Source organism: Peromyscus californicus, unplaced genomic scaffold (genome assembly GCF_007827085.1).
Source record: "Peromyscus californicus insignis strain IS unplaced genomic scaffold, ASM782708v3 Scaffold_15__1_contigs__length_86483966, whole genome shotgun sequence".
NCBI classification, from domain to species: domain Eukaryota; kingdom Metazoa; phylum Chordata; class Mammalia; order Rodentia; family Cricetidae; genus Peromyscus; species Peromyscus californicus.
The window spans coordinates 36,183,413-36,255,501 of record NW_026294447.1 but is presented as its reverse complement, the minus strand read 5'-3'; the positions used below and the strand labels follow the sequence as shown (position 1 = coordinate 36,255,501).

Here is a 72,089-nt window from a genome sequence, read left to right as displayed (position 1 = left end):
CAAATCGAAGAAGACCTTTAAAATTAGATCAAATTTAATTGATAGCACAATATCCTATTCCTCTTACGTTCGTCTAAATCCATACATGTAACATCGACAGAACAAATGGTTAATTGCTTTTACACAGGAATATAAAATGTGTGTTTTATATCTATCCTAATGCTCTACTCTCATTTTCTGTCATGTTTTGGTTTATTAAAGCAAGCCAGTTTATAACCTTTTTCAAATTATGTTTCAAAGTAGAAGCCACTTTAACACATGCACTTGAGTACTCTCACAGTTTTAACAGTCTGAAGTAAATATTTAATGATTTATAATTTAATAATGTTATTTATAAAATTATTTTTTCTGCTGCTAAGGGAGAAAAAATATCTCTAAAGCCTATCACCATGGATACAAAAAGGTTAGTATCCATTATGTTAGTAAATGTGGGCCTCAGACAACTTTTTCTTAGGAATCATTTTCTTCCAATTACACAATGACATATATTAGAAAGAGTGAGAACCCCTCCTCTTAATAAACGCATAAATATTTAGTAAATGAATGAATTATCACATGATTAAGGAATAGGTATATTTTTAAAATGATACCAGTACACACACACACACACACACACACACACACACACACACACATGCACACACACACATACCCACACACTACACACACATATATGTGCAAGCACACATGCTGATGGGCACTGCTTAGGACTACACACTCAGCTGTGCTTAGTGGAATCAATTGATAACTTTAAATAAGAAAGTCATCTAATCTTTAATAAAAACATCGCAATACTTGCAGACAAATTGTTCATACTTGTTACCTCTACATGCCTAAGTAAAAGTGAACGAGTATAAAGCACGACTAATAGAAAATATCACCATGAATGTACTCTTTTTGAAGTAGTAAATATCTTTCAGAAAATGGGCTACAATACAGGACATTAAGAGATAAATAAATCGGTTGGGAATAACTCTGATAGTTGTTTCTCTCCTTCCCATCCCATCGTAGCATTCTTGCTGATTTTGCTTTCTGTACTTTCTCAAGGATCAAACCTGCTTTGTATCAAGAGGAAATGGCTACTAAATAATTTGTCAGAACCTAAGTCTTGGAGTTGACAGGTGAACACTGTGGAATTACTTGTCTCATGAGGAATTTTAAATTGACTCTAAACTCACCACTAGTTCTCTCCTTACACTGTCATTTAAAATTACCAGGAACATTTTATATGATAGTTGCATCATCTTCAATTCTTCTTAGTCCCAAATACCTAAAAGGTTCCTCAAAATCAAGACCCTCAGAATGTAAAATCACTGGTAGATCCCAAGGATACCATGAGAGAAGTCTGAGGCACATGGAGATTACATTTCTAATTAATTTAATCTTGTATAATTTGTTTAAATAAAATCATATTTTTGTCATTTTAGCACTGACAAGTGGTCTGATTAATCTGTGTTGAGAATCATGGTCACAGAGACAATCTTTAAAAAAATAAAGGATGAATCATATTCACACAGTGTCTGAAGTCCTTAATTAATATGATAAAATGGAGTGCTTATAAGTGGACTCATAGTTTACCACTGGTGTATAGTAGAGTGTAATCATTCACTCATTTTCCTTTATTATTAAGTCAACACTGAATTAGTACATTTTAAATCCTAACTATAAAAAAATTATATCTCCAGAGTTTCTGACAATATCTAGTGATTTTCAAACAAGTCCTTCATTTGAGATCTTGTTATATGAGGGGATAGTTTTAGGAAGTGTAAGTGTTGATAAAAATTAATAATGTTATTTTAGAATTATATAATGGCTTGTCTTTTGACTAGATGGAGTACTTGTTATAACTGATCATGTGAGTTTAATCAATCCACTTTCCTAAAAATGACATAACTTTGTTTTCATTCTAGCTGAATATATATTTGTGTATTTGTGTGTGTGTGTGTGTGTGTGTGTGTGTGTGTGTGTGTGTGTGTGTGTGTGTGTGTGTGTGTGATTTTCTTTATCCAGTTGTGGCCTTTCTTGTATATCTATTTTGGTTCCAGAATTAATCTCATGCAGTCTGTTCCTTCCACTGGATTTACCTGAGACTAAATCTAGATTAGTTTAGGTTTCTCCAGCTTTTTAAGACAATTTGCATCCTTTCACATATGACTCATTCCTCTGCATTTTTTCAAATATCTCTGTCTGTCTGTCTGCTTGTCTGTTTCTGTCTGTCTGCCTCTCTCTCTCTCTCTCTCTCTCTCTCTCTCTCTCTCTCTCTCTCTCTCCTGCTTTTCTACTACACCTTTAGTTACTGCATGCTAGAATATATATGCTAACTGCTGGGAACATATGATTGAGGGTTCATGACTGCCCAGTTTAACTTTGGTTGGCTATTCAGGGCAAAAACTGTAGGGTGAACACATTTATCCAGTGCACTCATCTGAACCTTATGAATCTATCTTCATGAGTTGTAATGAAGATAATTGAAGCTGGCAAATTTATCTCTAAAACTATATTTTAAAAGTTTATTTTTGGCGACTCATTCTCTTTTCTGTAAATATATAACTTCAGCTTCATCCCTCCCATTTCTTCCTAAGAAGGTGCTGCGAGCAGAGGATAGGGCTCTAGCACTTCCCAGAAGTATAAAGAGGGCACAGAGACCAGTTGCTCTCCACTGTCTCCTCACTGGTCCCCGAGGAGCTTTTTTGGTCAAGTTTTTAGATCCACTGAATTGATTTCTTTTTATGTATTGCTGCTGTATCTTTGACTTACTGGAAGAACTGAAAGCTCAGTGTCTTTCCTTGATGATTCAACTAAGAAATTTGTGGCTTTTTAAGATGCAACATGTTTTGCCGATTCATTCAGTGCCTCAGACATCCTTTATCTGGAGACCAGTTTGCCTGTCACCATGCAGTTTGTTAGACTTTCTACCTACAATCTCTTCAAAAGGCATCCGGCATTCTGTTTTATGTCTGGACATCAAATAAATTCTTTTTTTCCTTAAAGACATTGGAGAGTCACTGTCTTACCTTAAAACTTACTTTACTTGTCTACTAATACCAAGGTGTCATCATAGATAATTTCTTAAAATAGATTTACTTATTTATTTCTTTTACATTCCAGATGCAGTTTCTCCTCCCTCCTCTCCTCCTAGTTCCTCCCCGATCTGCCCTCTGTTCCCACCCCCAATCCACTGCCTCTTTATCCCTGTCTAGGAAAAGGCAGGTCTCTCATGAGTATCAGCAAAACATGGCATATCAAGTTGCCCCAAGACTGAGCACCTCTCCATGCATTAAAGCTGGGCAAGGCAACCCAGTATGAGGAGTAGGGTCCCAAAGGCCTATAAGAAAGCATTGGAGACAGCCACTGCTCCCGCTGTTAGGAGTCCCATAAGAGGACCAAGATACATAACTGTAACACACACCTAGAGGGCCCAGGTCAGTCCTATGCAGGCCTCCTGGTTGTTGGTTCGCTTTCTATGAGCCACCATGAGCTCAGGCCAGTTGATTCTGTGAGCCTTCTTGTGGTGTCCCTGGCCCCTCTGGCTCCCACAATCCAATCTCCTCCTCTTCTGCAGGATCCCCCAAATTCCACTCAAGTCAGTTGTTAGAAGATGCCCATCTAATGACAATTGGGTCAGGTACCAATCTGGTAACAGGAGATGGCCAGATCAGGCTATGTATCTGCTATTTCTAGGACTCTAAGCAAGGGTTTTTTCTTGTAGATTTCTGGAAAAGTCCCCTGTGTAAGTATTTTACCTGACCCTGAAATGTGCCCCCTTCCAGTAGTCTCCTTCAGCACTCTTCCCCTCAGTCCCCTCCCCCAACCAGATTGCCCATGCTCCCATCATGACCTTTCCCCAGTCCATCCCAGAAATCTTTTCTATTTTCCCTTCCCAGTGAGATCCAGGTGTCTCCCTCATGAACCTTCCTGGTTTCCTATCATCTTTGGGGCTGTGGATTGTAGCATGGTTATCCTTTATTTTGTAGCTAATATCCACATATGAGTGAGTACATATGTTTGTCCTTCTGGATTTGGGTTACCTCACTCAAGATGATTTTTTCTAGTTCCATCCATTTGTCTTCAAATTTCCTGTGTCACTGTTTTTGTACCACATTTCCTTTATCTATTCTTCTGTTGAGGGATATCTCGGTTGTTTACAGGTTCTGGTTATTACAAATAAAGCTTCTATGAACATAGTTGAGCAAGTATATATATATATATATATATATATATATATATATATATATATTGGAAATCAGCTCTCCATTGGATCTGGGGTTGGTGAAGATCTTTTCCCATTTTGTAGGCTGCCATTTTGTTTTATTGATGGTGTCTTTTGCCTTACAAAAATATCAATTTCCTTAGGTCCATTTATTCATTGTCTATCTTAGCGCCTATGCTATTGGTGTTCTGTTCAGGTAGTTATCTCCTGTGCCAATGTGTTCAAGATTACTTCCCACTTACTCTTCTATCAGGTTCAGTGTATCTGAATTTATGTTGAGGTCTTTGATTCATTTTGATTTGAGTTTTCTGAAGGGTGATAGAGACAGACTCAATTTGCATTCTTCTATATGCCAACAACCAGTTATACCAGCATCATTTGTTGAAGATGCTTTCTTTTTTCCATTGTATAATTTATGTCTGGGTTTGAATTTTTTAATCAAAAAATCTTTTACTATTACTAATTATATGTAGGTGTGTGTGTGTGTGTGTGTGTGTGTGTGTACAAGTCTTTATGGAGGCCAGAGGCATTGGATCTCTAGGAGCTGGAGTTACAGAAGGTTTGAACTGCCATCATGTGGGTGGTAAAAATCAAACTATTGTGTTCTGAAAGAGTAGCAAGTGCTCTTATTGGGTAAACCATGTCTCAAGTCCCTATTCATCATGAATTGTTTCAGGTTGACATAGGGCCATCTAGTTCATCATTCAACTGTCCCTTGGGAAAGGAGACAAAATTTCTTCATTGCTTTTTGTTTATTTTTGGTCAACCCATCTGACACTTTTCTCTTTTCACCAGACTGATTCCCTTTAGAGAAAAGAAATGCTCTCACTTCCTCGCACTGATTTTTACTTTCCTACACTGAGAAAGATGGATTCTCTTAGCTGACTAGTCTAAAAAAAAGAAAAATGAATGTTGACAATAAGGAAGAATTTTTAAATCTTTCTTTATATTATTTCAATAGCTATTTTTTATTAGGAATTTTAAAAATAAGTAAATTTTGAAACAAAGTTTAAATATTAGGCCTATTTTTGCAGTATTATCAGTCTATTCTGTACTCCCTATTCACTGATGATGAGTAGGAAGTTAAATGCAAATAAGGTTTCATGGCTTAGAATATCAAGTTTGATAAATTGATGTCTTCAAATTTGTTCCTTTTTTCTCAAGATGACTTTTTCTATTTAATATTTTTGTGCTTCCATGTGAAATTTTGATGTCTTCATGGGGCTTGCAATGAATCTATAAATTGCTTTGAATAGTATGGGAGTTTAAGAAAAGCTAATTCATCCAGATCAAGATTACAGGTATCTTTCCGTGTGTGTGTGTGTGTGTGTGTGTGTGTGTGTGTGTGTGTGTGTGTGTGTGTGTATACACATGTGTATTTTATTCAGTTTCTTTTTTTATTTTTTTTTTATTTTTTTTTTTTTTGGTTTTTTCGAGACAGGGTTTCTCTGTGTAGCTTTGCGCCTTTTCCTGGAACTCACTTGGTAGTCCAGGCTGGCCTCGAACTCACAGAGATCCGCCTGGCTCTGCCTCCCGAGTGCTGGGATTAAAGGCGTGCGCCACCACCGCCCCAGTTTCTTTTTTTTTTTTTTTTTTAATCACATTTTTTGTCACTATCACCGTGTTTTCCTTTCTGTATTAAATTCATTCCTAGATGTTTTATCTTATGTAGATATTCTGAGTGGGATACATTCATGATTTTTTTTTCTCAGCATTACTGCTATTGGCATCCGAAATCTCTACTGAATTTTTGCATGCTGAGTTTTATATCCTGCAATTTTACTGGATTTTTTTTTGCAATCCAAATAATCTTTTGGTGGAATTTAAACTTTTTTCTATATAGAGTTACATAGCATCTGCAAGGGATAATTTGACTTTCTTCTTACTTTTAGGTATGCATTTACCTTTTATTTCCTTTCTTTTTCTGAAGTGTTCTATAGTTTTTGGTATTACATTGACTATGCTTGGTAACACCAGACCTCCTTGTCTATGTCTCAGATACAAAGCTTGGATTTTATCCATCATGATGGGTAATGTTGGCTTTGTGTTTGCAACACACAGCCTCTATCATATTGAAGTGTATTCTTTCCATACATACGGCCTTTGGAATTTATATTGTGAAGTTATGATAAATTATGAGATGCTTTCTCTTCTATGGAAATAATCAAACAGATTTTGGACTGTGTATGTTTTACATATTTACATACAATGTATTATATCTAATGGTTTGGATATTTTGAAACAACCCTGGAGAAGCGCTCCTCCTCATCACAGCGAGTTGACAATCTCCTTGATTTGCTATTGGAATCTACTTGCTACTATTTTGTTGAGCATTTTCCTATCTATGTTGATTTGAGGTTCATGTCTATAGTATTTATTTTTCTTGCATTTGCCTTTACATCCGTGTCTGGCTTTAAAAATCACTGTACTGACAGTTGTCTCATAAAAGGAATTTGAAAGTGTTACTTCCTTTTCTCTTTCTTGTCGTAATTGGAGAAGAACTAATACCAGCTCTTCCTTAAAAGACTGGTAGACATAAAAAGTGAAGGTTTCTGGTCCAGACTTACCATGATGTAAAACTTTTTGTTCCAATTCAATTCTACTTACAATTGGTTTCCTTGGATCTGTTTGTTTGTTAAAGTTTGGCATGTCAAATGAGTCTAAAAATGTTTCTTATTCTTCTACGTTTTTGAGACAGGTTTATTGCAGATAAATTGTTTCTGTTCATCTCCATGGTATCAGATGTAATGTCTCATTTTTTTCAGACTATTTTTCTTTATTTAATTAAATTTAATATTTTTGTGAATATAATTTAATTAAAACATTTATCCCTTCCCTCTCCTTCCTCCAAACCCTCCTGTATACCCGTCCTTCAAATTTAGGACCTTTTTTCCCACTAATTGTTATTGTATGCAAATATATATGTATATATTTTTTTTCCTAAATATAACCTGTTTTTATTCCACATATTTTCACTGCTGACCATTTGGCACTGGACAAACAATTGTTGTGCTCTTCCTTGGGAAAAACTATCTCTCCGACTCCTAGTTTTACTTAATTAGTTGCCTATAGTTCTTTGTTTACGGTTGAGGCCTCTTGGGCTTTCCTCTGATCCTAAGGGTTTGTTTCTGGTTTTGTGTTTATCTTTCTTCTTCAGTAGCAAGCACAGTACCTTCCAGTATCATGGACACTAGTCAGTAGGGGTGAAGGTTTCTAGGTAGCCACTAGCTTAACTTCTCCATGTTGAATGAGTCATGTCAATGTTGTCTTCAGGAGTAAGACATCACCATCAATTTGTGGAGAGCAACCAATAGCCTTGGCAATATCCTGGGTTGTTTGGCCTTCTCCTGGGACCCTTTTGGCCAACAAATTGGTAGGCATAACTCATTCCTGGAACTAGAGGCTTCATTTGGTGATGAGAGATGTCCAGCCACATGTCCTGGCATTCGGCAATTCCTTTCAGATAACTTTCATATATGCATATATTTTGGGAAGCATCTACTGTACTAGCTTTCCATATGACCTTCAAATGGCCCTTAGTTTTGGCTGACTCTCCCAATATTCCCTCCCTTATGCCCTCTTTTCTCACTCTCCTCATTTGGTCTTCATTTTCCAGCCCCCAATCCATCCATAAATATCTATCATATTTCTCCTTCCTAAGGTGATCCAACCCTCCAACCTAGTTCTTTAATCTACACTTAACCTCTGTAGTTATATGGATTTTAGCCTGTTTATGGAAGGCTTAATAGCCAAAATCCATATATAAGTGAATACATCCTATATTTGAGATTTTGGGTGTGAATCACCTCACTAGATATGATTTCTTTTAGCTCCATCCATTTATTTGCAGAGTTCATGATTTCATTTTTTTTAACAACTGAGTAATATTCCATTGTGTAAATGTACCACATTTTCTTTATCCATTCTGATGGACATGTACTCTGCTTCCAATTTCTAGCTATTTTGAGTAGAGTAGCAATGAACATGTGTCAGAAAGTCTCTGTAATAGGTTGTAGAGTCCTTTGGCTATACACCCAAGAGTGGCATAGCTAGATCTTGAGGTAGACTTATTCCCAGCTTCCTAAAGAACTGCCACACTGATTTCCATATTGGTTGTGCAAGTTTGTACTCCAACCAACAATGGATGTGAGTTTCCCCTTGCTCCACAGCCTTGCCCACATGAGCTGTCACTTGTTTTGTTGATCTTAGCCATTCTGACTGGTGTAAGATGAATTTCAAAGTAGTTTTGATTGACATTTCCCTGACTGCTAGCGATGTTGAACAATTCTTCATGTGCTTTTTAGTCATTTGTGTTTCCTCTTTTGAGACTACTCTAGTATGTACTCCATTTCAAAATCAGGGTATGTGTTTTCTTAATGTCCATTTTTTTTTGTGTTCTTTATATATTTAAATATTAGCCCTCTGTTGCACATGTAGCTTGTAAAAATCTTTTCCCTTTCTATAGGCTGCCACTTTGTCCAAATGATGTTGTCCTTTGCTGTGCAGAAGTTTTTCACTTTCATGAGGTCCTGTTTACTAATTTATTTTGTTCTTAGTGCCTGTGATATTGGTGTTCTATTTAGAAAATCTTTTTCTGTGCCAATGTGTTCAAGACTGTAGATTGCTTTTGGTAGAATGAACCTGGGCTATCTTTCCATCTTCTGATGTCTTCTTCAATGTCTTAAAGTTTGTATCCTACAAGCTTTTCATTTGCTTTGTTAGTTACCCCAAGACATTTTAAATTATTTGAGGCTATTGTGAAAAGTGTTGTTTTCTGGATTTCTTTCTCAAATGTTATGTCATTTGTATATAGGATGGCTGATTTTTGTTTGTTAATTTTATATCCTGCTATTTTGCTGAAAATGTTTATCTCACTGGCTATTTCAAAACTCATAAAGTTGACATGTATCCCTCATGAGATTCTCTTGCCCTATTTCGGATGATATACCTTCTTGTACTTTTTCATTTCATATTGTAAGAGCTATAAATGCTGATTCATTGTATCATCAATTTATGATTTCCAACCTCAGCTAATGGTTGGAAAATTCAATTTTTAAAGCCTTATTCAGCTTTCTCTCCCTCTTATCTATTCTTTCATATATCTTTCTGCTAGCCTCAAATCTCTGGCTTTATCCAATTTACTATTAGTGACAAAAAAATCTTTAAGAGAAAGGATTTACTAGTGTGGACTTGACTTTCTGTCATCATCGTCATCATCCTCCTCCTCTTCCTCCTCCTTCTCTTTCTTTCTCTTTCTCTCTCTCTCTCTCTCTCTCTCTCTCTCTCTCTCTCTCTCTCTCTCTCTCTCTCTATGTTATGAATGGGCAAAGCATGGTGTCTTCCTCTATTGGTATCCCTTTATATTTTTGTTTGCTTTTTTTTTCGATTTTTTTTTTTGCTTTGTTTTATGACAGGGTCTCCATGTCTGGGTTGGAGGTCGCTATGTAAATCAGGTGGGCCTCAAACCTACAGAGATCTGCCTGCCTCTGTCTCACAAGTACTGAGATTAAAGGAGTGTACCTTTCTTTCTTTCTTTCTTTCTTTTCTTTCTTTCTTTCTTTCTTTCTTCTTCTCTCTCCCTCTCTCTTTCTTTCTTTCTTCCTTTTTTTTTGAAAGAAAGAAAGAGTGTCCCTAAACCTGAAGTTTTCTGATTTGGTAGATGAGCTGTCCGATCTGTCTTTTCCTGGTCAGTGGTGGTATTACAGGCCCACAGCATCATTTTCAGCTTTTTACATGGAGGATCTTAACTCAGCTCCTCAAGGTTGCAAGGTACTGCATGAACTACTTTCTCCAGCCTATCACTCTGTCTTCTTTTACATTAGTTTTTAAACTGTGGTGTTTGGCACTGACTTGGCAAGGAGCTAGGTGTGAGGTTGCTCTGGGAAACCAGAGCTATATCTGGGCTGTTGTATCTCATGGTATAAAATGCTTCTTTGTGGCTAAACTGCCACAGAGTTGAAGTTAGATTCTTCCCATTGTATTAGAAGCTGAAGTATCCAGGCTCTTCCCCAAATGCCAAGTGCTTATTAATGAGGGATCTATTCTTTAATATCCCTGGATACATTGTGATAGCATTCAAATTTTAATTTCATATTTGATCATTGTTGTAGGGATTCAAGAGGACCATGAGAAAATTTTGAAGGGGAAAATGAGTCCTCTAACCCTATGAATATTCCACATGCCTAATGAATATTTATTAAATACTTCTTTAAAACCTACAATACAGAACCAGTGCACTGCTACACCTCCTTAGGGTCCAATGGTTCCATGTCTCGCTAGATTATACCTTGCTTTGTTTTGCTAATCAAACTTCTATTTAAACCATTTCTATCTTAAAACCGAATTCTTTTGCGGGGGGATTTGAAATGGTTTTTTATTTAATAAGTTTTTTATTCATTTTACATACCAACCATGGAACCCCCTCCAATTCCCCTTCCTGCTCCCTGGACTCTCCCCATCCCCTTCTTCAAAAGGGTAAGGCCTCTTATTGGGAGTCAGCAAGGCCTGATAAATTTAGTTGAAGCAGGACCAAGCTCCTCCCCACGTATCAAGCCTGAGAAAGGCATCCTACCACACATTATGGGCTCAAAAAAAAAAAAAAAAAAAACTAGCTCAGGGACCAGGGATAGATGCTGATCCTACTACCAGGGACCCTTCAAACAGACCAAGCTACACAACTGTCTCCTATATGCAGAGGGCCTAGTCTGATCTCATGTAGGCTCCACAACCGTCAGTCTAAAATTCACGAGTTCCCATGAAATTGGTTCAGTTGTCTCTGTAGATTTCCCCATCATGATCTTGACCCCCATTGCTCATATAATCCCACTTCAATCTCTTCAACTGGACTCCTGGATCACAGTCCAGTGCTTGGCTGTGGATCTCTGCAACTGCTAAACATGGAATGTACTCGCTCATAAGTGGATACTAGATGTAAAACACAGAATAACCAGACTACAACCCAAAGCTCCAGAGAAGCTAGGTAACATGGAGGACCCTAACAGGGACAAATAGATTACCCTGGGAAGGGGAAATAGATGAGATCCCCTGAGTAAACTTGGTGTGGGGGCACAATAGAGGGAAGAAAATGGGGGATAGGAACATGAGGGAACAGGATGATCTAACTGGGTGAGGGATGGAGTAGGAGAACAATGAAAGAGATATCTTGATAGAGGGAGACATTATGGGGTTATCAAGAAAATTCTCAGGAATCTACAAGGTTGACCCCAGATTAGACTACCATCAATAGTGGTGAGGGTGCCTGAACTAGCCTACTCCAGTAATCAGACCTTGATTTTTGTCACATCATTACTTTGTGAGAAGACTGTGTCCTCATAAACCTGAAGGGACACAAAGGAGCTAAGGTATGCCACTGAATGAGTCTCCCACTGTAAAGCCACTGATCTCATTCTTTACAGGCCCCATGCTTTGATGGTATTAGTGGTTAAGTTTTAAAATGTGGATATTGTGGTATATATTCAGACCAGAGTCTTCTGTCATAAATCAGTAAAATTGTTGATGTTAATACATCTAAACCATTGGGTATACATATCCTGAGAGCTAATGGTGCTAAATACTCATGGGGATTTTTCTTATGCAGACAACAAAATAAAGCATCTGTCTTGGAGAAGAACTTGTGTGATTGCGTGAATTTTGAATTTAAATTGTCAGTTTTTTTTAAATAGAATACCATGGAAACATGAATGTTAAAAGTAAATAAATAAATAAACCTTCCAAAGTAAAGCTATTTAAATTTGTGTATTAGGCAGACATACTTATGATGAGTTTTAATGACATATTAAAGACCATCCTCCAAGTATAGGAAACAATTAGTAGAGTACTCTGGCAAAGGGTGTTTTCCTCACTTAACCTATCAGCAAATCACACCTGTGAGACTATGGTGGTGAGGATGCTTTTGTTCTCCAGACAGCTTAGCTACCTCTACCCCTTAAATATACAGTTATTCTGTGCAGCAGTTTTGGAGCCTCTGACAGATGCATATCAGATAATTACTGACTTGATTTTTATAAGTGTTCCATTCCCTAAGTACACATTCTCAGCAGAGTCTGCTCGTTTCTCTTCCATGACTTTTTTTTTAACCTTTCCCCTTCACATGCTTGTATTACTTAGGATATGGTTTCCTTTTCTTCCTGGGTATTTTTTTTTAAACTAAGATTCATTCATTTCTCATCTACATTCATTTTAAACAATTTATTTGTTCCATGGAGTATCTTAATATGTAACCATGTCTGGCCTGGTTATTGGTGTACACTTCAGACTGGACACGAATTCCTGATAACCCCCCCCTGCCTCAGCCCCTGAGTGCTGGGGTCACAGACGGGTACCACCACAACCAGCTACCGAGGTGCTTTTATTTGCTAGTGAGTGAATTATTGAAACTGTTGGAGTAGAAACTTGAAACCTTAATTTATCATTATTTGCTTTTTTTTAATTGCCTGCCAATATCAGAAACCTCTCAAAAAACCAAGACCTCTCAAAGCATATATTTCTGTTTCTTCTCTCCAATGCCTTCTTTCCTATTAGAAAAGTCACATGTGCCAATAAACAAATACATCACACTAGATATTAAGCTCAAATTTTTTTCATATCAACACTTAATGATATGGACTGTGGACATGGTTCAGAAGGTAACATGCTTGCTGGGTATAAACGAGGAACCAAATTTGGATCTCCAGAACCTATCTCGAAGTAAGGTGTAGTCATACATCTGAAACTGCTGGGCAGGGACGGCAAAAACAAGTGGGTCCCAGTGACTCACTTAATAATCAGTGTAGCTGAAAGAGTGTGCTTCAGGTTAAGGGAGCAACCCTGTCTCAAAAAAGAAAAAGCTGGAATACCATAGGGGAGCGCACCAACATCAGCATCCATCTTCCACATGTGTATGCCTGGGAAAGGACACTGGTATACACATGTGCACATGTATACCACACACGTGTGCACACACACACACACAGAAATCTAATAAATATGATCTGATTTATGTGTTTATGTATGATCATTTATTAGTTTCTACCCTTTATGTTTGTAGTTTTGCTTTAATTCATTAGTGCGTTTTTACTCTTAAGCAACTTTTAATTAGGTGAAATCTACATAGCATAAAATTAATCATTTAAAATGAACAATTCACTGAGCCTATTACCTAACTATATAACCACAACCTCTATGGTCACACTATTCTATCACCCCCACAGGAAATCTCATGTCCACTAAGCAATTGTTCACTAGTCCAGCCTCTTGTTTTCACCTGGCAACCACGAATATGCTTTCTATTTGTAAGGATTTTCCTATTTTGAGTATTTTATTAAAAAAAACTGAAGCACAACAATCACCATCATGTCACAGTCATCCTAAGAGCGCAGTAGTGGTACCCTTACCTTGTGAGTAACCAAATAGCTTTCTAATTAGACTTAGGACCAGATCAACAATAGGAAAAACCTGCCTGGTTCTGGAAACCTAGCCAACTAGCCAGGACTAGTGAAATCATGGACCTTGGAGGAAAATCTACAATTGCCACATTACTAAAACATCATAATCCCTAACTACCTTCTAAATACTTGTACTTAAGCCCACAGATAAGTGTAGTCTTCACTCTTTATCAAGGAAATGTCTCTTTGCAACAGATACAGATCACTACAATACCCCCAAACCAATCAAATTATAGAGTTGTGGAATCTAGTTCCAATGTATACATCTACAAAACAACTACTGTACCTAAGGCTCAGGCAACATGCAGAAGAGAGAACACAAATATTGTAAGAGCTAGAGAATCAGGGAGTTTTCTGTGAGACTAGGTCTCTTGGTAGTATCAGAAGCTAAACCCATAAATTCTCACCAAACATGAGCTGTTAAACATGAGCTGCTGAACAAGGACAACAACAATAGACACACCAAGGTGGACAGAAGAAAAATCACGAGTCCTCAAACCTACACAAAAAAATACAGACAACTAAGGAATGCTGAGAGTGGAGACACATTCAAGTAACATTGTACGGAGTAAGCAGGTTACATTTAGGAATATATGTGTATATAAATATATGCATGTTTCAAGATAAATGAAAAAAGAGACCATGGCTTTGAAAGAGAGTAAAGAGTGTATGGCAGGGTTTGGTAGGAGGAAATAAAAGAGGAAAATGATGTAATTGTATTATAATCTCAAAAATAAAGAAAATAATTTAAAAAGCTAAAAGTAAACAAAGAGCAATATATTCTCTCACTTTCATAGCATTTTGAAGTTTATGCATGTGTTAGCTACTTTTCTGTTGCTTGCCACCAAAATCAACTTGAAGAAAAAGGTAATTTTGAATTATGGTTCCAGAGGGATAGAGTCCATAATGTCAGGGAAAGTATGATATGATAGCAGGACGTGGAAGCAGGATGATCATATTTATCATTCACACAGAAGGCAGGGGGAGATAGAGAGAGGTGAGAGAGAGAGAGAGGGGTGGAGGGGAAGGGAGGGAAGGGAGGGAGGGGGAGGGAGAATGAACAGAGAGTAGGGTAAGGATTTAAACCCTCAAATCCTACATTTCCCTACCCCCAGTGATGTACTTACTCCATCAAGGCTCCATCCCCAAAGATTCCTCAACTTCCCCAAAAAGCACTACCACCCAGAACCAAGTTTTCAAACACATGGGGAATATTTTTCATTTTAACCACTACAGTTCATACTGAGGAATATAGCAATATTTCACTTTTTACTGTATTTTCAGGGAAGGGCACAGAGTCTAATGATGTAGACAGGCTAGTTTTGAACTTATGATCATTCTACTTGGCCTGGAGGTGCTTGGATTACAGGCATGTACCATCCACCATTTTCTGGTGGAGAACAGAGACTTCAACAGGCTTATCTATAGACAGGATGATATATCACTCAAGACAACCTAATTCTCTTCACTCTGATTGTATACTCATCACGAGAATTTGAAGTGATTTGTTTAGAAGTCTGATTCTGTTAAAAACTAGTGTGGATAATAGACATGAGTATTTCTATTTGGAAATAAGCACAATGGCATTCTGAATACAAGGAGCATTCCTCACATCTCTCTCTCTCTCTCTCTCTCTCTCTCTCTCTCTCTCTCTCTCTCTCTCTCTCTCTCTCTCTCTCTCCCTCTCTCATATGCTGGTGACTAAACTACAGACCTTAAGATATTGCTAGGCAATGTCTTTACTCTCAGTCCACATCTACAAACTTTGGAGTTATATCTTGTGGTGACTATTTTTGATTGTCAACTTGACACACCAGGGAAGAGAGAACCTCAGCCAAGGAATTGCCTCAATCAGATTGGCATACGGGCAGGTTTGTTGGGTATTTTGTGATTGCTAGTTGATGAAGTAGGTTACATACCACCATGGGCTTTGCCTTCCCTGAGTAGGTGATTCTGCATTATATAAAGAAGCTAGCTGAGCAGAAGTATGAACTAACTCAGTAAATGGTGTTCCTCCATGGTTTCTGCTCCAACTTCTGCCTTCAGATTCCTGTCTTGAGCTCTTGTCCTGACTTCTTTCAGTGGTGGATTGTAAACTGGAAGTTGTAAGATGAAATAAATGCTTTCCTCACTGAAGATGGTTTGAGTCAATGTTTGCTCACAGCAAACCAGAACACACCTTCAGTAACACCATGGAAATAAATATTATCATAAAACCAAAGAGAAGACAGAACTTCAGACATATTAGGTAGCAAAAACCATTAAGACAGTCTCCGTGTTTGAAGACAAGGTTGTGCTGTTAGAATACAAGTCCATGAAAAGCAAATATGGGCCCTCCTAAAATAGATCAGCTACATCTCTTAAGAAATATCTTTAAAAAAGATGTTGCTTGTAAGTGCTATTGCTGGAGTCTTGGAGGATACGGCATACAACAAAAGACATGAATGTTTCTTTAGACCAAGAATAACGGATCTCAGCCATTTGGGTTGTAATTTGGTTTACAGATGCAATGATATGGTAAGCCATTAATAGATAATAGAAAAGTAGAGAGAAAGTATTTGCAGGGATTTCATGAATATAGTCCAAAAGGAAGGAGGAAAAGTATCTGGGAGTCACTGATATTTAACCCACAAGGGAAATCTGTTTTCTGGTGGAGAATAGAGAGTTCATCAGGCTTCTCCACAGACAGGATGATATATCACTCAAGACAATCTAATTCTCTTCACTCTGATTCTTCGCTCATCAAGAGAACTTGAGGTCATTTGTTTAGATGTTTGATACTGTTAAGAACTAGTGTAGATAATAGACATGAGTATTTCCCTTTGGAAATAAGCACATTGGCATTCTGAATACAAGGAGCAGGCCTCACATTGATCATTCTATTGTACCTAGATAGTTCCTAACTTTAATTGTAACTCAATAAATGGGAGCTGGGTGAACTATGAAATATGTAATGCATATGATTGTTTTATGATACCTAAAATTGATGTGGTTAAAATTAGCTGAAGAAAGATGTTCTTTACTCATGAGTCTGCCTTCTTGCTCTAGTATAAATCATTGGAAAATTTGCTTATTGGAGTATTTAATTGTGTATCACATTATTTGGTAGAAGAAAATGAGTTATCAAGCATATGATGAATATAGAGAAATATTTTTGGGTGTAATTAACATTTTAATGCAGATTTTTATATGATAAAAATTCAGGAAAATGTAGGACTTTTTTCCAAATATTAACAGTCAGACACAAGATACAGAGTTCCTAAAAACGACTCTGCCACTCAATTTATAGAATGACTCTTCAGATTCCACTCTGGAAAATACTTTCCACTTGGAAAAATTGCTGATTATAATTAACTCTGCAAAGCCTCAGATCCTGTGGGTTTCTTTTGGGTAAGAAATCTCAGATATAATTTCAAGAGCCATTTTAATAAGATAGAATTATATTGCTGATTAGTTTGTTTTTGTCAAGGTTATAGTTTTATAATTTTTAATTTGAAGACATTTCTGCTACATCAGGCCAATATTTCAACTTGCTCAACATTCAGCCCTCTAAGGTCCAGAGCTACCTCAGTATATTATTCTAGTTATTGAACCTTAGTACTATGGTGAATTTATCCCACATGAACACACATTTATTAAAAAATTTCTTTTACTGTTACCTTTGTAATAATTTCAATAAAAACACGTTTTATCATATCAAGAGTTGATAAAAAAACAGTTTTCTGATCAGGTTAGTTAATCTCACTGAATGAGAGTTAAGACCATTACCCAAATTCTTTGGTCAAATTAAGCAAGCTTTATTTTTTGTCAGACAGGGCTCTCTTCCTAAAGCAGGGTTTGAAAAAAATCTCATTGAACATAGGAAATGGTGGGGCTTATGTTGCCCTCAAAACTGCAAGGCTAGGGGCTTTCCAATGGTTGTTAGTTATGTGGGAACTTGGCAAACATTTCAAAAATATTTGGCAGAATATCTTTACTTACAAGGGTACATTCAAAGTGTGACAAACTCCACAAGTTGGGGAGCATGTCAGATTCTAGAAACAGGTTCAAGCATGGTTGATTTGAATTCTGCAACAAACAGAAATGAACTTGTTTTGACCTTATAACAAAATGGCTTCTATCCTCAAGATGGAGTCAGAATGTTCGTTGAGAGTTATAAAGATTTTAAAATTCTTTTATCTGAGTGTATTAGCTAACTACAGTGAAGGCCACTTTTAGCGACTCCAAAGGGATAAAAGAAAAGGTTAAGCAGTGAATTTCCTGAGTGTTCAAAGTACTTGACTGCATTTTCTGAAACCCACCAAGTACTCTAGAAAGGGTTGTCAACTGCATCTTAATTCATCTTCAGTTCCTTCCATTATAGGCTTCCAACACCTCTGAAGGAGTAGGCTATATTTGGGGAGAGTGAACACCTCAAACCACCTGAAATTTCAATAAGATTTAGAGACACCCCACAGACATAGAAGTACCTATCATTGGTCCTGGATGTCTCTTAGTCCCATCAATTTTACAGCCAAGATCAACACACACACACACACACACACACACACACACACACACACACACACACACACACCATGCACATTCCTTAATGTTTTTATGCAGATATAAACATGTTGATGTAATATGAGGAGAGGTCTTGGAGACTTTTCAGAGTCCTCATAAAGAAGGGAATCTTTAAGAAGGCTTTTGAAATAAGTTAGAAGCTTAGCAAAGAGATGAACAGATAAAATTTAGTTCCGATATCTGTAGGGGATGAACGGAAGGGAGAAGGACAGAAATCTATTGAAACTTGGAGAAAAAACCTACAAGGAATCTGGAGATCTGGAGGTCTTTGAGAAAGGTAGTACAGAATCCATATTTTGATGTGAGAGGAAAGCCTAAAAACACAAAGATTATATAAAAGATTTTGTAGGCTGGCCAATAACTTGGAACTATTTTTCCCCCTTTCAGGAGATGAACAAGTACTGCAGGGTACTGCATAGTCAGTTTGTGTACTTAGAAATGTCATTGCCTAGTCATGTGAAGGGTAAGTTATGGAAAAGCACGTGTAGACGAAAAAGCTGTGATCAAAGGATATTTAGCTCAGGGTTTAACTACATATTGTATACAAAATACTTCCTTTGCTAAGTTGGTTACAAAGTCCTTACATCTTTAGTTGATGGAAGACACTGATGAAACTGGTACTTCTAGGAAATTACTAAACGTGTTATGAACACACAACATGAAACAAATGCATTCAGTTGCTGTTGAGCACTTCAAATTCTTCAGTTACTAATAAATCCAGACACTGAAGACAGGACACAGCCACTGCTGATAAAACATTTTAGCTTCCTTTTTTGTTCTGAGATTTCACTTTATAAAGAAAGGGAAAGTGATGATTACTTTATAAATTAGCCTATATTAATGCCAAGACATTAAAGTACAACAGGACTTAGAGACGTTAGCTGATGGTCAGCATCAGTACTTGTGCAGTGAAAGAAAGGAACTGGTGTCATGTGTGGAACTCAGTTAAATTATGTGGTAGTCCAAGTCGTGGAAGATCATGAATGCCTTTCTCATGAATTCACACATCAATAGACATAACAGATTTTGAGCCAATAGATTATGTCATTGTATTTGTGTTATTTCATTCTAATCTGGTTTATTAACTGATGTGCTCCAAGTTTCTAATTTGAATATAGTTGAACTTAATCATATATAATTATTTTAGGATCTGGCTAAGGAATTTAGTTTTTTCTTACTTGCCTTTTTCTTCCATAATTCACATTTTAAAATGCAACACCATAATCTTTTCTTTAATACTCAAGGTTAGTCAATATTTAAGGATCAAGTTTCTATAAACCAACTAAAAGTGATTATATCCTAATTACATGAGTGTTTGGTAGCTCTGGAATTATTTTTCAGTTTGCCAGAATAATCTGTTACTTAATTTCGCCCTACCATCTCTCTGTCTTTCTTTTTTAAGCTGATTCTAGTTTTACTGAAAGTATTTTAGGAAAATATGGAAGTTCACTGGTACAGAAAAATATCTACATTTTATATGTATCATGTAAAAAATGATAACAAGAGGAGTGTAGATAAGATATATAGAAAATATGATTAAAGTCTAAACTCAAAAGTTTTAACTTTGTCCATTAATTTATAAGAACTATCTTTTACATTGTTGTTGAGGTATAATTTATTAATAAAGTTCTACATATTAGAGCTACACAGCATTGTACTCATAATATTTTGATATAAATTTTGAAATGGTTGTCATAGTTAACATAGATAATGTATCCATCAACACACATTGCTTTTTTATGTGTGGTGCAAATCCTCTAGCTCTCCTGCCTAGCAAAGTATAAGCAGACAAGGTATTATTATTAATTATAGTCGCCCACTGTCAATTACGTCTCCAGAGTACATTGTCTTATGACAGAATACTTTACCTCTAGACAGCATCTTCCCATTTCTTACACTGCTTCAGTCCCTGATGACCACAGTCCTGGTAGGTTTGTTTGTTTGTTTATTTATTTATTTATTTATTTTCTTCACATATAGTAAGATCAGGTAATATTTGTCTTTCCATGTTTGGCTTCACTTAGCATAATATCTATGTTTGCCTACATTGTCATGGTTGGTAAAATTTACTTTGTAAATATAATGCTAATTAAAATGCATTTACTTCCCTTCCTTAACCTCCTTCCACTCCCCACCCATTAATCCCTTCCAAACTCACAGTCCCTTTTTCTAGTATTATTGCTGTTATAGAAGTATATAAATGCATCTCTTGAATCCATTTGTGTTTAAGCTTTTTTAAGTTAAAGCACACCTCATATGCACATATAAATATAGATGGCATTAGCAGTTCCTCTGTTGGAGAACATTTTGTGCATTTCACATCTTGTTTACTTTGAAAAATGTCATGGTTCTTACATGGATGGAGATCGTACTATCAGATACTGATTCCTTCCATCTAGATGTATCACCACTAGGAAAAAAATGCCACACTGTCTCCTAAAATAGCCATTCTAAGTGACATTTTCCCCAGCCGTGGGCAAGAGTTCATTTTCACTGCACCATCTTAGATGGTTTCTTTCAACTTTTTGATAATAGCTGTGCTGGCAGATGGAAGACGGTAACTCAGTGTGATTTAGATTTACCTTTTCCTTGATGCTAAGTAACACTGAACAGTCTTTCAATATACGGGGCATTTGTTTGCTCATTTTGAAAAACATCTATTCTAGTCCTTTGTATGTTTTAAAATCAGGGTTCATTTATTTTTTTCCCTGTTACTTTATGTAAGTTCCTTATTTATTTTAGATATTATCAAATTGTGATTTAAACATGGCTCCCTGTTCTAAGGTGACTTTTCATTGTGTTTATTGTTTCCCTTACTGTGTAGAAACTTTTCAGTTTGATGTAGTGCCACTTGCTCATCTTCTCTTTTAATGTCATGACACAACATACTGTCAGTACCAGTGCTTGTGTTGTCCCTCTTTTTCTTCTCTTCAGTCATTTTGTTCAGATCTTTAGTTTGTGTTATTTGCTTTTTAAATTCATGGGATCTCAGTGCAGCTCAATTTTGCCTTGATTGTGTGATCCTCCTGCCTCAGCCTGCTTGGTCCTGAGATCGCAGATTTGAACCACTGCCTACACCTGTTTTAAGTCTTGAATTCATTGATTTACACATACGGTGCATCCACTTTCATTCTCATGTAGATATCCAATTTTTCTCCTCACTACCTCTCCATAAGTTTTCTTTTCCCCATCATGCGTTACTGTGCCGAGGACAATTTTAAGAGCCATGCCATATTGCCTGTCTGAGTTAAGTTTCTGTTGCCCAGTATTGAGCCACTAACCAGAAACTTTTGACATGCCTGGACAAGTCCTGAGTTATTAGAAAATAACTTAACATTTCCTTATCTTTCTGCTACAGTGACCATTAGTAACAATGTTTTGTGGTTAGGTTGCTTGGTTGGGTTGCTTGGCAACTCAACAGTCCCCTGATCTTTTCCCAAAGAAAAGTTTCCTGGTCTGATTACTGTAAAACCCACTTGAGAAAAGTAAAATTTTGCAGCTTGATCAGAATACTGTCTTGCTGTCAATTCTTTGTGTCTCTTGTCCCTTTCATTCGCCATTTCCCCTTCTAGGGTCTCTGCTGAAGATCCCGCTGGCTGGGACATTACTGGCATCTTTGTCAGCAATGCTGTGATAGCGAATATGTAAGTTTATATCTGAGTTCTATCCCTCTCCTTTGGTCTCTGCATCTATGCTTACAGCAGCAGGTTCCTGTTTTGGGTACTAGCATTTTGTAGTATGTTTTCTGATGCCTGTACCTCATTTTTCTTGTTCAAACTTACTTTGGTTATTCAATGTGTTTTACAGCTCCATATGAATACTATTTCTTTTCTTTTTTCCATTTCTTTGAAAACAGCTATTGTTTATAATTTTGATAGAGAGTGCATTGAGTCTTCAGGTTCAGTTTTGAAAATATTAAGCTTTCTGCCCCCAGAAAACAGGATATTGGATATCTTCCACTTATTTCGGTGTTGTTCAATTTCTTACTTCAATCTCAATGCTTTATAATTAATATTAATCTGATATTTTTGTGTTCAAATACTTAGGAAAAGCAATATTAAAAGAGGAAAGACTATTTTTTGGTAGCAAAGCTGTTTTGCTTTGGTTATGGAGATTTAAAGACAGAGCTCCAGTTTCATAACTATTGGTGATTTTGCAGTTCAGATCTAAGACCATTGTCCAAATTAACTCATTGAGTTATCTTGGACCCCTTAAAGTTTATTTTAATAAATTACAGAACCTGTGGACAAAATCACACAGGAGTTAATCAAGTCTTAGCAATTCTAAGTGCAGAGGTAAAACAGTCAAGAAAGAATTTTCACCTTGAAATCATTTTTAAAACAAATTTATATGTATCTTGAATTAAGACTGCCTAATAACTAAACACAATTTTATTCTGGGAACTGTGCCCACTGAGCAAAAAGTGAAGGAAAGAATGAGTGCCGTGCATCAATGGCTCTTTAGAGTTTCTCGATATACGTGACCTGAAATCTATGAGTAACTCAAGGCCTATTGTTCTATTGCACTTAATGCTAAAAGAAGGGAGATGTGTGAAGAGCAATTTTCTCTCTGAGTCAAAGTTCCTAAGTTTTTACGGTCACTAAAGTAAATGGGAAACAGGTATAGCCAACATCTAATTATACAGAACCTCTGGGAAAAGAGATGAATGAAGTCCACACTAAACTTCAGTTTGGGATCAGTTTCCCCTGTTCATCACTAATGACTTTCCCAACAGACATTGTCCTGAAACTTTTTATCCAATCCATTTAGTGTCCTCTCCTTATTTTTTGGTAGGAATAGTGGCCAAGGCAAGGAAAGATACCCAGATAAGCACAATAAATTAGGTAAGTGGAAACATTCTACATTCCTCTTATAGCAACTGAAAGAAACAAAAACAGTGATAAAATAATACTTTTCATGATGTAGCCAAGAATGTTATCCCATGCCTTTTAATAAGAGAGATAGATTGCAGCTTAGTGCTGGGACACTTGTCTAGCATGCAAGAAGCCCTAAGTTTAATACACACACACACACACACACACACACACACACACACACACACACACACACACGTATACACACTTTAAAAAATAACGTTGTATCTTAATACCAGGACTGGACACATTTGTTTTTCACTACACAGAGTATATTTAAACAAACAAACAACCAAAAGTGCAATCTAGTATGTCCATGTATGCATATGGCATTGTTGTGTGTGCTTGTTTGTGCTTGTATTTCAACATTAACTCAGAAGAGGAATTTCATCACACCTGAAGAAGAGAAATAAGTAGAGACGACTCAAGAAGGGCTTGATGGATTATGTTGTAGAAGATTTGACAGGAGGGAAAAAGGCAATTGCAGGATAAAATCACTACTCTGGGGAGGAGAAAGAAGTGAAGCCATTAAACTCAGACACCTCATCAGTGGCTAGACTGTGGCTCACTGGTTAAGAAGAGAGAGAGAGAGAAGAAGAAGAATACAGAAGGCAGGGATAATAGAATTTTAAAATACTTAGTTTGAAAAGACTAGGAATAGATCCTTTAAATGTCTATTGATTTTTACTGGACACAATGAAATGGGAGCCCCACAGTGAGAACACCAAATTTCTCTTTAACAATAGACATAAGTGAACATGGTTTATGTCTAAGACAATGAGGTCTAGATACTCCAGTTTTTGATAATGCTATAGTTTATAGATTGCAATGTCACTTGTTGATTTTAATAATGAAACCATATGTTAAGTGCACACTTACCTGTAATTTCATTTTTTCCTCTTTTACCATAATTATTAAATTTTATGATACAAGCTCTTGTAATAACCCAGAATGATCAGTGCCTATGGCACTTATGTTCAGTTTTGTATTGAATAATAATAACAACATAATTTATTCAAAATCCTTTGCACTAAATAACTAGTTAAAGATACTGTTTAAGGATTATTTAGGTAAAATTTGTATGACTGCATTAAAAGTTATGTCAGGGAAATAAACAATAATGTTAGCGTATTATTATTATTCCTTTCAAGACAAGGGAATTTCCTCTATATTTACTATCTTTTTATAAAGTTTTGAAATATGTGAAAGGAAAGCATCAGGATTTAAATTATAGTCATACACTTCAGCTACAAAAATCAGCAATAGCATAATTTTCCTTTGAAAGGCCGTTAACATAGCACAACTAATTAGGTGTAGCAAAGCAGAATACCACACAAGATCGGGGAAAAAGTTTAATATGTTCTGGAGAGCAATTTTGATGACATTTTCTTAAGAATCTTAGGGTATAGTTACTACTTATCTTGCTTGAGCATTGCTTTATTGTGAAAACAAAAGTCAGTGGACTTTCCTTTTTTTAACTAGGTAAACAAATCCATAGGAAGCAATATTATATGCCAGCTTACACAAAGATGGGTGGCTTGTGTTCTCCATGGCCACAGAAGCTAGCAAGTTTGAAAAAAAATCTTGTTTTACATTAAAAAACTGAGAGATTTTTCACTTGATGTTCACGATTATCTATTTTACTTAGCCTGAAATGGACCCATTGCCATTATTTATTGTAACTACTACCATCACATTGAAAATCTATCTATATTGAATACACATTTAAAACTCTGAGAATTACAAAAATAAAAAGGAAATGTTCCCTAGTCTTTCTCTATTGCTTTAAAGGACTCCTGCTTTTTGTTTATGTGACAGGTGTAGATGTGTTCTGCATAACAAAGATGGTGTGAGAATGGGGACACTCCTTAGACAGATTTCATTTATAACCCGAAATGTGAAAAAGGGATTCTCAGCTCTACTTATTATGCATGAAAACATCTAGATGAATCAAAATATTTTCCCTAAAACTATGTATGCCGCATAAAATTCTATATGTTAATACGAACACAATGTCAGGTATTTTTCAACAGTAGCAAAATACCAGTGTAATTGTTTGAGAAGGTACACACAAATTATTTAAATCAATATATAACCCCTCAAAAGCACTGAGCTATTACTGTTGGCCGAAAATATAAATTCTTCCACACAAAGAGATGTGGAACGACGTGTCAACATGATGAATTTTTTTTTTGATTCTCAATCACTCAATTGCCTGATAATTTATTGAATGTGGACAATTTTCACTGGATGTAAAAGCTATGTGTGGACTTGTAGGAGTATTTACCAAGTGTGAACACACTATTGTTCCATAAAGAATTAGCAGAAATTTCACATACTTGTACCATGTGATGGAACGAGGGTTTCAACTTATATAAATTAGGAAGGTTACTGGGGAGCAAAACAAGTTTTATTCTTGTTTCCCCCACCAAATGCTGCCTCTTCCCTTTGATTTTCTAACAGTTTAAAACTCTTTTACAAATAAAAATTTAGTCCAAACTTTTGAAAAATTTAAAACTATTTATTTTTATTTTTTATGTGTATGGATTTTTTTTTTTGCCTTTATGCATGTCTGTGCAATAAGTGTGTGCAGTGCCTGGGGAGGCCAGAAGAGGGCATCCAATCCCGTAGAACAGGAATTACCGGTGGCTCTAACTGCCAAGTGGGTGCCAGGAATCCATCTTCACTCAGGGGAAAGAGCAGCAAGTCCTCTCATTTGCTAAGCCATCACCCCAGGCCCTGAAATGCTTTTTAAAAATACAAACATTGGCAAAATATAAAGTTCTTTGAAGCGTATATTTGAGACAAAACCAATGCACGATAAAATTGCACATATTAAAATATATATCTTTTATCAAGTTTTGATGTACATGTGTACAGCTTTGACAAAATCACCCCCGTGAAGACATTTATTTCTTTGAAGTTTTCCAAGTGCCACTGAGGATTCCCACACTAGTCTCTTTTCAACTGCCTACCCCAGACAATTGAGTGTGTCTTCTGCTGTAGAGAGTTGACATTTTCTAAATCTTGGTATTGGGAGATCAAACTTCCTCTCTCTGTCTTTGTTCACTCAGAGTAATTCGTTAAGGTTTACTCATGTCATCATGTGCTTGGGACCCTTTGTTGCAGAATATCATTCTACTGGGCATGGATAAGCCACATTTGTTTATCCACTGACCTCCAGATGGACTATCAAGTTTTTTTCTGATTTAGGGTAAACTGAAGCTGTTTTCTATGCACACAATCAGAAACAATCTTTGCTTTAGGTGCATACTTTCATTTCTATTAAATTACTTAGGAACAGTAAGTTTGGGTAGAGTTTGTTTTCACAAAATTTGAAACTGCTCTCCTAGAATGATAGTGACCATTGAAATTCTTTTCAGCGGCATTCAAAAGCTCTGATTTCAAGATTATATTTCCAAATAGCCTTTTATTTTTGTGTTTGGTAACTTTTAAAATTTAATCAAGAATCCATGTGTGGGTCTTTTCTGAACTTTCTGTTCTTTCCATTGTCTCTCTGTGTACACCCACATTGACAGTATGTGGCCTTGAGTACTTTAGATTTACAAAAAAATCTGAAGTTCAGATGTCACAAACCTGGCAATTTTTCTGCTTCAAACTACATTTATTGTTCTAGGCTTTTTTCCTTTGCTCTCAATTTTCCAATTTTTACAGAAAACTGTGTTAGGATTTTGAGTTGCATTTACTTGAATATAATAATAAATTAGAAAGAACAGGCAGGCTAATAAATAGATCTCCTAACCCATGGAAATTGTATACTCATATCTTTGCTTATTTCAATCATTTGAAATTTTATTTTCGGCATTCTTTGTAGTTTTCTGTACATGAGGTTTGCCTGATGCATCCCTAAGTGCTGTGTATTTTGTCAGTTTATCTTAGAGTGCTTGTATTTTTATGCTTTTTAAAGTTTTTACTTAAAGATTTTATTATTCATTTTTGACAAGTGAAAATATTGTGCTTTTTTGAAAATTTTGTAATCTTGTTTTTTAATTTTAGTAGGATTTATGTGTGTGTGTGTGTGTTCGTGCATGTGTGTAGTTCATACAGAAACTTACATCAGAGAATAAATTCTTTTTTTCCAATTTAGATAATTTTTATGTATTTATTTTTGTCTTGTCTTGCTTCTTGAACTTGTAAATCCTACACAAGTTAAATAGAATTGACTGAGAAAGAGTATTTTTGCCTTTTCTCTTTTCTCTGCAATGAAATATTTAATCTTCCAGTAGTAGGTATGATGTTAGGTATTGCTATTTTTGCAGCTCTGATTTAACAGGTTGAGAAAATAACATTTCATTTTTGCTTATATATCATTGTACTGAACTCTGCTTTGGAATGTATTTAAGCTGCATAGAAAGACTTTTATTCATATTCTTAAGTTTCTGTAGTCAGTTCCAGAACAGACTTAATTTAAGGTTAGTATCTGTCAAACTCTGAGGGAAAACTCTTCTTGAATTCTCTACCCACTGCTCTGTAGAATTATACTGTTCATCCCTGGCTGGCTGGCAGGGATGGTTGTCTATGCTTCTGACTGCCTGTAGTTTTAACACATACCTGTCTTTCTTGGTACTTAGCTAGAAACTTGATAGTGACACTCTACAAACTTTTGAGATCCTTCTCTACACAACCGTGTTCTCTAGGGCTTCTGTCCCATCTTCCATTGTTCTGACTCAGTTTCCTCAAAGAGATTCACAACTTCTCTGTGGTCCCCACTCACAGGGCTGCTTCCTGGAAGCTGTTTTGGGGAGTCATGGGAGCAGTTACAATGCTCAGCTTCATGTGCCATCTCTCAAAGACACCTGATGACTAAAAACTGATTCCTTATACTTTTTACAGTGATTAAAAGAGTTATTTCAGGAAAAATAGTTCCCATTTTTCCATCTTGACTGGAAGCAGAATAAGATGGACTACTTTACACTTCATTTTCACAAGTGCATGACTGATCAATTAACTTACCTCAAGTAAGGCATACATCTTACAATCACAGGCTGAGAGATGCCTCTACGTCTCCTTCAGATCCTGTTCATTTTGTTTTATATTCCTAGCTGTTTCTTATTGCTTTACCTGATGGATACTGTATAGGGTACACAGGTGGGAAAGACTGCCTACATGTCAAGGATATAGAGACTTTGTAAGTAAGAAAGAGTACAAGAATAGGCTACTATCAGAAATGGCTGGCTTTGTTTCATTGTGAATTTTATCTAATTCTTTCTTCCATCTGTATTCCTCGGGATGCTTCTGATGAACAAATTACAATTGTACCACAAACCTTGAAACCCTGGTAAACTTGTCCATTTTTGATTAATGGCTCTATCATCTGCTGCCAGCCAGGATTCTACAGACATTAATTTTAGCAGGAACAGCTGGTTCTGGGATACGGGTGCAGGCTGTTCCTGCCACAGGATCTACCTGTGATATATTAATAAAAGGACGATGCTGTAACTTTTCAGATGCTACTGAAACTTCAAACCAGTGCTTTCATGGAAGGGTAAATGAGTCATAACTTTCTGTATACTATTCAACATATCATTTTATCACAGAATCTTCCTGATTTCAAAGCACACCATTTTTCTCTGTTATGAAGAGAAAGGTGGTTAAAATGACTTCAGTAAAAATAGTCATAACTGACAAGCAAAGGGTACAAATCAAACTAGTAAAGACATTGAAAACTAAGTACATTTGCCAGTAAAATACTCATCCGTAAATATAAGTAACTATAAATAATCATTTGAATTGAAAGTGCCCATTTATGGTATCAATTCAAGATTTTGCTTTACTTTTGTGATTTAAAGAGTCATAACCTCTTCATTAATTAGATATGGCTTTATTTCCAAAAATTTCCCTTATGTGCCTTATCTAGGATTGCCTAATAAGAAAACGAAACTTCCCTTAGTGTTTAAAATATATCTAGATATAGGACAATTAGTAGTGTATCACATATAGATTAAAAATTTAAGAAAAAGCATAAACTGAAAATACATACTGAGTTATGTATTATAGATGTGATATTTTGAAGATTATGAGGATTTGGAAGGCCATTTAAGAAAGGGCAACTATCCCATGTCATGAGGTGTGGTGTGGTATGCATTAGGAAAACAGTGAAGTATGGTTGCTCAGGTTCAATCCCAAGGTCCACGATTTACCCTGGTGTAGATGAGTCATTATCTAACTTTTAAAATCCCCATGATTCTTATTGTATATCAGGGTTGATTTTTTTAATTCATAGTTACTTTGAGGATTAATGAAGAAATGTTTTCAGTATTTGTCAAACTTTTCACCCACTAAGTATAAACCAAAAGTCTAATTAAGTAAACATCACTTTCATTATCGTCCATGTAAGTATTCATAAAATGAATTTTTTATGATAATTTATTTTCTGTGAATTTTTTCAATGACATCATGATTAAGACACATATGCCTATACTAACTAAAGTGTCTGCTAAAGTAATAAAGTCACTAGAAGTCATGACTATTTTAGAAAATGAAGGCATGTATGTGAGAAACATAAATGAATAGGCATGGTGTTTAGAATCAGAAGAGTGCACAAAAATTCTGCTTTATTATTTTATAGCTGAGTAAGACCTTGTCCAAATGATGAGATATGAAAATGTCTAGTAATATCGTTGCTTTGCAGTTTGGAGGAAGTGGTAAATATCATATTTATTTCTAAGTGCCAAAAAAAAAAATCCCTGCTTTCACTAAGTTTTGTAGTTGCAGCAAATTAGGTAATGTGCGGATGAGTAGTACCTCATCAACAGTGAATCGTTTCATGAAGTTTGCTTTCATTACCAAAGTATATGCTAGGGAAGTTATTTACATAGCGTTTAGCTTAAAGATCCAATTCATAAACGTTTTACTCTGAGCATGGAAACTTATTCTTTCCTTGAAATACTTCATAGTTTTGTTACTATGGCAATAAGATGACTCTAGAAACATTAGCAGCTAGACAGCAGCAGAAATCACTCCTCAGAGTTTGCTGTACCTCTCTCCTTACATGCAAATGGAGTTGTTTTTACTTTAAACCCTTTTCTTCATAGGGAGAGTTGCACTTAATTGGCACTGCAGACCGCACACCCAGAGTGAGAGAAAGAGAGCTTTCTGAAAGACCTCTGCTGGCAAGAAACACTTAGACTAATTTATTCTTCCATGGCAATTACTTTGATATCACTGATGCTTCATGGATTACCAACTGATGATGCCTGCCTGCTTACACCTGTAGACACCTGCTGGCTGAAGCAGGGGCACTTTGAAAAGTCTTCTGTGGAGAAGAGCTTTTCAATTCCATCTACATTTGGTCTTGCTTGTTTTTCATTTCATTCCAGCTCCTACTCCTTGACCTATTTCTCTTTTTGAATTTTGTATATACTGAAAACATACAAATGGAAATGAAACATTAAGAGTCAGTCAATGACATCTTGAAGCATCTCCTTCCCAGAGTAAGGAATTTTCTAGTGGTGCTGAAAATTAAATATGTGAACAGGGTGACTTGTCTTCTTAGCGGACATGTTGTTAGGTATTAAAAGAATCTCTATTTTTAAGCTTTGAAGTTGGCTGAAAGTGTTCAATGAGTTGGCAAGAATCCCTGGTATTGGATATTTTATAGAGTTATTAATAGTGAAAAAGTGTACTGAGGGTCAAATCCAGTGACCATAGGCAGCTCTCCTTGGAACACATCTTTGCCCTTTCTGGTAGGACAAAAATCAGCTCCTCCTCACTTGTGATTCCTGTTCACATGCTGCCCTGTAGGAGAGATGGGCAAGGTATATATTTGAAGTTACCTGTGGTAAGAGGACCCCACTGATGTCTTGAGCCTACTTGTTGAAGGCATACATACACTTAAAATTATAGGATGTACAGCACACACACGTGTGTGTAGATTGTCTAAACTTATATAATGAACTAACTATCAATTGGTTTAAAGATCCACCCAGTTTCTGGCCCTAAGAATCAGCCCCCACCCCTGCCTAACGTCAAAAAAGAACCTTTGAAAAAAAGGGTCTCTGAAATTATCTTGCCTGTGCCCACTGCTCCTTGCACTGAATCCACTTTTAATGTTGCTCTCTATTCTGAATAAAACCTTTATCAATTGGTCATGTGCACTTTTAAGATTCTTGTTTAACGTGCTTGTGTGCACGTTTGTGCAATGGTTAGAAACATCTGATGCCCTGCCTTTTTCTCTTGAGTCATGGTCTTTCGCTGAACCTGGGGCTAGATTGGTGTTTAGCAAGTTTCAAGCCATTCTCCCACCTCTGTCCCAGCTGCACCTAAGTACCAGGGTTAAAGGAATGCTTTGAAATATGTCTAGCATTTTACATGGGTGCAAGGGTTTGAACTCACATCTGCATATGTGCATAACAAGTGTCTATCCATCATCCCACCCCATTCTTTTTTTTTTTTTTTTTTTTGGTTTTTCGAGACAGGGTTTCTCTGTGTAGCTTTGCGCCTTTCCTGGAACTCACTTGGTAGCCCAGGCTGGCCTCGAACTCACAGAGATCCACCTGGCTCTGCCTCCCGAGTGCTGGGATTAAAGGCGTGCGCCACCACCGCCCGGCCCCACCCCATTCTTACTCAATTATTTGGTAAGATCTTTAAGAACCTGAAAATACTGACTGGTTAGGATATCCCACAGTCACAACTGGCTCTCCTGGGTTGGAGCTAAGCTCCCTGGGTAGGAGGGAGGGATCATACCTCATCCCTATGGCAGCGTTTTTCTTTCTCTTCTTTCTCATCTGCTGCCTTTATTAGGAACAGTCAAGCAAGTAAAAGTCACTGTGGTGTTGAAACTTCAAGATGTCCATGGCAGATTCATACATGGCTAGCTCCATGTTATGTATATCTACAGAAGAGAAAAGAAAAACATGCATTTTTACCTCCAATTTCTGCAATTCCTTCTCTCAACTTTTTTTCTACCTTTGATGCCGGATTTAGGGACTTCAGTTTTCTGATCTCATTTGTAAACTGAGTTTCACCATTCAGGAGTCACATTCCTGCTGTATGTCTTCTTGGAAAGCCCAGTTCTGAGGCCTGGGGGTATAGGGCGAAGATCCCCTCTTCAATAGGCTTAAATTTATATCCCTCCCCTACTAAATACTCTCAATAGGCAGCAATAGCTGATTTATAATTGTCTAAATCCTTCAGACTGTGAATATGGATTTTCCCTTTCTAACAATGCCAGATACCTAGTTCTTTTTTATATTGACACACCCTAGTATTCTGTCTTCTTCCAGAAAGTCCTAAGACAAATTCATGGCTAACTGTGTATGGGATTCCATTAGGAAGAGGTCGGTTACTCAGATTGGAAGGCTAGTAAGAACCATTGTAAATATCCAGGAATTGCCCAGGTGAAACGAGGAATTTATGAGAAACTTAATTTATGAGGAAGACCTTTCAGAAAGGGTATGGAAACTTAAGGCTGGAGAGAACAAACACCTTGAAGGAAGATCTAAATGGAGACTCACCTCCCCTGGAGTTTTCAAATCTGAATATCTATTCCTATACCTCAGAGCTCACCTCTCTGGGAGATAATCAGGCCTATACTTCTACATTCTTTTCTCCATTGCAGTTCTTCATGGGGAACTCCTCTTTTTGCCTCCTGGACTCTTCTCTTTGGTGTATCATTATCCAATGGAGAGAGTTTCATCCAGCAAACCGCTAAAAAAAGGACTATTTGATTTTACTGCAATACTGCCTGGTCTCAATAAAAACTGGTGGTTGGTGAGAAACTAGACTCACAACAGCAGTCTTGATTATAACTCTACAATTAAATCTGTTATGTAGAACACAAGGGGAATTGTCTGAGGTCTGATGTGGTTAGATTTTCATGGCTCTGTATCAGAAACACTTGCTCTTAAAGGGAGCAAAGAATCAAAGGAAAAGGAGATGAGCCAAGCTTGGATATCCTAGATGACCCACTACTTCAGGGTGTAACAGCCTTCCAGGGGGAAACAAGGTAACACCTTACCAAGTACCTCCTACTGCTCCCTCAAAACATGACTGTTCAAACCCCATTTTCAGTCCTGGATATATCCATACTGGAGCCCCATATTCTGAGGCATAACATGCTCTTGCCATTAAGATAAATGACTGGAGCTAAAGGATCATATGGTTATGGTGCCATTTACAATAACTGACATCTAAAAATCTAAGAAAAACTGGGAAATTACTCTGACAATGGAACCAGTGGGTTCCAGACCCCGACTCTACTTTTGTTTTTCACTGGAGGGATGTGCAGTTTGTTAACTACCAGCTGTGTATCAATTGAAAAGGGACACAGTTTTGCAACATCAGGGAAGAAGTATGTGAGATGTTTCCTAGTATTCTGAAAGGAAACCACCAAGACATAAAACTGTTTCCTGACTGGGATCATAGCCCTGATGGGGAAGTAAGTAAGAAGGCTAAATTCCTAGAAACTCTAATAAGGTGAATGAAGAAGGCAAAAGTTAAGGCAGTTGATGACAGCACAACTAGAGACATCACCCAAGGAGAAGAGAAGAATCCTGCTGTGGTTAACACTCACTGGTTATCAGTATTATATCTAAATATTATATATTTTTCTCTATTATATTACACCCTAATTCCCATTTTTTTGTTGACTTTTGAATGGGAATTTTTTTTCTGATAGAAAGTAACAATAGTATATTTGGATAGTCCACACCTTTTATCAGGGCATTAGAGGAGACTTGAATTTAAAAGAGGGAGCCATTCTAGAGTGTGTAAAGGATCTCTTGATATGCGGTTCCACCTTGGAATCTTCTCAGGCTAATGCTGTTAGGATACTATATTTCTTATCAAAGAGAAGATGGAAACTTATCTAAACGAAAGGCACAAATCTCTCCAAAGAGTAATGTACTTTGACACACCCTTACTCAGAAACTATGCAACTCACCCCCAACCACATTCAGGTTGCTTATAATTTGAGTCCCCTAGTCACCAAACAATATTGTTCTTTGCCTCTTGGAAATAGCAGGGTTTTGTTAAATTTGGATTCCCAATTTCTTTATGAGGCAACTAAAGGTCTAGGAATTGACTCACTGAAATGAACTTTAGAGACGCAGAAGACTACCAAGGCCATCAAGCTGGATTTAATTCAAGTTCCTCCTTGGAAACACTTAATCTAACAAAAACCTCCATTTATTTTTGCAGCAGAGAAAACCAGAATAGTCATTGGGGTTCTCCCAGGAGCTAGGCCTAATCCATGGTCTCTGGTCTGTCCTTCAAAAAAGCTAGACAGAACTTCAAAGTAATGACCCAACTAAGGATGACTTTATCCTCTGTTCTTTTAGTAAAGGAGACTATCAAGATAACTCTACTGCAGGTTTAATTCCCGTCATTAAGCTATCCTGGAGACTGACGGACACTCCTGGATGACAGGAGAATGAATTAATACCAAGGTATTGTCCTGGACATTTCCCATGTCATAAAGATTTGTTAACATTTTGAGAGTAGGGAGTTGAACATTTGGGTGAACAGGTTGTTTTGCAGATTTATACTAGCAGACCTAACAAAATAGATGAATCATTGTCCAATCTGGAGAAAGAATGGTATAGGAATGATGATAGTTATATCTTTCAGAGTGAAATATAGGCTGGATATGGCATTGTGAGCCTCAACGTCAGAGGCACTAGACTTTGGTACATCTGCCTGAAGGACAAAAGGAAAATCATTAACATTTATACTGACTCCTAATAACTCCCTTTGTTGCCATTTATTCATATAGAGACATGAAGGGAAAGGGGGTTGCTAGCAGGGAAAAGTCCTTCATAAAACATAAAGCCAGAGATTCTTTGGCACTAAAAGCTGTTACCCTTGCAGAAAAGTGTAGGTGACCTGCTGCCGAGGTCACCGAAAGGACCATAGATCAACCTCTGTGGGAAATCAAAAGGATGAGAAAGAGGTAAAAGTTATGATGATGTCATCCCCTTTAACCCTGTGCTTATTCCTTCACAGTGAGACATTACAAGAACCGAGAAAGAGTCTATTATAATAGGGAAGGGGCAAAGAGCAATACAGAGGTGGCTAATTGGTCAAAAACTTGTTTTACTAAAAGCTGAGTAATGGGAAGCAAGACCCTACATGACACTTACCATATAGGTCATGATGTCACTGTGACTATGGCCTCCCATACTTTTATACTTTTAGGGACCTGCTTAATGATAACCACCAGACAGGTGGGCCCTGCATGTTTCCTCTGTGTTGGCACCAGGAATACCCTTTCTGATTAACCTTGTTTAAAAAGGAGGTTACTTATCCAGCTGAGAACTGGTAAACTTTACCCATATGCATGCCTTCCAAGGGTTGAAGTAGCTGCTAATGTGAGTGGACACCTTTACTTCATGGTTTGAAGTGTCCACTTGCTCAGAGAAGGCAATCAGGGGAAAGGACACTCTTCCAAGAAATCATTCCCCAACCTACCTCTTATGATTACCCCAAAGGCATAATATGCTGTCATTTATCCTTAGGTCACTCAAAATGAAAAGGCCCTGATAATGAATCTTTAAAATTGCTTTTCTCTGTGTTTACAAAGGTAATAATGGATGATTTTAAGTTGTCATCTAAATTCAGTGTTTGACAATTGGACTGTTGATTATTGAGAAGGGAAAATAAGACAGAGAGGCAGATCCAGAAGGTTGACAGGAATGCTATAAAATTTGCATACAGAAAAACATAAAGAGGAAGTCTGGAATCAGCTAAGCCTAATTTGTGCTGGCCAGAACCACTGATGTTACTGCAGAGTGTTTAAGGTGACTCACGACTTAATATACTACTAAAATGTACACACCTGTATGGAGATTTCAGATGCTAATGAGACACATGGTGTTTGGAGTAGTACGTAGAACTACTTGAGAAAAATAGAGCATGTGAGAGAAATCTCACTATGCAAATGACACTAAAAAGCCCACCCTGAGTGACATAAAAGCTGCCATCTTTTGTGCAGTGGGGCCATGTAAACTACTAATCCTTTGTCCTTTGCTCAGGTCATGGTTCTCATGTAAGAGTATCCTTTTTATAACAAACTGTACCTGCTTCTACTATACTCATGTCAAGTCTCTACAATTTCTTGTTCTGGAAAATGTGAATTGAGCCTTGGGTGCCACACGCCCCCCCCCCCAAATTCTGACACTCATAGACATAACTTAATTCCTACTTTATGAAGCTTTCTTTGCAACATCCATGGTAAAGCAAAGCTGGGAGTATTTCTGTAACGAGTGTGCCTCTGGTTGCAGCAGTAGGATGGTTGTATTTATCTAGCGGCCCAATGACTAGGCAACCTGAAACTGGTTAATTTACCTTTTTATCTATCTTGTTTCCTGATACATTACCACAGACTACCTCTTTCTTTGTTAGGGTATTTATACAAATTCTTAATTCTGAAAATATATTTTCATTTGTCACTGAGGATAACAGATGGTTTAGTGAAATGCTGTCTCAAATGTATCTTCTTCAATCTTGAGTCAATGCAACCATCTTCAAGTAAATACAGAACCAAGAGTGGAAACGGTTCTATCATCAACTCGGTCAGGAGATGCTGTTTCTTTGATAATCCTGGTCAGGCCGATGAAAGCTTTCTCAAATTCATAATATTTGGCCTTTAAACATTTCACTTAACATCATGGCTACCTGACATTCTGTTAAACCAGTAATAACCAGTGTGTGTATATATTTGTATAAGGAATGGAGTTATATGATTATTTCTGCTTCATTGCTGTTAATCTTTCAAGTTATTTAATATTTTACATTTCATATCATGTATATACAGCTCTCTCATGATCAAAGTCAAATATTTTCAGATTTCTTAGGTTTATGACCCAAAAGAAAACTTCTGTGAAAAATAATACAAGGTATATAAAGTTACCATTAGTATATGAAAATGACCTATTTTGTCTTTCTTATATTATCCCTTTGGTTTGATTGAAATATGGTAATAAAATATTAAATGTAATGTTGTGCAAGCATACTGTTACCTGTGTATTATGTCTGTGTTATTAAGGTTATGTAAAGTTGAATTATAAAGAAATTTAAAGTAAGATGATATACTCACAGTCTTTTCAGGCTACCAAAAAAGAGAACCATGCTATGTACTAGGATGTCTTTTTGGACATTTTTAAGTAACTACATTGGTTGGATTGCATCTAGAACACCTTTAATTGTTAACTTTCTACAATCACCTAGGATAAGAATCTCAGTGAGGGATTCTCTATATCAGGTTGCTTGTAGGTGATGGTTTTAAGCCTGTAGGTGATGGTCTTAAGCCAATTGGTGAAGAGAGACTCGGCCCTCTATGGGAGTCATCATTCTCTAGTCAAGGGACCCAGAACTGCATTAAACGGAGAAATCCAGCTGAGCATAAGCAAGCAAGTGAATATGAATGTTTCTTTCTTCTCACGTGTGGATGTGATGTGTGTATCGGCTTTATGCTCCTGCCACTTTGACACCACTGCTATGATAGACTATGACCTGGAACTATAAGCTGAAATAACCCCCTTTTTCCTCTTAAATGGCTTTTTGTCAGGATATTTTATCACAGCAACAGAAATGAAACTTAGACAATCACAGAACCCACAATGTCCTGAGGTAGAAGAATTGCTTCATTTCACTGCCTCTGTCGAAGGTTGTAGGTTATAATTCAGTTCCACTTTGCTACTGTACCATTGAACTTCTTTTTTTTTTTACACAAACATTTCAAATGCATTAATAAAAAAACAAAGGATGTGAAATTGATTCTGACAAAGGAATATAAGAGTGAAAGTAAAATAACAAGAGCCAAACTCTCTGGCAGTAAGTGGGGCACTGAGTCCTTCATTGAACTTCTATTGTACAGAGACTGGAAACCTAACCGTCACCCTTCTTGGGATATTTGGTTATGAGAGTTTTGTATACAATGACTAGCTGATTGAATGCAGTTATTTGTGATTTAGAATCAGAAGAAATAAGTGGAGCGAGGGGTACTAAGCATCAGCTCACATCAGGTGTTTCCTGGTAGAAGAGAATTTGCAGCTTTAGCCACTCTGAGCTACTGAAAGCATCAAGGAGTATCTGGAACTAGTAGCTTCCAGACTCAGGCGTATGGAACAGGGGAGAGAGAACCTCCTAGAGCCTCATCACCATTTTCAGCTTCTGTTCTCTCTGAATTTTATGCATTCACCTTGGTATGTAGTGAAGATTTTCATTACTAGGGGCGTTCAAGTGTATTTGGAATGATCGTTGGTATCATTGTCATGGAAAGAGTCACAGGTGTGTGTAGCATGAGGCGAATGTTATGAGTTGGTTTCTGAAGTCATCTCTAATGCTGAAACTCCTGAAAAAATGCTTTGGATGAGTTTCATCACAGGTCAGTGACAGTTCACTGAAAAGCTTGCTGTAATATGATTTGTGGGTTGGGTTTAAGTACCAAGTCTTGTAATGAAAACAAAAGCTTCAGTGTGTGAAGACCTACTTTCCATGTCCCAGCACAGTAAAAACAAAAACACAGCAACAGTGAAACCAGCAGTCTTCAGAGCAAACATGTTTGAAAATCCCATATTCAGTTTTTTTCCTTTGTCCTTTAATTATTTTTCCATTATTTCTATGTGCTTAAAGAAACACAGGCATCTTCAACTACATGTTCTACATACAGGTTTGATAAACAAGGTTGATATTTGACTCTACATATTAAGAGGCTTTGTAACTACCTCTTAATAAAAATTTCATATAGACTATAGACAATAAATATGCATGTCTCAACACATGCATGTGTATAAATGGTAAGTGGCAACATTAATGTAGTATTTACCATCCTAGTCTTTTACATGCCTGTTGGTTTCGACTCTTAATAAGTTACAATCCTTTTTTTTTAATTAGATGGCATTCTACTAAGCTGCTGTGTTGAATTTAAAAAATCCAATGATTCTTTTGTAAATCAATGGGTTTTCACTTAGCTTGTAGTCATTGAATTTTTGTGATTTATTATTTAGCACAATGTTAATTTCCATTTAAAACCATTTCCTAAAGCAACTTGCCTGAACTGTAGTTTCTGAGATCACAAGATTTATTTGTTGATTGACTACTGCAGTCGATTTTTCTAGTAGCTGATAGAATGTCACATGTAGATACAAGTTGATAAATGCAAAAGTTCTTTATGAACTGCATCTGATGTACAAGATTGATATGTGTAAGATATGTAAGCTCTTAACGTTTTACCTATCAAAATACAAGTGAAACATTAGGAGTGAACAAATTGCAGCATTTCCTATAATGTCATGGTTTATATATGACTATCAACCTCAACAGCAATCCAACCTTATGCTAAAATAGCTGACACATCTGGAATTATAAGAAAATACAAACAGGATATATATATTTCAAATGAAAGAAGCAGTATAATTATTCCTGAATGATGGAAATGTCTTTCTAGATGAATACATTTGAGAAAATAAAGGAGAAAATTATTAGAACAAATGGACCAGGCAAATGAAATTACTGTATACTGTTGAATAAAAGGGTGCTTGTGTGACCACTTACTTAGTACATGGAGCCACAATGAAAGAAGCAATATGGTTTTTTGATATATTTTCTTCTCAGGACCTTCCCTGAGTTCAATTTTCCTTGATGAATGAAAATGGGTGATGGTCAAGTAAGAAGTCACAGTTGGTGGGGGCTGTTGTACGGCTGTGGATTGGTGGACTGGGGGAGATGGTAGAGAGAATAGGGTTAAGTGTAGAAAGAAACAGGGTGAAAGAAGTGAAAAGTGCCTCAGATGGCGTTCCAGATAAGGAGATCCAGAGATCCTGGTGGGCACATCAGGAAGTCTGTTTTATTTTTAGAATCTCAAATATACATTATTTATTTATTTTCCCATTAATTCTTTGGCAATTAAAGGTTTGTGTGGGATTCTGCATAGAGCTGTTTCCTAGTATAGTAATAATATCTACTACAATCCTTAACTTCTATCACATAGCAAGCTCTCACTCCTGACCCTCAAATCTTTACCTCCAGCCAGGAGGAACTTTACGTTGTTTATACACTTATCTAAATAAGAGCACCAGGAAACTGCAAATGTTAATATTTTCAGTTATATATGTGATACAAAATAATTGTTAATAGTATTATGTAGTAATTACTGGGAGTCTGGTTTTAATCCCCACATGAGGATGTGAAAGGAGGTGCCCAGGTAGGGAATGCAGCTGCATGAGAACACAGCTGGAAAGGAGTCCCTGGCTGAATCCTTGCCAGCAACTCCTTCAGGGAACCTGGTTCTTTATGCTGTGTTTCCAAGCTCTCCTCACTCCGTTTAGCAAACCTGCCCAAATTAATTTGTCTTTCTTAATGGGGAAGATGGTACAGGGCAAGGAAGTCACTTTTGCAGTGGTGTCGATGACTGCAGATTCACAGTTGAGAAGGAGGGACAAGAAAGGTTTCTGTGACCCTCCCCACTGAAGAAAGAGCCTAGACAGAGAGTCCCCAAATTAACTCTTACACATTGTGATAAGGACAGTGAAGTCAAGCTTTCCATAAAGAATGGCTTCTGGCAGGGGTGCAGGTGGGTTTTCTTTAAAGGACTGGCCACTGAGAGTCTGACCATGCTCCAGTGAGTACATGGGCAACACAAATTGGACCTAATTCTTCTTCTTTTTTTGTGGGAGGATCACAAGTGTGGGGGGCAGACCTGGGAGGACTGGAAAGTGAATATGATCAGTGTACATGATGTGAAATTTCCAAATAATCAATAAAAACATTATATTAGAAAAAAAAAAGAACGAATCAGGTTTTGTTCCCAAACCAGGTGTCTCTGACATGAGTTAAACAAAGTGGTTTTGTTTTTTGTTTTTTTTTTAAATAAACAAGACACATACTTGTGTCTGTGTTGTTAGAAATTTTGTTTTGTTTTGTTTTTTGTTTTTTGTTTTTGAGACAGGGTTTCTTTGTGTAGCTTTGCGCCTTTCCTGGAACTCACTTGGTAGTCCAGGCTGGCCTGAAACTCACAGAGATCTGCCTGGCTCTGCCTCCCGAGTGCTGGGATTAAAGGCGTGTGCCACCACCGCCCGGCTGTTAGAAATTTTGAAAAGCTATTTTTATGGTCACTACTTGAGTAAGTATCTACAATTTAGCCCAGAATATATAATACCTACATAATGTCCTGCAGGACATATGATAGGAATTAGGACACAGTAGGAAGTCACAACATTCTGGGTGTGAAGGTGTCTAACACTGCAAAACTAGTGACTTTTCTGAAATTTAATCTGATTTCAATAAAATCACAATGAATAAATTAGAAATACAATGGATGAATTAAAATTTTCTCTTGAAGAATACAGTTTGAATAAAGTTCCCTGTTACTTTTAAGTTGCAAAATGTGTTTAATAGAAGTATAGTTTTGATATTTTTCAAGTTTTTTATTTTAATTTTGGTGAGAAATAGGGGAAATTCAAAGGATAAACCATCTTGAAAAAGAAATTAAAGAACTGAAAAATATGGGGAGGGGAAGAAGCAGAGATTAGGAGTACAATACTTATCCTTGAAAATGTGGGAAGTAAAGCATTTTCACCATTGAGGGCTGAGAGTAATGTTTATCAGATTTAATGCTCCTGAACATTGTTTTGTAGAGAAGACACCCTTATCATTTGTTCTCAGTATGATTAGCTTTGTCAAGAAATCATGCAATGGAACATAAATATAGCTTTAAAATTAAATTGAATTTATACATTTTGTATTTTTATTTTGTACTGTTCAGTTCTAAAATGTGGGTAACACCAAAACACATACTTGTGTCCTGAATGTGAGAAATCTATTTCATTTTTCATTATTTACTAAAATCATATTTTGTTATGACATAAGCATTTATGCATGGACATCAGAATGATATACATGTACATGAGGATGAAATTACAACATTATGATTACATTATTAAAGAATTTTCAAGGCCTTCCTTCTCAATACATAGATTTCTGGTTTTAGTCAAAATGAGATAATATACTGTTAACCTTCTTCTGAAACCTAATCTTCAAGTAGTGATTTTTATCTCTCCTTGATAAAATTTTGAGAATATTTTAATAGATGATACCTAATTAACAACCACAAATTGCATCAAGAAGTCATGTCACACAGGTCTTCTCTAATCTAGCATGGTCCTGTTTTATTTTTAAAATATAAATTTATATATAATATATACATAATTACATATATTATATATACATATATTACTGTAGCAATAGGAAGAAATAAGAACATTTAAAAGGAGCAAGGAAAGCTAGTGAGTGGGAGTTTCTGTCTAAAACATAGTGTCCTGAGCTTCCCCTCTACAGGGAGAGCACATGAACAGGTGCCTCAACTGTACAACAATCAGGTATTTAAACTGATTTAACATCTTAAACTTGTAAATTATTTGGACTTTTCCAACCAAGGATATTTGATTTGGTCTTTTGATACCAATACTAATGTTATCAGAGACTGTTTTATAAACAGGTATTAATACATATGAGATAACCACCTAGGACTAACATGTAAGCACATGATTTGATTATACTGAATTTACTCTGAGAGAGTGCATTTCATTATTTAGAGATAATGTGGATTATATTATGATTAAAGAACTTAAAACATTAAGGTTCTGTTTCACATACCTTAAACAGATTTTAAGGAATATTTATATCATGAGGTTTGCAGGCAAATGGATGGAACTAGAAAAAATCATCCTGAGTGAGATAACCCAGACTCAGAAAGACAAACGGTATGTACTCACTCATAAGTGGATACTAGATGTAAAGCAAAGGATAACCAGACTGCAACTCGCAACTCCAGGGAGGTTACCTAGTAAAGAGGACCCTAAGAAAGACACAGGGATAGCCCAACGACAGAGAAATGGATGAGATCTACATGAGCAAATTGGGGGTGAGGGTGGGGTAATGGAGGGCAAGGGTTGGGGGAAAGAGAGCTTAGGGGAGCAGGAGGTCTCAGCTGGATCAGGAGCAGAGTGGGAGAATGGGGAGGGAGATACCATGATGAATGAAGACCCCATGGGAATAGGAAGAAGCAGAGTGCTAGAGAGGTCCCCAGAAATCCACAAAGATACCTCCACTGTAGACTACTGGCAATGGTCGAGAGAGTGCCTGAGATGACCTGCTCTGGTGATCGGATGGCCGAACACCCTGACTGTCATGATAGAACTCTCATCCAGTGTCTGATGGGAGGGGATGCAGAGATCCACAGCCGAGCCCCAGGTGGAGCTCCCAGAGTCCAATGGTGGGAGAGAGGAGGGATTGTATGAGCGAGAAATATTGAGACCATGATTGGAAAAAGCACAGGGACAAATAGCCAAACTAGTGGAAATGCATGAACTGTGAACCAATGGCTTAGGAGCCTCCATGGAACTGGATCAGGCCCTCTGCATAAGTGAGAAAGTTGATTAGCTTAAACTATTTGGGAGGCCTCCAGGCAGTGGAGCCTGGACCTGTCCTTGGTGCGTGGGCTGGCTCTTTGGATCCTGGGGCCTATGCTGGGACACTTTGCTCAGGCTTGGTGCAGGGAGGAGGGGACTGGACCTGCCTTGGCTGAGTCTACCAGGCTGGGCTGACTCCCCAGGGGAGACCTTGCCTTGTGTGAATGCTTTGATGTTCCAAGGAGCCTTAACACCCGTGGTCTTGTCTCATATAGCAGCTTACTTACTTGTAAAATGGCCTGGCACCTCAGTGTTAAAATGAGTAAATGGTTTCATTCCCAGTATCTGGTTGCCATTAGCATCTTGTTCTTGGAAAAATTGGATGAAACGAAATAAGATAATTTTTTCCTAAGAAGCATTGCAAGACCTTTCCCGGGTTCTAACAGTTTTGATATCTATTTTCACTGGAAGGATAAAATGGAAGTCAGCTACTAGATGCTAGCTTGAAAGTCTAGGTTAACATTACCTGCAGGCTATGAGGTCCTGTTTTCACAGAAATGAAATTGGGATTGTGGAAATGGGAGACAAACTTTAAAGCTGAGGTGATCTGTCACTAGCGAAAAAAAAGGTGGAGATGTTTTTCAAATTTGTAGAGGGAGGATGATTGAAAACGTTTCAATAACCCTTCCATTATGATCAGAAATTCTGTGAGGGGAAATAAAACTATGACAAATTTTGATTAGAGGAGTACAGGCATATTAGTCTATTCACAATGACATGAAAAGACAGTAATGCCTCATAAAGGGCCAGAAGCATCAAAGCTTTCTGTGTATTGTGTAAAAAGCTTTAATATGCTTACTCTGCAATTTGTGACTTATTCTCTGAGTGATTACAGGAAGGCTGTATTTGAAAATTTGAGTAGAAGTATTTTCATCCCTTCAAGACTGAAGTCAAGCACTGAGTTTATGTAGTTCTCCTATGAGTCCTGGTTTAGGCAGTTTGAAAGCAAAGAACACAATTACAGATAATGTATATAAGGTTTAGTTCTGGAAAGTATACACTCTTCTTATTGTTATATGTATTAGTATTTTGAAATGTGATCTTACTGAAGTTTATGATTAGAAGATCAAATTAGATGCTTACAATTGCCTCTGGAGTTTGGGAAACAAGAACAAAATGTAAACATTAAGCTTTCAGATGCCTAAGCTGAAAGTAGAGAAATGGAGGTGATGATTTCAATGCTGGGGTCTCTGAGGACATATTGTGCTTTCAATCACCGTTATGCTATATAAAATGGATTTTTCATGGTTCTTTTCTGCTTTACTTAATAAGTTTAGAGGAATTAATAGTTCTGTGCTTACCAAAAGTTTTAATATAAAAAAAGAAAACCAACTGGCTTTCTTGAGCAATATATAATGTTTCCCAGTTACTGACTTTGATTGTTGCTATACTCTATTTCCTGACATGTTAACCTTTAGGGGAAAAAAAAGCAGTCATTAAGTCACCAATATGTGGCATTTTATTAGCATTTCTGACTATATAAATCAAGCAAAATTAACTTAGTTAAATTTATATAAAACTGAAAAATAAATTAGCTAGTTCAATTTTCTATATACACTTTGGGCCAATCTTAATTCAGTTAAAATAATTATGGCTCATATTGCATTGTAGCCACAAGTTTTTCCAGTCTCACCTGGCCCCATGGTCCCATGTTTTTCTGGTCCCACATGGCCCTGCAGCTGCTTATAAAATAATCACTCAGAGGCTTAATATTAACTGCAAATTATATGGCCTATGGGTCAGGCTTCTTGCTAGCTAGCCCTTATAACTTAACTCAACCTATTTCTATTAATCTATATGTTGCCACATGGCCATGGCTTTATCAGTCTGCTAGCATCTTGTTGCTTCTTCGGCAGGCTGGCGTATCCTTGACTCCACCCTTTTTCTCTCATCTTCAGTTTGAATGTACTGCCTAACCTTATCCTGCCCTGCCATAGGCCAATGCAGCTTTATTTATCAACCAATGTGTTTTATTGGGGTGATTTACAGGACTATGGGTGAGAGGTTACTTACAGGAACAGAAGTGACTCAAAGAGAGCTGCATTATCAAAGATCACTCTAGCATTTGTTACTGTTCTTCAAACCTGGAAACAGCCTTAAAGGCAGCTGAACAAGTTGAAGCTCATGAAAGCTGGAAACAGCCAGGTAGCTCAACAGGCTGAACATCTTTTTTCAGATAATTCATTTTCTCTGAGCCATAGCCACATGATTTTTTGACAAAGAAGTCAAAAAATACATACTAGACACAAGACAGAATCTTCCTCAAATCCTACTAGTAAGAAGAATGAAACTAGATCCTTATCTTATAGTTAGCACAAAACTCAACTCCAAATTAATTAAATGCTTCAGCATATAAAAAAAAACAGCACAAGGAACGATCTACCCCCTTTTGATTTGTTGCCCAATGAGGTGTCATAAACCAAGTATTACAGGCTATTGACAACAATTTTCATTACTCTACAGGACTTGATAGTAAGACCCTATTGTGAAAGACAGCACCTACTTGAGGCACAGAACATGGAGAAGTCAAACTAGTACCCATCTTGAAGCTTCATCTCTACTGGCTAGCTTTCATGATGCTAGATGATGCTATGCACACAATGGAAGAGAAAAGTAGTCAGTCTCATCCAGTTGTGAACCATGATGTGAGCTACAACAAGCAATTGCCTGATAAGATATGTTCACTGGTATAATAGAGGCATGAATGTTATGGTGGTAACCAACCACTTTCTGATTGGGTAGAAGGTATGCTCAACTTGGAACTGATAAGGGACCAAGAGTCTGTGGGCTAGATAGGTCTAAATCTTATGGGAGAATTCAATTCTGTTATTCTACTAAATTGACATAGTTTTAAAATAATTTTTAATGTGTTACTGCATGTCCATACATCAGAAAAATCTCTTAACCCTTATCATTGAATCTTCTTCTTACAATAGATGACAATTAACACTGAGACCCTCAACTGGTCAATGTGCAGAGAAGATGAGATTGTAGAATGCTAAAACATAAGTGGGATACACATATCATCCTCTTCTCCCCAAGCATCAGGAACCATTATGAAAGAGGGATGTGAAGGTTAAAAGAGCACAAAGTGGTAGATAACATCAAGGAATCATTGTTTTCCAGAAACAACAGGACAGTTGTATATATGAACTCACAACAATTGTGATAGCATGAACAAGACCTATACAATTCATACCAGTCAAAATCCTAGTATAGAGGGGGGAAAGGTGGGCATAAAACCTCACCACAGCTAAGGAGCCATTGGCATTTGACAACCACCCGAAGTGGGAGAGTCAGTTTCCTTTAAATGATGTAAATCTTGGTAGGTTGACCACAAAAAGACTAATTGGATATTACAAACTGGAACCAATGGGAAAGAAGAAGAGGAAGAAGAAGGAAGAGAATGAAGAGGAGGAGGAGGTTGCAGCTCAAAGTTAGGTTATGGTGGAAAGGATGTCTATGGGATGAGTTGAAGAGGGGTTAAATATGCTCAAAGTATATTGTGTGAAATTCTCAAAGAATTAATAGGAATAGTGTTAAAAATTTGACAAGTGAGAAAAAGATCCAAGATCCAAGAGGATAAATGGAAATAAAACTTGGGGTGAAGCTATTTTATTGTAATTTTTATATGACTCTTACTATAGTAAAGGAAGTCTTGAATGAACACACACCCAGAGAACCATGTATTAATTTCTCAATATCAAACAAGGTGAAGTCTTTACCCTAAAGACTTTATTTTTGGGGGGAATTGTAATTTAATTATAAGATTTCTCCCTCCCTTTTCCTTGCTCTAAACCCTTCCATATATCCCTCCTCACTCTCTTCAAAGTTATGGCCTCCTTTTTTTCTTAGCTGATTGTTATTGTACACACACATACACATTTCTAAATATAACTTGTTTAGTCTATATAATGCTACCTATATGCATGTTTTCAGGGCTCACCTTTGACACTGAACAACCAATTAATATGTTCATCCCTGGGAAAGACCACCTTTCCCACTCCCAAATTTCTTCAGTGAACTATAGTTCTTTGTGTAAGGTTAAAGATGGGACCTGGTTTCCACTCCTTCCTCTCAGTGCTGGGACCTGATCTAGCTTCAACCTGTGCAGACCCTGTACATGCTCCCAGTTTCTGTGAGGTCATATGTACATCAGTCCTGTTGTATCTGGAAGACACTGTTTCCTTGGAGCGATCCATCCTTGCTGGCTCTTAGCAATCTTCCTGCCTCCTCTTCCACAGAGTTTCCTGATCCCTGAGGGGAGAGGTTTGATGGAAGCATCCCATTTAGGTATGAGTATTCTAAAGTCTTCCAATCTCTGAACCTTATCCAATTGTGAGTCTCTGTTAGTTCCCATCTGCTATAAGAGGAAGCTTTTCTGATGGTGGTTGAGCAAGACACTGATGGGTGGGTATAGAAGAATGTCTTTATGAGTCATTGTATTGCTATGGTTTCCTTAGAAGAACAACAGTATTTAGTTGTCCTGTAGACTCATGACTTATTTAGTCTCTAATCCTTGTCCAGCTGAGCAGTGACAAGCACGAGTTCTATCCCTGGAGCAGGCATTAATTTTAATCAGAAAATGGTCAGTTACACTCACCATTTTGTGCCACCATTGCACCGACATATCTTGTAGGGAAGTCACCATTGTGGAACTGAGGGTTTGTAGCTGGGTTGGTGGTTACCTTCCTCCTCTAGTGGCACGAGGGAACCTTCCAGTACCATGAACACTAGTCTGTAGGGGTGAAGGCTCTAGTTAGGCACCAGCTTGTGTTGTTTTCTAATGTAGGAAGTAAGCCAAAGTGCAAATGAGAATGGATAGGGCTAAATAATATCATTTCACATTGTGATAAGCCCTAGAATGGAAATACATTAAGTTACAAGATAATTAAATAAAAAATTAAGTTACTGGACTAAGTGATGCACCCCAGGTACGAGTTTCTTTAGGAGGTAGTTTATAAATAAAAATTTGTTCTTGTTCCACTAACTCTTATAACTTATATTAACCTGTTTCTCTTCATTTACATTTTGCTGCAGGGCTTTTTTATCTTTCTCTAATTCTGTATATCTTACTTTCCTGTTTCCTCCATGACTGTCTGTCTGGTGGCTGCCTGGCTTCTGGTCCCAGGAGTGTCCTTCTCTTTCTCTTCTCTTGCTAGTTCTCTCTACCTGCCAGCCCCACCTATCCCTCTAATATCTAGCTATTGGCCATTCTGCTTTTTATTTGACCAGTCAGGTTAGGCAGGCAAAGCAACACATCTTAAATAATTAAGCAAATGGAGCACAAACATATCTTTGTCAGTTAAAGTAATATTGCACAACATAAATACACATCTTTACATAGTTAAAGTAATATTCCACAACAGTTCTGGGGAGTGAGCCCAGAATCTGTGGAAAGAAAACAAAAGACAGGAGGGAACATTCTGAGATTGCAGTGCCCAAACTCCAAAATTAGAATTTTCAAGGTTGTCCTGTGATTATGTTTACCAAACTTTCCCAGTGATGGCTAATGACCTAAAAATTGAATAAAACTGACATCTGTGTATTTTTGTAAGTAGTTATTAGGTGATAATTATTTTTAAATATGATCAAATGTAAATGATCAATGTTTGGGGAAGGTTTACAGGAAGGAATCTATGTGACTTACAGAATAGTTTGGTTTCTGTAATGAGAGAGTGTGGGTAGGAGATGCCAATGTGGAGAAAGGTGCCTTGCTGTAAAAGAGACGTGTGGAGGGTTCTGTATGGACTACATTGTATTCACTGATGATTGTTTTTATTTCATCTCGCCCATTTTATTTATTTTTTAACATTTTGAAACTCAGTGCATGGCCAAGGCTGGTCTTAAACCTGAGGTCCTTATGTTTCAGCCTCCTGTGTACTGAGACTATGAGCATGCACCGTTATGCATACATAACTTTTATGGTTTTGTAATAGTTTTGTTGTTTTATATCTTGGATTTATGATATTGTTTATCACTTTTGTGGGAGTGTTTTTGGTTGTTGTTTTAAGTTTAATACATAACAGTGTTTTCTTCTGCATGTGTGTCTGTGCAACACTTGTGAGCCTGGTGTCCTTGTAGGCCAATTTTTTTTTCATAAGATTATTGGGGCATGAAGGAGAATTAGCATTGAGTCAAAATTATTTAAGTATAAATATTTATTACAATTGGCCAAATGGCTACTGAAAAATTCTAACCACCATTGGAAAGATATTTTACTTTCCTATAAATCTAAAGATTCAGAAAATCTAGTGTGTACAGTCTTTTTGGAAAACAATATTGATATTCATAACTCACAGACACAGAAAAACTCTCAAAAAAAATGACAGTGAATCTAAAAAATGGTTCAGGTTGGTCAGGAGCTGAAACTGAAGGTTATAGACCTACTATAGTTGTCATTAAAATCAGTTCAAATTATTTAAGAATATTATCAATGAGAAAGCAAATATTGTCATGAAAAACCTCTGTATGTTAGGCTGCACATTGCTGTGGGATATCTTTCTGTATGCTATGAGTATTTGGTGCTCTGATTGGTTGAAAAATAAAGCTGTTTGGCCTATGACAAGGCAACTTAGAGGCAGGCAGGAAATCCAGGCAGATAGGAAGAGAAAGGAGAGGAGAGAAAAGACTCTAGCCTGCCGCCCATGGAACAACATGCCAGCAGACTGGTAAGCTACTGCACACATGGTAAAACATAGATTAATAGAAATAGGTTAATTTAAGATATAAGAGCTAGCTAGCAAGAGGCCTGCCAGAGACTATACAGTTTGTAAATAATATAAGCCTCTGTGTGTTTACTTGTGTCTGAGTGGCTGTGGGACCAGGTGGGACACAGAAAAACTTCTGACTGCAGCACATGGTGACACATACCTTTAATCCTAGCACTTGGGAGAACTATGTAGCAGAATTGTGAGCTTAAAGATATCTTGGACTACATTACAAATTGTAGGCCCTGTCTCAAAGAACAAATACACAAGCAAACAAAGAAAACCTTGTAGGGTATCTGCAAGGAGTTTGTAAAGGAACAATTTAAAATGATTATTTTCCTTACAGATTGATTAGAATAAAATGAGCACATTTGACTTGAATCCTGGTGTAGCAAGAGTTTTCCTGCCTGGCCCACAGTCAGGACAAATCTCTCTCACCTGCCAGTCCCACAGCCGCTCAGACCCGACCAAGTAAACACAGAGACTTGTATTAGTTACAAACTGTATGGCTGTGGCAGGCTTCTTGCTAACTTTTCTTACAGCTTAAATTAATCCATTTCTATAAATCTATACCTTGCCACATGGCTCGTGGCTTACTGACATCTTCACAAGCTGTTTGCCATCGTGGCGGCTGGCAGTGTCTCTCTCTCAGCCTTCCACTTTCCAGCTTTTTTCTCCTCCTTGTCCCGCCTATACTTCCTGCCTGGCCACTGGCCAATCAGTGATCTATTTATTGACCAATCAGCAACACATTTGCCATACAGACCATCCCACAGCATCCTGGAAAAAAAATAAGTTAACATAGGACCAATGTAAAAATGACTTAACAAGTGAAATCCTTGTCTTCTGTTTGTGTCTGATCTAAACACTAAATGCCACCGATGGCAACATGCAATCAAAGCATTTAGAAATTTAGAGTTAGTTTATAGAAAAAGAAAAGTATGAATTGCAATACTTTTATGGAAAAGTCTATGAACATATTACAGTTTTAGTAGAATGGGGGTAGAGATGGTCTTACTCGGGACTCACCCAGAGATGAACCAGTGTATACACAAACAATGATGACGACACCAAATGGACATACTAATACAGAATGGGGAAGTTCATGATTCCTTGAGCCTAAAGAAACAAACAAACAAACGAAAAACTACAGGCAACTAAGGAATGCCGAAAAAGGGAGAAAGAGTCTACCCCAGGAAAGAGCTCTCCAGTTGGCTATCCAATACCAAATGGTCAGCCGTGAGATCATATACCCCGAGGCAATAATATGCAGACTGAGCAGTTTGTATTTACACACACATCTATGATTGTGAGTGACAATAATGAAAGCAAAAGAGGTCATGGTAGGGAGCAGTGTGATCACATGATACTTCTTGGAAGTAAAGCACTAATTTAAAGTCTCTTGAAAGTAAGAATCTCTTTACAAAAAAAAAATTTGTCTTTATTTTAGAACTACTGGACTGTATCTGCATAGTTCCCAACAGGGAAAATGGTAGTTAAGTGATAGAAACTGCCAGAGCAATTACTGGTACTGAAAAATAAGCAGCATAAAAAGGACAGAAACCCAATTTTGCAATGGAAAGGCTCCTTAGCAGCTATTCACTCCTAATCAGTTTCGAGTTTATACTGAATAGAATAATAAGCACTATTAGAATAATTCACCATTCACCAAGAATAATAAACCACTTAGAATAACAAGACTAAAATAATAAGCCAGTGTTCAAACCATGAGAAAGAACTGGGGGTAAGAAAGGATGGTTCTTAAAGAAGTTGAGTTTCTTGCTGCTGAGAGCGGCTGAAATTCTGCCATGTGTGGAACTGTGCAGTAACTGCCAGCATCCCATGTTTGCATCTTGCTCAGTATAATCTGTGGATCCTCTAAGAGAGACAGAGGTGTGGGAGAGGGAGAGGAAGAAAGAGGCAGACGGAGGTGGAGAAGGAGGAGGGAAGGGGAGTATTTTTAATTATTAATCTTTATAGATCTATTTTACTTCCCCACTATTTTACCATTTGCTTCTGCTGCTCTTTCAATCTACAGCAGGATTTGTTTCTAACCTCATCTCCCAAGAATCTTCCCAACATCCCTGGCTCAGCTCAGTTGCCATTTTGTTATTTATTCTTCTCAAGCCCACTTCCTCCACACTAAGCCTTTCTTGTCAGAAGTGGGAGATACAGAAACAAAAGCGATTGTTACTTAGTCTAGTGTCAGCGTTTTAATAAGAGTAATATGGACGTCCAAATCTTGAGATTTTCACTTAAAGGAAGACTTTCCCTTCAAAATAAGTAATAATAAGGGTTCTCCTAACAGTAGCGCAACATAGACCATATAAATACAGGAGAGAAGTTTAGATTCTCATTATTATTGCCAGAATTTTTAGAGATGATTATTTTTAGTCATGTGTACATCTTTGTGTGGGTGTGTGCATTGCAGTGGCATGTAGAGGCAAGAAAAAGGTGTTAGATCTTCTGGCGTTGCGATCTGTCAAACTTTGATACTGGGAACTGAACTCTAGTCCTCTGTAAGCGCGGTAGGAAATCTTAACTCTAAAGCAATCTCTCCAAAACCCTGAGACAGTTTTAACTGTCAACTTGACACAATCTAGAATAACCCCGGAAGAGGGAAAGTCTCAGTAATGGATTGGCCTACAGACATGTGTGAGGAGATTGTCTTGATTACATTAGTTGTTGTAAGAGGACCCAGCTCACTGTGGGTTGGTCCTGAACTGTATAAGATTGGAGAAAGCCAGCTGAAGAATAAGCATGCATCCATTCATTGCTCTTTGCACTTGACTGTGGCTGTGATGTGAGCAGCTGTTTTAAGTTCCCGTCACTAAACTTTACCTGCTATGATGGAGTCCAACTCGGAATTGTGAGCTCACACAAACTTTCTCCTATAAGTTGTTTCAGATAGAGGGTTCTAGCCCATCAGTAATAAAACTAGGACATTGCCCAAACCACTGACTCTGTGGATCAATGAGGTTTTCCAGTTTTAGGATAAGTCAATTGACTAATTTGTAATGCTCTTCAGTTCACACACACACACACACAGCCAGACTCTGTGTGTGTGTGTATGTATGTATGTGTGTGTATATATATATTTGAGGATGTTACACTTTTATACATGGGATCTGATAATATCTCCCTTTAAAGGAATTCCCCTAAATAATTTTGACTATAAAAAGCATTAACACTGAGAATGAAACCTTTTGGTGTCTATCACAAGAGTGAACAGACAGTAGCTACCTTCGTTTGGTTTTCAAATACTGTGATGAAACTCATGCTCAAAAAAGCAAGTTGAGGAGGAAAGGATTTATTTGGTTTACGTGTCCAGATTACTGTGTATCACCGATGGAAGTCAAGATTTGGAATTCAAACAGGGCAGGAACCTGGAGGCAGGAGCTGATGTAAAAGCCATAGAGGGCTACTGCTTATTGGCTTGCTCCTATGACTTGCTAAGTCTGCTTTCCTTTAGACCCTAAGACCACTAGCTCTGGAATGGTACCACCCAAAACAGGTTGGGCCCTCCCCCATCAATCACTAATTAAGAAAATTCAAAACAGATGGATTTTTTTGAGACACTTTCCTTTCTTTTTTATTTTTCTTTATTAAGAAATTTTCTACTCACTCCTCATGCTATCCACAGACCCCCCCTCCTCCCTCCTCCCACTCCCCAGCCCTCTTTCCCAAGCCACCTTGCATCCCTACATTTCCCCAAATGGAGGTCTCCCATGGGGAGTCAGCAGAGCCCAGCTCACTGAGCCTAGGCAGGTCCAAGTCCCTTCCCACTGCACCAAGGCTGTGCAAGGTGTCACACCACAGGCACTGGATTCCCAGAAGGCTGCCCATGCACCAGGGACAGATCCTGATCCCCCTGCCTGGGTGCCCCCCAAACAGTTGGAGCCAAACAACCATCTTCCGTGTCCAGAGGGCCTAGTCCAGTCCCATGGGGGCTCCATAGCCACCAATTCACAGTTCATGGGTTTCCACTAGCGTGGCCGGTCATCTCTGCACATCATCCCATCATGATCTTGACGTCCCTCGTCTGCAGTATCTCTCCTCTCTCTCCTCAATTGGATTCCCGGAACTCAGCCATGAATCTCTGTATCTGCCTCCATCTGTCACTGGACAAAGGTTCTATGATGACAGCTAGGTTATTTGCTAGGCTGGTCACTAGAGTAGACTGGTCCAGGCACCCTCTGGACCACTGCCAGCAGACCAAGGTGTGGTCAACCTTGTGGATTCCTGAGAGCCTCCCCAGCACCCTGCCTCTTCCTATTCCCATGATGTCCTCAGCTATCATGGTATTTTCCTCCCTGCCCTCCCACTCTGTCCCTGTTCCAGCTTGACCCTCCTGTTTCCCTATGTTCTCATCCCCCACTAGGACACTTTTCTTAACTGAAGTTCCCTCCTCTCAGATGACATTAGCTTATTTCAAGCGGACAAAGAGGCAAAACATATTTACAGGATCACTTGATCTCAGGGTGCAACTCTGGTAGCAAAGGCAAGCAGTTTCTTTGGTTAACTTAATTAATTAGTGAGCACCAATGTCTGCTCAGTTTAACCCAAATACTACACTGATAAATAGTGAAAGAAAATCCTTTACATGTTTTAAATTTGGAAATATTTCTTATACTCAAAACCATTTCAAGGACTGGCAAGGTGATTCAGTGGTTGAAGAAGCTTGTGGCCAAGCCTTATGGCCATGAGTTCAATACCCAGGATCCACATGGTGTAAAGAGAGAGCCAACTCCTGCAAATTGTTATCTGATCCCCACATGCACACTTCAGCAAGTTACATCCATTTGTTTGTTTTTTTGAGGTCCTTTTCCACCTCTTTTCTTGGTTCCTGGCAATTTCATGTATAAATATGCCAGGAAAAATGTGTTTTCAGTGATGCTGTAGCCAGTATCTGGTTCCACTGCTGATAGGGATGGAAATGTTTTGGTGAAATGTGCAATTAGGTATCAAATAAAAATAACACCATGGGATAAATGTATCATATATGATAATAAAAAGAAACAGTTATGCTTTTATTGAAAGTATGGCAAGCTCCAATTTGATCTCTACAAAGTATTTGTTGTTTTTGTTAAATTCATTGGCCAACCCCCTTAGCTATGTCCTCATAAAGCTCTGCTCATAGCCAAGTTAAAAAAAAAAATCTGCCACTATGTTCTTATTGTCTGAATCTTGATTGGACCAGATAAATCAGTTTTAGTATGAAAAACTTTGCCCTGGATTAAGTTTATCCTTATTGTTTTTAGATTCCTAATTAGTGCATTTCTTTCTGTGTGCGTGCATGAGTGTATGTTTATGCATGTGTTCAGGTGTGTGTATGTGTATGCTTGTGTGCATGTGTATGCATGTGGAGGCCAGGAGACAGCCTTAACGATTGTTCCTTAGGTGCTTCCACCATAGTTTTTGACACCAGGGCTCTGTCTGTCCCAGAGTGTGTTCAGTAAACTAGACTAGTGAGCTTCAGAGATGCCCATGTCTCCTCCTCAGTCTTGAGATTGCAAGACCTTGACACCAGCTTAGTTTTTCAGTATGGATTCCGGGGAACAAACTCAGGTTTGCTTACAAGGGAAGTAACTTAACAATGGAACCATCTCCTTCCCAGCCTGCAATTCCTAAGTAGTACCTTCCATTACAACTTGATAATTCAAAGATAAGTTGAATCTTTCTGAGCTGTTGAATTCTCAGGAAGATATTGAACTTGACCTAGACAGATCTGTAAGAACTAGACAAAAGGAAAAGATGGGAAATCTCACAAAGATAAATTATATATTTTACAAATATGAATAATATAGTGTTATATCACATTAAGTATGGACATGATGAATTTTGTGATTCAGAGTGGTGGATGAGATGCATACAACTGAGAATGATTGCATGTGTCAAGATATAGACTTCAATAAAGAATATATAAACAACTTTAGGGAATTAATTATGAACTTGCAATTATGGCATTTTTGTTAGCTGCTGTTTTGTAACCTAATAGGAATAAAAGGTTAAAAATAATATTTGTACGTGCCTCAATGGTTTTATAGTATTTAATTCATTCTTACAGTTCTTCAGTAAGATCCTGCATTGAGTCCTGCTTTCCAATGGAGGAGGTATGCCAGCGTCAGCCATAAGTGGAAGAGCCCTGTGCTGCTGAAGCCAACAGATGCACATGGCCAGGAGATGTAACTTGGTATCCTGGGATGAGGAGAGGCTTTTTGAGGAAGTTTCGCATGTTTTCAAGCCTAAGGATTGATGTACTTCTTATTTCTTATCCAATTATCTGTATGGGGTTTTATGTCACAGTGAACATTTAGTTCCTCTCAACAGTATCTACTCCCCTCTTTATAAATATTTTAAACTCCTCAATAAAACCAAAAGCACAAGTCTTCAAGACTATATTATTCATCCAAATAAATATAGGGCTAGAGTTGTCTTTACAGTCTAGATTCTTGGCTTGAGCTTGTAAAGTGAATTTTCAGTGTCTCTTAGAGAATACCCCTTCAATGCTGTTCATTCCCACAGAATGAGCAATATCTTGCTGAGTTTTTGTATTAAAAAAAGAAATGTTGCTTTTTTGTCCTCTCTCCCTAGGAGGATTACTAAATGACAGAGCAGTCCATTCTTCTCTTCTAGAGTTAATTGCATTTTAATGAAGAACACACCATGTTGTGTTCAACTGACTGACAAACACTCCTTGATGACTCAGAAGCAAGCTAAGAAGGAAGCTATAGCACTTTCTTATTTACCCTAAACCATACTCTATTGTCAATTAAGCATGGCATAAAAGGGGAATGCTCAGGTTTTTTTTTTTTTTTTCAAATTAGCAACCAATGATTAGAAGATGTACTAATTGAGGTTAGCAATGATGACTCTGATTTTCCAACCTGGACACTAGCTGGAATCACAGTTTGCATCATGGGTAACACTGCAGTAACAGAAGTGTACCAGCTGAAGACAAGTTTTGAATAGTACATGATCTCATATGGGCAGAGGAAATTATTTTGTTACCACAGTTATTAATGCACATAATGGAGGAAATTTGAGGAGAAAATTTTGTCCACAGCAAAGATGATTAGTTAAAGATTCAAATGAGAAAGTATTATATAAATACGGGAAGGAGGAAACAAGTATGCTGAGTGGCTAACACACTTGTTCTTAAACTAGCAAGAGATCAACCAGAGTGGGAGTCATGGAAGAGAGGTTCCCTGGTAGGAACTGTAGTCTCGAAGGGTGGCAGTGGTTGACTACATGATGCTAAAGCTGGGAAGAAATGTTCATATTTCTTCTCTGGTGCTCTCAAATCTTCTACAGATGCCTGTATATGTTTTCGCAGGCTATAATAAAGCTCAGTTGACAAAAGAGGCAAAAAGAGTTTGTCTTGTCATAAAATGCATTACTGGAACAGGAAGATGGAAGGTGGTGATCACCTAGAGATGTACTGTGTGATGGGTTAGATCTCATCTTGATTAGGCAATAGAGTGCCCAGGTACTTGGTTAAATTTTTTTTCTAGGTGTGTCTGCAGTGATGTTTCTGGAACAGATTAGTATTTGAAGCACTAAAATAAATAAATCAAATTTTGTTAGATAATGTGAGTTAACATTAATCAATATGTTGAAGGTCTTACGTTTTTCTCTTGCCCTTTCCTCTGTCTCTCTTCTCAGATAAACCTAACCAATACAGGCTAGCACAACAGTAAGAGGAGTCCTTGGGGGTTTTAATGGTTAATGGAGAAAAGGCAGAGCCTAGAATGATTGAGTGACTGAAGCTAGCCTAGTAGAGGCAGATTTTGTGACTATATAAGAAAGGGCTGGTGATAAGAAAAAGCTAACATTTTTGTTAGCTTTTCTTGTCTGTGTGTATATGTTAAATTGTCTGAATAACCTAAAAGTCCCATAACTTTTCATGTGATATTTGAGCTGGCTATGGGTTCCACTTAGAAATGCAGTCTGTGATCATCAAAAGCAAGCATTTTCCACCTCTAAGAAAGAAAATTCTTTCCAAAGGAATCCAGCAACCATTACTAGTTACATGACAGGCAGCTCTTAAGAGTCTACAGTCATGAGTAATATACCCTTAGAAATGCTCTTAGAATGCATAGTATAGTTATTGAGGCTTTACCTTAGAATCTGTACCCTAAAATGTTATTACATCTCTCTTAATGGAGGCTATGTCTGAAATGCAAGATGTGTTTATCACATTTTTATGAATAATTCAGTACCTTCTCTTCTACATTTACAAACTTGCACACTTTGGAACCTATTATGAACAGAATGATAACTGAAAAAAAGAATATTTGGAATTCCTGAGCCAAATTACTGGTAGACAACCCGTTAACCTTACTTGAATACTAGCTATTTTTAGGAAACTTTTCTTCAATCTTTTAGTAATTTTTATAAATTGCTGGAAGAATAGGCAAGATATCAAATTGTGATCTTGCTCTTCAAACATATTTGCCGCAATTTATGCAACTCATTTTTACAAGATAAAAATATTCAAAATTAAGAAATTCTATATATAGTAAGGCTGATGTATTCCTAGTGCAGCTCGAAGTGTTTCAAACACTTAAAAATATCTAGTGCCCTGCAGTGTTATCACCTATAAATAGATGATAATCAATCCTTCCAGCATTTCTGTATTTGAGGCATAAAATTTGTAGTTTACTCATTCATTAACCTCTGTTACCACATTTTAAGATCTGTTCCAATTGTATGCTTAAAATTAATGAGCTAATTAATTGAGGTTTTGTAAAATATCTTAATAGGTCTGAAATTAAGGCATCTCTGTTAGCTGTTGACCATAATTTTGTGTACCAAATGCTTAGTATCTAGTATTAAGGAAGAAGATTACTATAACATCATGAATTGATAAAGTCAATCAAAATAAGTATCTGTGTTATTTTGGCATAAATAATAACAGATATAAAATAATATCATGTAGAAAGAACAAAAATCTAAAACTGAGACTAGGATTTAGTTAACTACTAGTAGAAGTGGTTGAATTTGACTAATATTTAATTATTCACAGATCTACTTTCTTAGCTACAATGTAACAGTATAGCACTACACTATTTACTGATTTGTGAATTATGTGAACAATTGTTTTAGATGTTTGCTTTATTTAAGTAGGTGAAGATTTAGTACATTGATTAAATTGCATACATTATAACAAGTTATTAAACTATATAACAAAGTGATAACTATCTAGAAGTAAAACATTGGACCATGTAACTCATACAAAGAAAAATATCCCTCTTTTTTATTATGTGTCCTCTAAAAGTAGATCAATAACATCTGGTGATGGTCCTACAGGAAGCATGAAGAATATACTTACACAAAGAGCTTCCACTCAAATTTCTTAATCTGAGGTGACTTTCAGTTAAAAATATTTTATTATACACCATTAAAGTTTTATATATTCATAGTATGAATATCTTGTGAACTCATGGAGTCAGAGTTCCAGCAGACTTAAATATCGGGACTACTTTTTAGAGGTTCACAACAAAAATTAAAATGGAAAAAGGGTCTTACAATGAGCAGTCCTCATGTCTTTTAGAATAGTAGTATGAACCAAAGGCCAGTATCTATTGACTCAGAATGTGTATTATTCCTGAGATTTTCATGAGGTCAATGTTTTCATTAACTGCCTAATAACCATACTAGTTTATTGAAATACACAACTTCAACTTTCATATTATATTGCAGTAGATTAAAATGCTATCAGACAGAAACTTAAATAAAACTGATAAAGTTCATGAAAGGAAACATATACGTATTTGATATTAGAGTACCTATACTAATCTTTACGCTTCATTAACAAAATATGTAATACTTGGGAAACTTTAAAAGAACAAAAATTTATTTTTTATAGTTCTGGGGAAGTTCAAGGCATCATTGGTAGATTGAAAATCTGGTGATGGATTGGTTTTGTGAATTATGATGCCTTTCTTGTGTCTTCAACAAGGTTAGTGAAGAGTGTCCTCAGGTGGCAAAAAACATAAATATATAAATGAGTCTTTGCCAATCTCTTCTGTACAACATCAGTATATGCATGAGGGTAGTATTACAAATAACTGCAGAAGGACCCATCTGTTACCATAGCTGCATTTGATTAAGATTCCCGTAAATGGCCTTTAAGAGGATGTTAAAGAATGTTAGAAGATAAATTTTGAGCTGAGAGCTAAGGCAGAGGGGAAAAAACAGGATGCATAGGAAATAGCCTTTACAAATTTAATTCCTGAAGGCACAGGAAACATGGAGATCTTGAACAGAGAGAGCAGAAAAATATTTTTAAATAAATCAAAGCAACATTGTGACCAGAACAAGACAAGTTGCTGATGGGTTACATGAAGAAGAAAAAGCCATAAGAAGGATTTTATTTTTAATTTCTTTTTTAAAAGTTTGTATTAGTTCTTTGAGAATTTCATATAATCTGTTTTGATCACATTAACCACCTTTTCCCCAAACTTTCTCAGATTCACTCTCTTTTCTGATCTACCCAACTTGTATTCTTTAACTCATCAAGACCAATATGTGCTGCCCAAAGATTCTTGCATATGTGCCCTTTCCTGACTTTACCTCTTCTAGCAGCCAACAACTGCCAATATCTTATGGCTAGGGGTGAGATTTTGTGCTCAACTCCCCTCTTCATGATGGGATTTGGTCTGGCTTGGGCTTGCACTGGTCTTGTGCATTCTTTCACAACTGTTAAGAGTTTGTGTGCAACTGCCTTGCTGTGTCCAGAAGACACACTTACTTTGTGTTCATTCCTTACCTCTGACTCTCATTCTCTTTCAATACTACTTCCACAATTATCTCTAAGTATTGGGAGGAAAGAGTGTGATAAATAGTGATAAATATAGTCCATTTAGTGCTAGGCATTCCCAAGCTCTTATTTTCTATGCCATGTTTAGTTATGGGTTCTGTCTTAATCATCATCCACTCAAAATAGAATCTTTTCCAATGAGGATTGAGTCATGCATTAATCTATGAGAATAGTTATAAAAGGTTTTAGGAGTTAGTTTAAAACTGTATCCATTTAACAAAATAATAATAATAGTTTTTCCCTCTAGGGTTTATATGAACTTTAGCTCTAGGTGTTTGGGCCAGTATTGGTGCCGTGTCTGAATTTCATCTCATAGAATAGGGCTTAAATCTAATAAAAAACTATTGGTTATTCTCATGATGTTTATGTCAATATTGTACCAGTGGGCATATCTTATCAGAAAGATCATTATTGAAACTGATATGATTTGCAGTTGTACATTATAAAACCTATTCAAATAATACACATAACACCTTCTTCTTCAGTAATACATATAATACCTTCCAGCACTATAAATGCTAGCCAGTAGGAAGAAAGATTCCAGGTCAGTAACAGCTTGATTTCTCCATTTTTCTGTGACAAAAGTATGTGGTATCTTCAACAACGGTGTCTTACCATCAGGTTCTGGAGGATAACCAATAGTCTTGACAATAAACTGTGCTTTTTGAGATGTTCTATAGGACCTCCAGGGTCACAACTAAAAATGATGTCACCTACTACTGGCATTGGGCTTTTAATTTGTTAGTCTTTGGTATCTAGTAGGGAATTGTTGTATTGCTATAGAGTAACTCCATTTCGATTCCTTTTATGTATGTCAGCATATATAAACACACACTCACAGTCACACATGTACATGCACACATGTGTGTGTGTGTGTGTAGTGTATCTTTTAGGAACATCTACAGTAGGAAGTTTCCATATGACATTTTATAAAGGTGTTTAGTCTTTATTTTCAAATGCAGTAGAAAAACTTTGGTATATTTATAGGGAAAGACCATGTTCCTGAGGAAAAATTATGCATTTAATTAGGAGCATGTTATATATAAGCTACAAGAATGATGTGTAGGAAAATATGCCAAGTGGGGGATTCCAAACTCTTAAAAATAGTGTATATGTTACTCATAACATATATTATACACATATGACTGTAGAGAGAAATGATTTCATTGCTTTTGTATGGGAATATATTATGAAACTGTACATTTTTATTAAAATATATACATTTCTCCTCTGAATTTAATAGAATTTAAGAACTAGAAGTGATAGGTGATTCCAAGGAAACATTGTCTTCTAGATGCAATAAGACTGATGTACATATGAACTCACAGAAACTGTGACATCACACACAAGGCCTGTACAGATTCAAGCCAGACATTTCTTTCCTATCTATTAATTACTGTATTTTTACCCTTTTAGGATCCACCCAGCTTCTGGTTAAGCAAATATAACCTTACTGATTCTATCAAACTCATTTCCTTGTCTCACTCTCCAGTATTTTAATAAATTTCTTTCTTTCCTGATGTGTCTCTACTGTCTTGTCTCTACTTTGCTGACAGTCGGGCTACCAAATGTATTTACTCTGTATATGAATTACTCGAAGGGACCTACCCAATGCACCAATCACAGAGTGAAATCCTGCCTTCTTTCCTTTTCATCAGCAGTATTATCAAAGACAGGAAAGGGGGTATGTTTCTTCGTAGCTCCAATTCAAATGAAATAGGGTAGGTATGAGTCGTAAGCAAGCTGAATACCTGAAATCTTGTGTTTGAGGAAAATGATTAATCATACTTTAAGTTAAGATTAAAAGGTAAACTTCCAAATGCTGTTTTGCTTGTTTGTTTGTTATTTTTGGGGTTTTTGTGTGTGTATGTGTGTAAAACATGTTTGTCACATGTGTTCAAGACTCATTGCTGCATTTTCTTTTTCATCAATGAACCATGAACCCTGGGAAAACACTAAATAAAAGCCACAGGTTCGTTTTCACTAAAACACAATCCCTTGGGGCCTGTGGAAAAACTTTAGTTCTTATGCATGTCTGGTGTTTGATTGACACTAACACTACTTTGGCAAAGTTCGCTGTAAAGCCAATGAATATTCCTTCACAAAAATAAAATATTAAAATCTATAGCTATATGGGGTGGGTTCTTCTTAAACCAACTGGTGTGAACCCCATGAAGATATTTCACATCCATAAAAAACATGAAAATTAGGCTTGAATCACTTAATATTCTGAAATGTGGTATTTGGCTTGCAGATAAGATACTTTTAATTCAAGCTGTGGAACCTCTTCTAGAGAATCAAAGACTAATATCTGAAATTCCTTTTCTGTCATTGGTTGAGGATTTTTTTTTCCCAGCAGAGGTAAGCCTGTGAGACTAACAGCTTTAGTGAAGGATTCATCTTTCCTTCTTGACTTTGGTTTACAGAGTGCTTTTACCTCCAGCTGCAAACATGAAAGAAAATGTTAACCACAAAGTGTGGAAAGTCAGAGTTGGGCTAAGATTACTGACAATTTAATAAGGACGTTCTTTCTCAGGCATCACAGGTATCTTCATGGTTCTGATGCATAAACTTCAGAAGGAATGGGTTACTCAGTGGGAAAAAAATATATGGGGCAAATTACAGGAGGCTCTTTACTCCTTTGTTCTCACTACTGGCTAATATATGATATAGTTAATCCTAGACTGGCCCTTAAGTTCTGAAACTTTCCTGATAGAGATGTAGCAGGGGTGGTTTTGCCATTACCAACTTCCGTTGAAGGTGGCATAGTAAGATTTATGAGACAAATTTAAGATTTAGAAGGATTAGAGGTTGGGGGAAAATGTCTGATGTTGAAATATTTGAATAACGTAATACATCCACACACCTTCGAAAATTGAGAAATTAAATACAGAATGATTAAAATATTTCCCTTTAAAGAAAAGTTGTCTTTGGAGAATCTCATTAATCATTTATTCTAAACTACTCATGAAACCATAGTGCAAACATTTCAAACCCTCCCACATTTGTATTGCTAATCACAGGCTTCATCACCACTACACTGTGCAGATACATTTTTTGAAAACAGAGAGAATCTTTATTTTTTTTGAATATTCCTACAAACTGACATCTAAAACATATCTGGAATGGCTTTGTGTTTTTTATGGTCTAATACATATTTGAGAGAAAGAAAATGAATAACTTGAGGAATCATTCACATGCTACAATTTCAAAAAATGTATACACTGAATTTTTTCTGGAAGAGAAATACTAGTTCTATGTAGTTGGAATTTCATATTTATTAATACAACTCAAAGGATATTTGATATTCTCAATTCTCTTTCTCTGAATGTTTTACAATTATTTAAAATAAGAATATTAAGGCACTTATCATTACTAGATTCTATGGAACAAGGGTGGTGCTTAATTATGACAAAGTAATATTTTATTTAATAGTATTGGAGTGTCCATTTATGACTAGAAATCAGCTGTGATCCTTTAAAGAATTCTAGACATGTGATTAAATATGGAACTGATAAGAAATTCATATTTCCAGAAAGCGCAGAAGAAAATAAAACCTTCAGAATACCCAAGGCCTACAGCTCTATATAAGATACACTGTTATTTTATTCATTTTATTGTTATGAATTGTGTATAATTCTCCTTTTAAAAGTTTTTATGCAAAACATCTCCATTCTATATAATTATAGGAAGCACCTGAGTCTGTAGCAACTTTTCTAAATTTCATAAGAACTATTTCTAGAAGTGTTTAGATGATTAACTTTCAAACAAATTCTGTTAAGAATGCACAATTCACTTGCACAAAATAATTACTAATCATATCTATCACGCCCTTTAACAGAGAGATGAACTAAAGGGCACACAAACTTTCTGAACTGTATCTCAAGAGGAACAGATAACGAAAATGTGGTACATTTACAGGATAAAAGTGAAATTTGTAAGTAAATGGATAGAGCTAGAAATGATCATCCTGAGTGAGGTAACCCAGATTAAAAATGTCAAACGTTGCATTTTTTAAAAAATCTTGTGTGTGGATGTCATCTTTTATGCTTTAGATAGCTATGTTTCAATCCAAATAACCATGGAGGGTTGGTAGCTAGTAAGGAACTAGGGGACCAAGGGCATCATCCAAGGAAGAGAAAACAGAATGTAATGTTATGAAGAGATAAAGGGAAAACTGGAATAGGATGATTTGGGGAAAGAGGTGTTAGGTTTGGAATGAAAGGAGATGGATGGGGTCAAGAATGTGTACAATGTATGAATTTTTCAAAAATATAAGATAAAAGAAACGGGGGGAGCTAAAAAACACACGAAAGAAGGAGGAAATCATTCAATCATGCAAAAAAAAACCCCACATATTTATACAAATAGGGAATTGCCAACATTTTTCTTAGTACTCAACACCTTTGACAAATCTACTCTCAGCTCTCATGAGTTGTAAAGTTTTTTGAGGTTTCAATTCAGAGAAGAAATTAAGAAATATTAGTCCTTCAAAAAATATGTAGGGAATGCTAAGACAGAACTGTTTAAGCCCTGAGCCAAAGTTGCTCTTATTTATGGACTTACTAAGAAAGATGTGTGATTAATCACCGAGCATCCACTAGAACATGCTGCTGAGTAAATTAGAAAGACTGCAAAAACAAGCTGCAGTATTTGACAGAGGGATTCATTCCCTGCAGTCCAAGCCTGGTCTTCTTAGAGGATAGGGAACAGTTTCAGCATAAACAACTGATGACAACTTTTTTTAAATTTAATTTTACATATCAGCCACGGATTCCCCTGTCCTCCCTCCTCCCCCCCCAGCCTCTCCCCCCCAATTGACCCCCCATTCCCACCATTCTGGTGATCAGATGGCTGAACACCCTAACTGTTATGATAGAACTCTCATCCAGGGACTGGTGGAAGCAGATGCAGAGATCCACAGCCAAATCCCAGGTGGAGCTCCAGGAGTCCAATTGGCATGAGAGAGGAGAGATATAGAGACCATGATGGAAAAAGCACAGGGACAAATAGCCAAACTAGTGGAAACACATGAAATGTGAACCAATGGCTGAGGAGCCCCCATGGAACTGGACTAGGCCCTCTGCATATGTGAGAGAGTTGATGAGCTTGAACAGTTTAGGAGGGCCCCAGGCAGTGGGACTGGGACCTATCCTTGGTGCATGAGCTGGCTTTTTGGAACCTAGTGCCTATGCTGAGACACTTTGCTCAGACTTGGTGCAGGGAGGAGGGGACTGGACCTGCCTTGGCTGAGTCTACCAGGCTAGGCTGACTCCCCAGGGGAGACCTTGCCTTGGAGGAGGTAGGAATGGGGATTGTGTGGGAGGGGAGGGCTGGGGCATGGAAGGAGGGAGGATGGGGCAATCCATGGCTGATAGATGAAATTAAGTTAATTATGAAATAAAAATATTTTTAAAAAGAGACATAATAAAAGATAGGTTAAAAAAAGCAAACAATAAAACATAAAGTCAGTTTTATGTTAGCCAACCATTGCTGAGCAATGGTTGTGTGGTTTATATACTCTTTGACATTCCATTGGAGAAAACCCTTTCCCAATAGGCATCACTTCCAAATAGCTTTCTATATAGACTAGGAGAATATAAATAAATTTTGCATTTAAATGTATCCAGTGTCCTTTGTCTTCAACAATGGGTTAAATGTTATGAGTTTCAAGACTCTCTGTAAACTGTAAGATGCTACACTAGATACAGGAATTGTGTGACTACTTACAGCATGTGTTGCATTTGGGGCTATAACATACTCTTCACCTGTGTATTCAGGACCATGAAGACCTATTACGGTATAGCTGTTTGCTACGCTTAACACTTCTGATTTGCTTGGTTGTTTTCCTTTATTAGTTTTCTTAGAAACCAATGTATGAATCACTGGCATTCAAGTGTGAAAATAGAGTTGTCATGGTTGGGCTCAGAATTTTGATTGACATGTGTTACCTACATCATGAGGATAGATGCCTGTTTGGGAACAAACATGTTCCCAAAATTGGCTTCATTGTAAAAATGGCATAGGCACCTGACGGCTATAAGCAATATACACTGTTACATCTCTTCTCATCATCTGCCAGTGACTGAAATTACATTGAATTTTACCTTCTTTAATAGAGTGCTTTTTTTGTTCAGAAACATTCATCTTCTGTTCCCTTAAATAGCAAATTTCTCAAGGACACCTCACTGAGACCAGTCAGGCTCTTGGCCAGCCTGATGGTTTATTGACTATCTGTTGTGTAAGCCCATATTAATATGTGTTTTTAATTTTCAGAATTTTCATTTACTGATAAGTACTTCAACATGGAAACTATCTGATATTTTAGCATTGTCTAAAGTAAATGTGATGTCATTTTTTTTTCAAAAATTAAGACAATACATTGGGAAGCAGATTTTCTTTTGTAAAAGAAATACTATGATACACCAGTTGTGCTCCTATACTGGGTAGAAACATCTGCCATAGATGTCTCTTCCTGTTGGTAAAAGGAGATTGAAACATTTTTATGAGGCTTGGAGTCAGTGGTTATGTAATTTATCTTTAGAAATTTGCCATGATAACATTTGAAGTACAGATGTTGGCCAGTGCTATCAATCATTTTTTCCTTCCTTCCTTCCTTCCTTCCTTCCTTCCTTCCTTCCTTCCTTCCTTCCTTCCTTCCTTCCTTCTTTCCCTCCTTCCCTCCTTCCCTTCCTCCCTCCCTCCTTCCTTTCTTGCTTCCTTTCTTTCTTTCTTTTTTCTTTCTTGCCTTCCTTCCTTCTTTCCTTCTTTCTTTTTTACTTTTGTGATGGCAGTAGCAATAATAACAATGATGATGATAATGATGAAAACAGAAATAATAAAAATATATGTATTATATAATTTTCATTGTATTATGACTATGGGCTATATATATTCCATATATATGTGGAACTCTATATATATGTATACACACATACACACACACACACACACACACACACATATATATATATATATATATATATATATATATATATATGCCTCCTTAAAAATCCTACTTTTGGTGCTCAGAACATTTTTGAATTATCATACATATCTACTATTATCCATATGTACCTTTCTGTAGTTAACTACTCAGCTGTGCTTGCCTTTGCTATCTCTGCTATGGCTTTATTTTGTTTGTTTGTTTACTTGTTTGTATTTTTTGTTTCTGGAGACAATTTTTAAACATTTGCCTGCATTTTTGAGGACTTGCATCATCTCAGTGCAAGTTTTCTTATTTTTTAGAAATCTGAAGTAAATGTAAATATTCATCAACTAATAATGGAATGTCTTCTAAATTCTTGGCATGACTTTATACCCTGGATCTTATTCCACTTGTGAATCTGTTTATTTTAAGAGGGATAAGATGACTTGCTATGTAAAACACTTCAGTGAATGAAAAAGTTCACCATTCAGTCAGTGCTCAAGCCGGATGGGAGAGAGATTTGCTGCCATAAACTGCTAATTTGGAAACACTTCTCTGTGCTCTGCTCATGGTTTGTTCACTTGATCATGTGACTTTCACTTTCTACTTCTAAGGAAAAGTTGTTATATGTACTTTCTGCTGATTTTTAACTTCCTGGTACAATATGTTATGTCCTTCAAACTGTATTACACTAGAGAAATAATGATACAATCCCTGCCCTGAAGAATTTTTATCTTGGAGAGAGAACAATGGAACTACAGTAGACTGTACATGTAAGCATGTACTCAGAAGTACAAATATGGAAGCATGGTTTTGGCAATTTTTATTCTACCATATACCAAAACAACAACAACAACAAAAACTGAGATTGCTGAAGGACATTGCTTGCATTCTGCCAATAATATAAGAATACTATAAGTTGTATAATTGCATTATTATTAGTGATATATTTGGATGGTCAATATTGTTCTGATATCAAATATCTGAAAAAGAATAAACATTTGGTCTTGGCTCTAGGTCAAGTTAAGCAGTGTAGGTCCACTCCCCAGAGACACTAAGACACTTTTCAATCTTGCTTCTCCCATTCAAGTATTAACTAAGCCCAATTCTGCTTAGCTTCCAAGATGAGAAGAGAACTGGTGCTTTGTGGTCATATGGCTTTTGCTCTCTCTTGCATTTCTAATTTGCTTAATATGTGTTTTTCATTTAATGGCTTAGGCTAGATCATTGAATCCCCAGTTCATGTTCCTTCTCATTTAGATAGACTACTCGCAAAGATCCCAGATCACATCTGTATATATCAGACTATTGATAACAACTTGGTCACACATAGCCTCAAAGAATTAGGAGAAATAGGACAGTTTAACTAGTAGCAATAGTAATCAAGTGTACTTGTCTGTTATGAAAGAAAAGAATGGGTGAAGTGGCTGCAGATTACATGTGGTACAGGTTACATGTGGCAATTAAAATGATGGCGACTTGGGACCTGGACATTCAGTCATAGAGTAGCATTAACTAAAAGAAATACTGAAAAAAGAGTGTTTTCTGACAGTGGCAGAGAAACACAGGTGGGAAGTCAATCAGTCTTTCCCAGAGACAGTGAAAAAGAGATTGTCCTGGTGACAAGATGAGCACTTATACTCAAAATAAAATATACTGAATTCATATAGAGATATTAGGGAAGATGTTGGACCAATGGTTAGCTTTGAGGAAAGCAAGCCTCAGTTTTGAGCTCTGATTGCCAGAATCACTGATGGGGATTAGAATCACACTGCTAAATTCCTCTGTTTCCTTGCATTCAAAGTAAAAAATAGCAATTCTCTGCTTCATGATTTTCTTTGTTTCTCTCTTTCCTTTTGGGTATAGGTGGTGCCTGCATGTGTATATTCTTCTGTGCATGTGCATATGGAGAAACTGACATGGGTTGTCTTCCTTATCGCCCTCCATTTTATTTTCATGCTAGTTTAAAGATGTAAGGATCAGAATACATTAAAATCATGTATCACACAGTCTACTTGGCTTTCATTTTATTTTAAATCTATTTATTTTACATCCCGACTGACCTCAGTTTCCCTCCCTCCTCTCCTCCCATTCCCTTCTCCCAACCCCCATCTGCCCCTCATCAATTCACTCCTTCTACGTTTCTATTCAGAAAAGGGCAGGCCTCCCATGAATATCACCAAAACATGGCATATCAAGTTGACGTAAGACTAAGAACCTCTCCTTGTATTAAGGCAACCCAGTATGAGGAATAGGGTCCCAAAAGTCAGCAAAAGACTCAGAGACATCCCCTGCTCCCACTGTTAGGAATCTCACAAGAAGACCAAGCAATGTAACTGTCAAATAACTTTCAAATGCAGAGGGCCTAGGTCAGTCCCATGCAGGCTCTCTGGTTGTCAGTTCAGTCTCTGCGAGCCCCTATGTGCCCAGGTTAGTTGATTCTGAGTTTTCTTGTGATGTCCTTCAACTCTGGCTCCTACAGTCCTTCCTCCATCTCTTCAGCAGGATTCCCTGATTTATGCCTAATGTTTGTCCTTGAGTTCTGCATCTGTTTCTATCAGTTGCTGGATGAAGCCTCTCTGATGATTATTGGGCTAGACACCAGTTTATTAGCGTAGCAGAATATCATCAGGCATCTAGTTTCTCGGCCCTGGTGCTCCAAGCAGTGTCAGTGATGGGCTTCCTCTGTTGGTATGAGTCTGAGGCTGGAGTGGTCATTGGTTGGCCACTCGCACAATCTCTGTAGCACCCTTACTCCAGCATATCCCATATGCAGGACAGACTGTGGGTTGAAGGTTATGTTGCTGGGTTGGTGTCCCAATTCCCCCACTGGAAGTCTTGCCTGATCACGAGAGATGGCCCGTTTAGGTTATGTATCAGCTATTGCTAGGAGTCCTACCTAGGGTCATTATTGTAGATTCCTGGGAGTTTCCCTTGCACCATGTTTCTTTTTTATCCCCAAATGCCCACCCCTTTCCAGTTTTCTCCCTCTCCACCCCCACCTGATCTCCCATGTTCCCATCCCCACCAACTCCCAGTACACCCACGAAATCTCTTCTACTTCCCCTTTCCCCGGAGATTCCTGAGTTCTCCCTTGAGACGTCCTTATTACGTAGCCTCTCTGGGTCTGTGGAATTGTTGCATGGTTATCCTTTACTTTACAACTATCCACTTATAAGTGAGTATATGCCATGTTTGTCTTTCTAGGTCTGGGTGATTTTTTTTTTTTTAGTACCATCCATTTGGGTACAAATTTCATGATGTCATTGTTTTTAACATCTGAGTAATACTCCATTGTGTAAATGTACCACATTTTCTTTATCCATTCTTCAGTTGAGGGTTGCTCAGTTGAGGAAACACCTAGATTGTTTGACGTCCTGGCTGCTATAACATATAGTAGCCATGAACATAGTTGAGCCAGTGTCATGGTGTTATGATTGAACATCTTTTGGGTATATGCCGTAGAGTGGTATAGCTGGGTCTTGAGGTAGATAAATTTCCAATTTTCTGAGAAACTGCTATATTGATTTCCAAAGTGGCTGTACAAGTTTGTACTTCCACCAGAAATGGAGGAGTGTTCCCATTGCTCTACATCCTCTCCAGCATGAGCTGTCACTTGTGCTTCTGATCTTAGCCATTCTGACTGGTGTAAGATGGGATCTCAGTGTCATTTTGATCTGCATTTCCCTTATGGTTAAGGATATTGAACATTTCTTTAAGTGTTTCTTGGTACTTGGCTTTCTTTAATAATTAAAACCAATGTTGCTAATGTTTCATTAATTTGTCCCTTTTGAGATCTTGAAGTAATTTTTGTCTACTATGTGTTTACTGTTTTATTGTGCACATTGTTTGAGGCAAAGTGTATCACTTAGCCCAGCAACACCTGTAGTTTGGTGTGGTGTATCCAACTCAGGTCCTAACACTTAGGCAGTATGCGTTTTACCTACCAAGCTATCTCCCAATTAAACTGCTTAATGCCTTCTATTGATTTATGAAATATCTTCATGATTTGATGATTCATCATGTAACTTTCTATAATTTTTTAATGATTTAGCATTTTATTGGTTTTACAAAAACAGGTATTCTGTGGCTAACTTTAGCTCT

The 72,089-nt window shown here is 37.1% G+C and overlaps 1 long non-coding RNA gene across 1 annotated transcript; it reads left to right on the top strand.

The window, feature by feature from the left end:
* Nucleotides 1–21,712: 21,712 nt before the first annotated feature.
* On the top strand, nucleotides 21,713–57,617 carry LOC128110488 (uncharacterized). Its single transcript, XR_008218224.1, has 3 exons — nucleotides 21,713–21,863; nucleotides 23,014–23,063; nucleotides 56,300–57,617. It is a non-coding gene; the product is annotated as an uncharacterized LOC128110488 (long non-coding RNA).
* Nucleotides 57,618–72,089: the final 14,472 nt, after the last annotated feature.